At 46.3% G+C, this 71175-nt stretch overlaps 2 protein-coding genes, 1 long non-coding RNA gene and 2 other non-coding genes across 7 annotated transcripts in view; 1 reads left to right on the forward strand and 4 right to left on the reverse strand.

The window, feature by feature from the left end:
* Whamm (WASP homolog associated with actin, golgi membranes and microtubules) overlaps positions 1-9250 on the reverse strand; it is a 25315-nt gene extending 16065 nt beyond the window's left edge. Inside the window, 3 exon segments of the mRNA XM_032893318.1 lie at positions 1256-1406; positions 4089-4262; positions 8654-9250. Coding sequence (XP_032749209.1) covers positions 1256-1406; positions 4089-4262; positions 8654-9241 — 913 coding nt within the window. The 5' untranslated portion in view covers positions 9242-9250.
* Positions 9251-13207: 3957 nt separating this feature from the next.
* Positions 13208-45736, forward strand: Fsd2 (fibronectin type III and SPRY domain containing 2). 3 transcript variants are annotated; one of them, XM_032895972.1, is made up of 13 exons: positions 13208-13313; positions 18547-19217; positions 19585-19680; positions 24467-24697; positions 25798-25820; positions 27756-27877; positions 29682-29837; positions 31710-31844; positions 32542-32692; positions 35990-36123; positions 37988-38123; positions 42461-42637; positions 44805-45736. In XM_032895972.1, the coding sequence occupies exons 2-13, from the start codon at positions 18591-18593 to the stop codon at positions 45055-45057; spliced, it is 2241 nt and encodes a 746-aa protein (XP_032751863.1). In that variant the 5' UTR covers positions 13208-13313; positions 18547-18590; the 3' UTR covers positions 45058-45736. The 3 variants fall into 3 exon arrangements, with proteins under 3 accessions (XP_032751863.1, XP_032751864.1, XP_032751866.1); XM_032895973.1 differs by lacking the exon at positions 13208-13313 and having other exon boundaries at positions 18591-18742; positions 18827-19217; positions 44805-45059; XM_032895975.1 differs by lacking the exons at positions 13208-13313; positions 31710-31844 and having other exon boundaries at positions 18591-19217; positions 44805-45059.
* LOC116895077 lies at positions 35518-35650 on the reverse strand. The gene has a single exon (XR_004387246.1). It is a non-coding gene; the product is annotated as a small nucleolar RNA SNORA76 (small nucleolar RNA).
* A 2658-nt stretch (positions 45737-48394) lies between the features above and the next one.
* LOC116891902 lies at positions 48395-51579 on the reverse strand. The gene is made up of 2 exons (XR_004386868.1): positions 51135-51579; positions 48395-48682 (listed from the first exon to the last, which is right to left on the reverse strand). It is a non-coding gene; the product is annotated as an uncharacterized LOC116891902 (long non-coding RNA).
* Positions 50038-50164, reverse strand: LOC116894996. Its single transcript, XR_004387186.1, has one exon.
* Positions 51580-71175: the final 19596 nt, after the last annotated feature.

Here is a 71175-nt window from a genome sequence, read left to right on the forward strand (position 1 = left end):
ACAGAGATCCACAGTCAGACGATAGGTAGAGAGTAAGAGACCTGGAATGCTCAGCCCTAAATGGGTGTCTCCATCCAATCCTTTCTCTCAGGGCTCAGGGAACCCTGTGGAGGAGGAGACAGAGGGTAAGAACCAGAGGGGCAGGAGAACAAGGCCCTCTAAATCAGCACAGTCAATGCACATCTGAACTCAGAGACTGAGGCAGCATGCACAGGCCTGCACAGGTCTGACCAGGTCCTTGGCGTACAGCCTGTGGCTTCCAGGCTAGTGCTTCTGCGTGGTTCCTGAGTGTGGGACAGGTAGGGCTCTGTCTCTCGTGTCTTCTCTCAGCTCCTTTCCTTCTGTTTGGTGTTCTGTCCAACTCTAATGTGTTAGTTTTTGTTTTATCTATGTTTTATTTTTTATTACTATCCCTAAAAGCCTGCTTATTTTCTAATGAGAGACAGAAAAAGAAGGAGGTCCAGAAAAGAGAGAAGGCAGGGAGGAACTGGGAGGAGTATAGGGAGGGGAAACTATAATCAGGATATATTACATGAGAGCAAAATCTATTTTCAATAAAAGAAAGAAAAGAAAAGAAGGAAGGAAGCAAGCAAGCAAATGAGAAGCAAGCCAGTCAGCAGTATTCCTCCAGGGCTCAGCTTCAGTTCCTCTCTTGGCTTCCTGCCCTCAGAGAAAAACTCTTACCTGGGAGTTTTAGATGAAATAAACTCTTTCCTCTCCACGTTGCTTTTAGTTATGGAGTTTATCACAGCAAAAGAGGGCAACCTAGGTAGGGCAGCTGGGACTCCTACCATTTGTTTTAAAAGATATCAAGGGTGGCACTTTATGCGTATGTGTGTTTATATTATTGTATATCATATAAACACACAGATTGGCAGACATGAGAGTTCCTATTTGGGGCATTATGCACAGTGCAAGACCTTCACCTAGTGTGACCCCCACCCAGCTGGCTTCCTCCTCATAAAAAGGCCTCCATGCTCTCCAGCACCCAGCCCACGAGCTTGCTTTAGGTTCTATTTGCCAAGCCCTCTTAAGCCAGAGCTCTGGACATGCCTGCACCCCACGTACTGTTCAGGTACAGGGCAAGTGCACCCCTCATGACTTCCTCTGTCCACCAGGCTGGCACTCATCACACTTATCCTTCCACTGAATCCCCAGCACCCCAAATATGCATCCTGATACTGAAGATGCGTGCAAATGTGTTTGCATAGAATAAAAATTACGTTTATCTTAGTACAGTGGGTCTTAGTTTCACCTGTTAATGCTGTTACTGTTTCCTTAAAATAATTCACAGTGATGTCCTGGATAGAGACCACTGCTTCTTCAGCCCGTCTGGTCCACTCACTGGCTTCCTTCTGTAGGGCAGCCACCCTTTTAGGACCCAGCTCATCCTCTTCCAGGGACTTCTACAAAAGAATGATGTAATGAATGCCATTAGGAAATTCTGAAGTGGCTACGTGGACTGTCATGACCACTCTTTTTGCTACTGCTTTGTCAGCTCCTGACTGGACATCAATGGGCTCGGTGCTGGGCATCACTGAAGACAAGGGTGTACTCTGGGTACAAAGGGAAAGCACTGTCGACAGACTCTGCGCTACAACCGTTCCAGGGCTGACAGGGAATCCTACACAGCGGTACAGATGAAGATGTCTGTTCTTCAGCACTCAGGCGTTGGTTTTGCCGTAGTTTCTTTAGGAACCTTAAATACTTAATACTTAAATACTTTTAAATGCATGTGATATGGCCACTGAAAAGACATTCACATTTAAGTATTCCAGGCGGTGCCACTCATATCTGTGGAATGAATGTTTGTGGGCCCTGAAATTCATATATGGAAGCCTAAATCGTCCGGTATTAAGCCACAAGGATACAGCCCTATGGTAAGGATTGATGCCCTTATAAAAAAAGAGGCATGGGGTTGGGGATTTAGCTCAGTGGTAGAGCGCTTGCCTAGGAAGCGCAAGGCCCTGGGTTGGGTTCCCAGCTCCAAGGAAAAAAAAAAAAAAAAAAAAAAAAAGAGGCATAAGGTCTCTCTGCTCTTTACCATGTAAGCACACGACACATCAGGACAGCCTGCTAAACACTACCAAACAAATCCCCATCAGAAACCAGGTCTGCCAGCACCCTGATCTTCAACTTCAGAGCCACCAGGACTACAAGGGGAAAGTCTTGTTTCCAAATTGCCCAGGCTGCAATGCACCATTCTAACAGTCCGAACTCAGACCTCCTGTGCATTCAGCATCCAGCTCCCTTCCACAAAGGCAGGAAGGTGGCACAGCTGGGTCCATGTTACCCAAGTGCAAGTCAAAACTACAAGATACCACTTCCCACCCTAGAATAAAAAGACAGATATAACAAGTGTTGAAGGTAGGCATGGTGACACATGGTGACCCAGCAGGTCCACTTCCTAGGTTACACACAGAGAAATGAAAGTAAGTCCTGTGGCTGTAATCACATTCCCAGGAACTTAAGGCGGGAAGGTTGCTGAGTTCAAGGTCATCCTGTGCTACATACATAGAGAGCAAGCTGAGATCCTGACTCCAAAAAGAAAAAGAAAGGTAGCCACAGGTATGGTAAAAGAAAGGTATACACACACATTGAGGCAGCAATGTTCATAATACGTAAACCAGCCAAGAGTCCACCAAGGGGGAACGGGTAAGCAAAAGCAGTCTGTCCTCCCGATGAGGGTAGTCTGTCGGCTAAGTGAGGAAGCAGTCACAACTACACACCATATTGTTCCCCTTCTGTGAGGTTTCTATGGGCTGGGGAGATGGCTCAGAGAGGAAAGTCGTTGCCTTGCGTGAGTTCAGATTCTAGAACCCACTTAGAGTCCAGAATCCATCTAAAACCAGATACAGTAACACACGTATATCATAATCCAAGCCAAACTGCAAAGTCAATTATGCCAAAATGGGCAATGGAGACAGGAGGATTCCCAGCAGCTCACGGGTCAGAGAGCCCACAGTCACACACAAACATCACATACACATACCATATACAAAGATAAAAAGCTAAGCATAGTAAAGAGCAAGTACAGAGGCAAAGTAGATTATGCATTACATAAGGTTGGAGAAGATGGGAAATGACTGGGAGCGGGTATGAGGTTTCTTTGGAGGGTAACAAGTATTCTAATATTGTAGGCTGGTGAGACGGTTCAGTGGGTGGAAACACTGATAGCCACACCTGATGACCTGAGTTCAATCCCCAGAACCCACACGGTGGAAGGAGAAAATCTATTTTCCACAAGTGGTCCTCTAACCTCTACCATGTGTGCTATGCATGCATGTGTACACACACACACACACACACACACACACACACACACACACACTGCACACATAAGGACTCTAAACAACAGTGATGAGAACAGTCCCGTAGGGGGCTACAGAAGCAGTATGGCACAGTCCTGCTGTGGCCATGGAAGTGCCTGTGGAGAGACAGCCAGTGCCGGAGGAGCAAAGCATCTCCCTGCTGTCTCCTGACTCTAGCTGTTTGCACACGAGGCAAGATTGATATGCCTTTTCTAAATAGGGTCACCCTAATGCAGTGGTTCTCAACTTGTAAGTTGTGACCCCTTTGGGGGTAAAACGACCCTTTCACAGGGGTTACCTAAGACCATCAGAAACCACAGATATTTATATTATGATTCATAACAGCAACAAAAATAATTTTATGATTGGCAGTCACCACAGCATGAGGAACTGTATTAAAGGTCATCAGAACAGCACTCACTAAAGTTTAAATTTCTAAGCAATCTACCTGTGTGCTTACAGGTGGGAAATAAGCTAAAGGAAACACACATCACAGTCTGTCATGGGGAACAACGCTAATGCTTCCAAACCTGCAGTGTTCTAGGGCGCCAAGAAAATGGGCGAAGGGTATCTTCACTCTCAGTCCACGTTCTCTCCTTCGAGAAGGCTTGCACATGCTCAGCAAACCGTATATAAAATATATATATATATATATATATATATATAATCTTACATCTAAATTTAAAGATGAACTCAAAGTGAAAATGAACTAAACCTTATATGAGACTAAAATAATAATACAGAGAAGGTAGTAAGATAAAATACCAGGAAACATACCAAAATACCAAGCTTACATGAGGTTGCAACTTCTCGCATGTCTCTAAATGGCTGCAGTAAATACTGGAAGAATGTGGTTGCCATGGTAACTAGTTCTTGATAGACTTCATCTTCCTCTTGATAAACTTTCATTAATGTTACCATGGTGTTGGCTTTTCTGTGATCTTGAAGAAGCTAGAGGGTAAAATGTAAATAGAGTTTGAATCTGGATGTTTACAACATCATACCAAAAATAAATAAATAAAAGACACCCAATATTCTCAATTTTAAAACAGCAATTTTAAACTGCATGAACATGAAGACGTTCTCCAACCAAAGGCCCAATAACACAAAAGTAGTTAAATAAAATGGCAGGTCTGAGGACTACTATTCTCACAGTCATTCAACACTGTTTTTATGACTATTTAATAGAGGATAATAATTATAATAATATCATAATTATCATGATGGCTCAAGCTATAATCCCAACACTTGGGAGGCTAATGCAAGAGTTTTACTGTGAGTCTTAGGCTAGCCTGGGCTAAATAGTTCCAGGTCAGCCTGAGCTACAAAGCCAAGGTCCTCCTCAAAGAAAACAAACATAAAGACTACATACACTTGCGGGGATACAGTACCCTTAGTTTTCTACTCCTCTGTTTGTAAGTCCCAGATGGACAGATGGATTCCGCACATGAACAGCTTAATAGTATGAGCTAGACTAGAATGTAACAGCAGGAAATGAACTTGAACTTGAGGAGAATGTAACTTTCCGTACCTAGATGTTAAGAATTGGAGGGAGGGGGGCTGGGGATTTAGCTCAGCGGTAGAGCGCTTTAGGAAGCGCAAGGCCCTGGGGTCGGTCCCCAGCTCCGAAAAAAAGAACCCAAAAAAAAAAAAAAAAAAGAATTGGAAGGAGGGGTGAAGAATATATACGAAATGAAGTGTCAGGGGGAACCAACTGTGAGCTGGGTCTGGTGGAAGGGACCTGTAATTCAGTTACTCTGGGAAGATAAGGCAGGAAGTGGCTCAGGCCTTCACTACAACTACTCCAGGAAGCTGAAACTGGGTCAATCCCAGGACAGAAGGCTTCTGGAAAAAAAGCATAGTGGGCACATCAGGAGAACAGAACAAGACCTGTGAGGCAGGAGCAAAGGAGTGAAGGGGTGAGACTATGCCCGCCTGGGCTACAGAGGTCAAGGGCAGCCTGGGCAACTTGGTCAGACGCTGCCTGAAAACAAAGGGAGGGAGATGACTCATTGCTACAGTGCTTGCCTCACAGGCACGAGAGACTCAAGGTCCAACCTCTAGTACTACTTAAACAGCCAAGTCTGATATAAATGATCAGGTTAAGGACCAGATGTTGGCTGGCCTGAATGAAAACTCTCCCTAGTTTCCTCATTGCTGTAAAGTGAAATCGACACGCATGAGAAGTGGGTGTGTGAGTTATATACAGCAAAGTGATCCCAACGGACAAGGTCTGCTGACAACAGCCTATAATGCCAGGCAGTTCTTCAGAGGCGGAAGCAGGAGCGTCACAAGGGCATCCTGAGCTACATGGTAAATTCCAGGACAGCCTGGGCTCTGAGACCGGGTCTCAAAACAAACAAAGATCCCACAAACAGAATCCTTCTATAAAGCCATTTTAGTTTTAAAAGACTCACTCTAGATTTAGCTTAAGATAGTATACAACAATCAAGATTTTGCTTTATGGCTGAATTCTTCTTATACCTCCCCTTCCTCAAAGAAACACAGCAAAGCCACTGCTTTCTAAAGGTTCACAGTTAACTTAATGTCTACATAACACCCGAGAAGGGGAAGCACAAGAGCAACTGCCTCCATTAGATCAGCCTTTTCTTGGGTGCTAAAATGATAGAAGAGGGTCTTGCAAATGGATAGTTGGGTACCAGGGAACAGGTGGTCCCATGCTAAGAAAGGTAGCTACTATGCTCTAAGATCAAGAATTGACAAAAGGGATATCATAAAACTGCAAAGCTTCTGTAAGGCAAAGGACACTGTGGTTAGGACAAAACGGCAACCAACAGATTGGGAAAAGATCTTTACCAATCCTACAACAGATAGAGGCCTTATATCCAAAATATACAAAGAACTCAAGAAGTTAGACCACAGGGAGACAAATAACCCTATTAAAAAATGGAGTTCAGAGCTAAACAAAGAATTCACAGCTGAGGAATGCCGAATGGCTGAGAAACACCTAAAGAAATGTTCAACATCTTTAGTCATCAGAGAAATGCAAATCAAAAACAACCCTGAGATTTCACCTCACACCAGTGAGAATGGCTAAGATCAAAAACTCAGGTGACAGCAGATGCTGTCGAGGATGCGGAGAAAGAGGTACACTCCTCCATTGTTGGTGGGATTGCAGACTGGTACAACCATTCTGGAAATCAGTCTGGAGGTTCCTCAGAAAATTGGACATTGAACTGCCTGAGGATCCAGCTATACCTCTCTTGGGCATATACCCAAAAGATGCCCCAACATATAAAAAAGACACGTGTTCCACTATGTTCATCGCAGCCTTATTTATAATAGCCAGAAGCTGGAAAGAACCCAGATGCCCTTCAACAGAGGAATGGATACAGAAAATGTGGTACATCTACACAATGGAATATTACTCAGCTATCAAAAACAATGACTTTATGAAAAATTGAGGCAAATGGTTGGAACTGGAAAATATCATCCTGAGTGAGCTAACCCAATCACAGAAAGACATACATGGTATGCACTCATTGATAAAGTGGCTATTAGCCCAAATGCTTGAATTGCCCTAGATGCCTAGAACAAATGAAACTCAAGACGGATGATCAAAATGTGAATGCTTCACTCCTTCTTTAAAAGGGGAACAAGAATACCCTAGGCAGGGAAGAGAGAGGCAAAGATTAAAACAGAGACTGAAGGAACACCCATTCAGAGCCTGCCCCACATGTGGCCCATACATATACAGCCACCCAATTAGACAAGATGGATGATGCAAAGAAGTGCAGACCGACAGGAGCCGGATGTAGATCGCTCCTGAGAGACACAGCCAGAATACAGCAAATACAGAGGCGAATGCCAGCAGCAAACCACTGAACTGAGAATAGGACCCTCATTGAAGGAATCAGAGAAAGAACTGGAAGAGCTTGAAGGGGCTGGAGACCCCATATGTACAACAATGCCAAGCAACCAGAGCTCCCAGGGACTAAGCCACTACCTAAAAGACTATACATGGACTGACCCTGGACTCTGACCTCATAGGTAGCAATGAATATCTAGTAAGAGCACCAGTGGAAGGGGAAGCCCTGGGTCCTGCTAAGACTGAACCCCAGTGAACTAGACTGTTGGGGGAGGGCGGCAATGGGGGAGGGGTGGGAGGGAACACCCATAAGGAAGGGGGGGGGAGGGGATGTTTGCCGGAAACCAGGAAAGGGAATAACACTCGAAATGTAAATAAGAACTACTCAAGTTAATAAAAAAAAAAAAAAAAAAGAAAGGTAGCTATACAAGCCAGTAACCAGCCTCCATCCATTATCTGTGGAGCACAGATAATGTAGACCTGTAAGCCAAATAAGCCTTTTCTGCCCAGAGTGGCTGTGGGTCAGGGTGTTTATCACAGCTACAGTAAACAAACTAGAGTGGTGGCTCAGCATCCAGGGAGTGTCAGAACCGGGAATGAAGCTCTGAGACTTGGGCCTCTTCAGGAAATTGTTGCTGGGTAAAAGATACATTCTCCCTAAATCTTTCAGTGAAATTGAAAAGCCCCTCTCTTTAGGGTTTGTTAAGTTTACCATACAAGTAATAAATGTGTGTGTCTCAAACTATCTCCTTCTGGTCCAAAAGAGCCTTCCTGTTTTTGCCATTAAAAGCTGATGAATAAAGCCTCACCTCCCGAGGGCTTTCCATTTGCTTGAAGAAAATAATAAAGCTATACTTTTAAATGTCATCCATCCTCTGTGACATGTTTAGCCATTCCTCCTCTTCTCCAGTTATTTCCGGTTAGCTTGTGGTTTTTTGTTTTGTTTTGTTTTTTTTTTTTCCTACAGGGATGCCTTGTTTTCAGTTTTACTTTCAATACTTCTGGCCTTTCCCATTACAACATCCTGCTCTGCTCAGAACCAGGGAAAAGGTGAAGGGCGGAGCCTGGCTCAGAACTGCAAGTAAACTTTTACCTAATCCCGGGACTGGAGAGGCTAAGGCAGAGGACTGTCCTGAGTTCAAAGCCAGCCTGAACCACAGATTGAGACACTGTTTCCAAAAAACAAGAGCCAGGCCGCGCAGAAACTCACGCTGATTATCCTAGCAACACACACACACACACACACACACACACACACACACACACACACACACACACACACACACACACACACACACACACTACTGTGTTTCAACTTTAAGGCGGCGCGAAGACTCATTCTGATCACTCTGATTATCCTAGCAACACACACACGCACGCACACACACACACACACACACACACACACACACACACACACACACACACACACACACACACACACACACACACACACGTGCGCCACGAGTGTTCCGCAGGCCCGCCCTCGGCTCCCCGGCCCGGCGCCACTTACCTGGCGCAGCCGCGCGACCGTCTGATCCAGGCGCGCGCGCAGCGTCCTCTCGCGGAACTCGCTCAGGCCCTCGCAGTCTGCCGAGTCACCCGGGGCCGGGAAGAGCACGTCGCGCACGGTGGCGCCGCCGCAGCCGTCGGCCGCCAGGCCCAGGTAGTGCTCCAGCTGTCGGCACAGGTCCTGCAGCGCCGCGTCGCCAGGGTTCGCAGGCGCCGGCCACACGAGCGCCCACACGAGCGCCCACAGCCCGCGTCCCAGGCCCCAGCCCGCGCCGCTCGCCGCGTCCAGCTCCGGTGGCAGCGGCGGAAAGCAGCGCTCCAGTGCCGGCCACAGCGCCGCCAGTTGCCGGTGCGCGCCGCGGAACCCGGCAGCCGACAGCGCCCCGGCCCAGCTGCAGCCCCCGTCGCCGGCCTCCTGTCGCCCGCGCCGGCGCCGCTGCGCCGTGCGGTCGTGACAGGTGACAGCGAACTGACCCTCGGCGGCGTTCCAGGCCACCAGGAAACGCAACTGATGGCGCTCGGGCTCCGGGAAGAGGTCCTCGCGCAGCGGCACCCAGCCCTCCAGGCTGTCCGGCTGCTCGCTGTCCATGGCCGCCGCACACCCTTAGACTGCTCCAGGCCACGACATTTTCCGGGAACAGCTACTGTCAGTCAGAGGTGCAGAAGCTCCCGCCCCCTCATTCTGATTGGCTTTATGCAAAAAACTGTCCGGGGTTGGCTAAGCTAGAGCCAATGAAAAGTCTTTTCGGGGAGGCCTGGCAAGGTTTCCCTTTTACAACACTGGCTAACCTTGAACTCACTAAGTGTACCAGGCTACCTTTGAATTCGCAGAGATCAGTATGGTTTGTCTTCTGAGTGCTGGAATTAAAGGCATACAACCACCATGCTCAGCAAAGATTTTTATTTTTAAGCCCATGTATATATATGGGCAGGACGACATTGAATCTTAGTACAGGTGCCAGAAGAGGGCGTCATATCCCCAAGAACTGGGTATGTTATGGGGCTGTTAACATAGCCTAATGTACTCTCTAAAAGTAGTAATTCTTAGCTGCTGAGCCGTCTCTCCAGTCCCTATCTTAGTTCTCAACATTAAAATAAGAACTTCCCTCAGAAGGATCCTATTAAGTATGCGGCTCCTGAAACAAACATACTATTAGGATCAAACTTTTATTTGAACTCAATTTTTACTTATTAAGGGTTTCGGGGTGTCAAGAACTGAGTCGCAGACACATTTATTTTTGCCAATATAGTAAGCTTAATGAGTGCTGTGTTGTTGGTATATTGAAGAGATGGGTGGGGGAGAAATGGCTAAATATTTCTGCTTTCCAATCATCCTGGCTGGTAGCTCAACATACCTAATACAATCTACCCCAGTTTCATCTTGACAGCAAGAATTTGAGACCTAGAGGGGGAACTCATCTGCAATACATTTACACTAAAGCTAAGCAAGATCTCCTCACTACTGAAAACCTGGGGCTGGGGTATTATAACAAACCTATGGAAAGTGTTTGTGAGGGCTGGAGAGATGGCTCAGCAGTTAAGCACTGACTGCCCTTCCAAAGGTCTGGAGTTCAAATCCCAGCATCCACATGGTGGCTCACAACCATCTGTAATGGGATTCAATGCCCTCTTCTGGTGAGTCTGAAGGTAGCAGCAGTGTGCTCACATGAAATAAATAAACCTTTTTTTAAAAAGTGTTTTTGCTAACAAGCATTTCCTCACGTGAACTTACAAGATCCCTAAAGACGTCTGTCCTAAACCTACAGTCATCTTAGATTCTGACCACAGACAGATCCATAAAACCCGTTATGCTAAAAGCCACAGTGAACCTTGAAGAATAGGTCACACGTGCCCCCAGAAGAGGCGATTATCTATGATAAAGAAGCTGTACCCTTGAGAGCAAGTAATTATTCCTGGTGATAACAAACCTACAGGGAAGGACCTTGAGATAAGGGTAAACCGAGCCACGCCTTGGTCAGGAGGGCCTGAATATGCAAATCTCCTTTTAAAATGCAATTTAATCCTGGGGAGGTCTTCCTCCTGTCTGGCTCTCTTTGAGCCTTTGTGCTGGGATGCCAAGTTTTCTCCTTCCTTTAGATTAAAACTGAAATCCATGTCCTCCTCGTACTTGATCTGTTGTCCTTCACTACACGGTCAGCCACCCTGGGCCTTCGGTTTGCTAACCACAGACGCCCCCCTTAACCTTATGAGCCAAATCTTCAAAGTAAATCTCTCCATTATGGAAGCACCCTGTAAGACCATCTAAAGAACCTTGATGTTGACACAGTGTGTGTGGGTGTGGGTGTGGGTGTGTGCACACACGTGTGCATCTGCGTGTAAGATGGAATGATATTTTATATTTTTCCACTTATAAATATGTCATGGGCATATCCACGTTAAAGAAATGTAGTCCTGAGGCCGACTTGGTGATAAAGACATGCTTTAGCATGGACCCCGGTTTCACAAACCATAGGCCTCTACATAATTTTTTTTAATATTTGCAAATATTGAGTCGACTACATCACAATTACCTAATGAAATGCAAATTGATAAAAACATTAATTTTCCGTTTCTGCCCATCTAAACAATACTATGTGGGACTGAAGGTAACTCAGTGGTATAAGGAATACTTCAGGCCTTGGGTCAACCCTTACCCAACCCTCCCCGTCCTCCACCCCCCTTCTCTGCCCCACACTAAAAACCACAAAGTCACACAACACTCCAAAGTGGTGACCACCTTGTACAGCCTTCTTTATGTGTTTTTTTAACTTTGTTTTTTGTTTTATTTGATACAGACTCTTTTTATATAGCCCTGGCTGGCCTTGAACTCTAGCACTCCTGCCTTTGTCTCCCAAGTGCACAGATCACCAGGGACATGAACCAGCAAGCCCGGATAATTTCTTTTCACTTTCTTTCTAATATTTTTTGGATATTTACTGAAATGATGGATTTTAAAACAGGCCAAACAATAAAAACAAAATCCCCAGCTCAAATAACCGCACACAGACTTTCAAAGAAAATCATTTCTTCCCGAGTCCTAAACTGTACACAGCTCAGTAAACTTCTATGGCTGCTTTGAACACTAAGAGCTTCACTTAGCATTTTGCCCTCTGGCTACCAATGAATACTTATGCATAGGACAGATTTGGACCTAGATAGGGCTGTACACCATCTTTCATGTCACAAGAATCCTTTTGCCTTCATCCTGTTCTTTCTCATCGCCTAATATCACTCAAAGGGAACTGTTTAGAACCTGATTCACACTTCTTGGGCCTCTCAAATAAAAAGGTTCCTACCTGGGATAGAGGCTAGTAGGATGGTTGCTCTGGAGGAAGTTGTCAGGTTGGAGAGAGTAGGCCATGCCTCCTCCACCCTCTGCCCCTTCTACCTCTTGGCCCCTTCACCCAATGCTCCCTTTCAGCCCATGGCTCCTCTATCCCATGCCCCCACTACCCTATGCCCAGTGATGGGTCTTCAAAAGGACCCTTAAGATGCGAGCTATGTCTGCTGCTGTTGGGGGTGATAGCTCAAGATGGGAGGACAGGCTGTTTTTGTACAGGTAGGAAGACTCCTTGGGGTCGCTTGTATCTTAGAGTTTGCCAGGAGCAAAGATGAGACCTACAGAAGAGAAAGATATCAAGGAGAGTCCTAGTTCCCCTTCCAAAAAAGCTCCCTATACAAAGGAAAAGAATTCATTTACAAGGTCACAATGGGACAGCAGACAAGTTTGGGGAGGAATAAGACAGACTTTGGGGGGGAAAGGTCTGTCTGCCTGGTTGGGGGAACTTCAGGAGAGGGTCTTCAAAATGGGTTTCTCTAGACATGAGAGACTCAGATCTGAGAATGACACAGGCCGCACAGCCCAGTGTCACCACCTGTTGTGACAGCCACTCCAGCAGCCAGCTAGTCACCACCACTCTTACAGCCAGCCCACTGCTCTTGGAGGAGTGTGTAGAGGGAAGCCCTACCCTGCTCCTTCTCCGAAGACAAGCATCCTGCTAAAGAGGACCACACCACAGAAGAGGAACAGTGAGTAAATCTACAGAACTGGATGTCCAATTGCCGACTTCGAGAGTCCTAAAACTGTGTCGCCTGAAAAGGAACAGAAATCACAGGTTCTGCTGGATCTTCATTCAGTGAGAGGGAATAGTTCCCATACTGCAAAGGATGATGGGAGAGCAAACATGTTGCCTCTGCATTGCCTCCTGAGCTGTTTGCTCAAAACACTCTGAGGTGGAAGTCACATGGCCCAGGACTGTCAGCATCCCCATTCAGCCCTGGCCATGACTGCTCTGGCCCTTTACGTGCGTCCAGCCATCTGAGTCTTAAGTCTCAGCCCCCACAGTAAATGGACTTCAGAGCACAGCATGTGACCTCCCCTGGTGACGCTTGAGTGGTAAGAAATGGCAAGGCCGCTGTGATGGGTCTATATTTGGACTGTCACTCAGGGGCAGGCCTGTTGCTATTTGTGGTGGTTGCTAGCTCATATTACCATCCAGCTTTGGCACCCCACTTCCCAGGCTGGACTAGCCAGAGCTTAGCTTGCAGAGCACGCAGAGGTCACCGGGAAGGGGAGCTGACCAGACAGAAATCCAATTTTTCCAGCAGAAACCTAGGACCGTGGAGTTAAAGGACACATTTATGGACCTTTAAATGAGCAGGCAAGTTTGGGGATAATTATAGTATGACAATGCAAACTGTGTTATCTCCCTGATATCATTGAACACTATGAATGTAAATTACACTCGATTGGGTCGATGTTTTCCATGCCTGCTTGAACTTGCAAGAATTCATCTCTCCTGAAGATGGTACCAGGCATGAAAAGTCCCCTAAAACTGGCAGAGGTTGACAGTTCTTGACCTGTGTCTTTGGGTGTTTTTAGCACACGGCCCATTTGCTAGAACGGTTTGAAGCTCTAGCCACAGCTATTATCTGGTTATGGTATTGTGTTACAAATACTTTTAAATTCTAATCTGCCAACGCTTTCTAAAAACTCTTGATTTCTATGCTTCAATTCAAACACTGAAAATCGATGTTTCTTGCTGATTTCCATGTGTGCTACAGGCAGCCTGCTCTTAAAGAAAACCTTGGGGTGTGTGCCGTGCCTGGGAAACCGGTCAGAACCATAGAGCAAGAGTCCCTAGAAGGAAAAAGAAAAAAGACTTTTCCAATTAAATCATAAAGACACATCTTACACATAGGACTTAGGCAAATACCTTCTTTTTATTTATTTTCCATTCTGTGTATACGGTTGGTTGTACGTGCGTGAAGATATATATACATGAGTACAGGTCTGCATGGAGTCCAAAGGTGTCCGAGCCTGCTCAAGCTGGAATTACAGGCAGTTGTGCGTATGCTAGGAAACAAACCGGATCCTCACAGCAAGAGCAGTAAGCAGGGGTAACGGCTGAGCCAGCGCTCCAGCCCCCGTGCTGCGCTGTCAGGGCAGAGAGAGGAGGTGTCTCCGAACATTTGCAGTGTGGACTGTGGCTCATTACTCCCCCAAACCTTTGCTTCAGACTTTATAAAATGGCAGTTTGTCATCAGTGTGTCGTCCCTCCCCCATCCTGACCCCATTAAGAAGCTGAAGGAAAGGTAAAGTGTGTGGGAGCTGAGGGGGACTGTGTGCTGGGGCCTGTGCTTTGCTGCTCAGCATGCAAACCAGTTGGCCATCACATAGGAGAGCAGATGCTGGCGGGGAAGGCTGTGCTCTAATTAGCATTCGTTAAAGGATTGTCAGTCTTCTTGCTGGTATCTTCCCCAGGGCTCAGGTGGGTACTTTGAGCTGCAGCTTCTCTCAGTCTGTCTCTGTCTCTGTCTCTGTCTCTGTCTCTCTCCCTCTCTCTCTCTCTCTCTCCCTCTCTCTCTCCCTCTCTCTCCCTCTCTCTCTCTGTCTCTCTCTGTCTCTCTCTCTCTCTGTCTCTCTCTCTCTCTCACACACACACACACACACACAGAGAGAGAGAGAGAGAGAGAGAGAGAGAGAGAGAGAGAGAGAGAGAGAGCAAGTTTTATTTTTAGAGCGCCTATCCTCCATGCATAGGAAGCCTAAGGTTAGATCTCAGCTCTCACTGGACTGGTGACTAACTGCCACACAGACAAATCCTTGACAAATTGTTCATAAAGAAGCTTCTTGTTGCCCCACCAAAACAAAGAAAAAAACCCCTCAGTTTTGACATATTAAAATCTAGAAATTGACTTCAGGGGCCCTTCGACCCTAGAACACCACATCTCTGTGTAGGCCGCTGAGTTGGTCTTGTGTAGGGATGTGATCTCCTTAGGCCGCGATTGCCACTCTCAACACTGGGTGATACCAATAAGTTCATCTGTGGTTTGGGGGCAGGAGAGGACAAATGTCACTTTATTAATGAAGGGGTAGAATAGCTGGTCTTCATGAAGGATGCGGCAGGTACTGGCTGGGTAGGAGATGGAGGTGGCTGAGAGCAGCAGAGAAGAAAGGTGGCAAGCTGGTACCAGGAAGAACCTGGGGAGATTTAACTAGAGACACTGAGTGGATCGGTCAAAAGAGCGCAGAAGTCCACTAGCAATGGGAGGTGTGTGTCATCACTTTGAGAGTGAAAAGCCAGGGATCCAAAAGAGCTGACCCTGACCAGTGAGAGCCTTCAGAATCCAAGATGGCTGACTAGGCTTCTGAGTGTCTGTGTCAGGCAGAGCCATGGGGCCCACAGCCAGAAGACTGAAGAAAGGACAGCTTCAAGGAACGTTTTTGCCTGCAGATCAGATGCGATATTGGAACCTCAGGGAGGAACTGATTTTAGTCTATGGGACCAGAGGCTGGGCTGGGTGTAAGGAAAGGAAGAGGAAAGAGAGAAGGTAGCATGGCTGAGAAGTCATGTTCCAGTCCCAGACGGGGTGATAGTCCTTATTTGATTGTCTGGGAATATCCACAAGGTCAGGACCCATGTCTCACTCCCTGTGGCTAGCACCTGGTGGTGTCCTGTTCTCTGGAGTCTGCACTTTGCCACCCCCAGGAACAGTCAATGCACAGACAAATGAGTGGAAGGCTATAGCCCGACACACAGAGAGATCATCAGCAGGGCTGGCGAGGAACCCCAGGTTTCCCCCAGACGGTAACTGAGAATGCAGACTTCCTGATCATTCCATGTTGCCCAAAGCCGGGAGTGCCAGAACTTCCAAACCTCTGGATGACCTTGGGGCTTGCCTCATGCTGGAAGCTGAGGCAGCAGCCGGGGCCCAGGTAGGGATGAAGGTGGGATAAGGCTGAAGCCAGACTTGTTTGCTGAGATACAGCCCCGGGGAAGCTGTGTGCTCATCCTCTTGGGTTTCACTTCCAGACTAGCGGACCCTCTTCTTCATTCTCCTCCTCACCCCGCATGGTGCTGTCAGAGCTTACAGCAGGTAAAGCAGTAAGACTTTATTTTCATGTAGTGGGAATATCCGAATAGCTGGACATTCAGACATTCAGGATTGAGAAAACAGAACTCGGGGTTGGGGATTTAGCTCAGTGGTAGAGTGCTTGCCTAGCAAGCCCAAGGCCCTGGGTTCGGTCCTCAGCTCTGAAAAAAAAAAGAAAAAGAAAAAGAAAAAAAAAAGAAAAGAAAAATGAGAAAACAGAACTCTAGGCTCTTAGGAAAGACTGAAATGTTCTATTGAGAATCACCCAGCACAATAAGGAGTGAACTAATCCAGGTTGGATCGTGAATTTCCACAGCTAAAGAGGCAACTTGGGCCTTGGAAACCACTGAAGGGAAAAACAGACTTACACATGGACACATGGAGAGCCTCCAAAAATGTGTTATGTAAAAGCATATTCTATAAGCAATGTCATTTGTTGATGAGTTATGTATTTCTCTATAAAAAGTGTGCATGCAGGACTTGGAAGTGGGGAAGGGACAGAGACAGGCAGCTACTTTTAAATTTTCTTATAATCATAAGTCATTAAACAGTAAGTTCCCTTTTCTGCTGAATCAAGATACCAACATAATTTTTAGTTGAATGTAAACAGAATAGCATGTATGCATTATAATTTTTGGTAAATAACTTAAAAAGTAAAACAAAAATGCAGGTGTAGTGTGTGTACTTATGTTTGTGTGTGTGTGCATGTGTGTGTGTGTCTTTATATGAGTAAGTGTATGTGTGTGTATCTGTGGGTATATGTGTGTGTATGTGTGTATATGTGTATAATGTATGTATGTATGTGTATATGTGTATATGTGTGTATATGTGTTTATATGAGTAAGTGTATGTGTGTATGTGTTTGTATGTGTATATGTATATATGTGTGTATGTGTGTATATGTGTATAATGTATGTATGTATGTGTATATGTGTATATGTGTGTATATGTGTTTATATGAGTAAGTGTATGTGTGTATGTGTTTGTATGTGTATATGTATATATGTGTGTATGTGTGTATATGTGTGTATGTGTGTTTATATGAGTAAGTTATGTGTGCACATGCACATGTGAGGTCAGATATTGATGTCAGGCTCCTTCATGAATCATCCTCTTCTCCCTGTATTTTTTTGAGATAGAGACTGTCACTGAGCCCGGAGCTCATTGATTGGGTTAGGCTAGCCGATCAATAAACTCCAGGGGTCTGCCTGTCTCTGTCACTTCCTCACCTCCGTGTTGGGTTCAGACACATGCAGCTGCACCTGGCTTATGATCTGAACTCCAGTCCCTGGTCTTGTGAGACAGCTACTTTACTGACTGGCCCATCTCTCCAGCCCCAAAATGCATCATTTGATGAAGTGGACAGGACTTTTGTTTATTTAAAAAAAGAAAAAGGCTCAACTCAACCCAGGTGTGGAAATTACAGGATCTAGAATGCAACAGGAATGAGTGAGTTTGTATTTTGTTTTTCAGTTTGTCCAGGCAAACCAAGTGACCGTGCTCGCCTGTGTAGGTAGATGGGAATGGAGGCGGTTTATAACATTCCATTCTTTCAGCTCCTTCTGAAATGTACGCCAAAATTATATAATGACCTATCATGAACATTTATTTCAAATAATATATCAGCTGACAACTTGATTAGATCCTCTTGCAATTTTGTTAGAAGCAAAGAGCTGGAAAGCACTTACCTTGAAAAAAAGATCCTTTCTTTCTCATTCATTAATGTCACTCACTCTTGGCATTGATGCCAATACTCCAGGCTATCCTTTCATCCAGCCCCCTGGAGGCTTTATTAAATTCCCAAGCAATGAAATCTTACTGTGCAATGTAATATCCAGAATGAACAGGAAATATATTTTTGCTTTTCTGATAAGAGAAGGGCTGTTGAGAAGAAAGGACCTCAGAGGCTGCCTTGTTCCCAGGCGAAGCAGCTCTGAGAAAGGCCAAATGCAAACCTGAGACTGTGTCTGAACGCTGATAACTCTTCATACCCAGTGCCTGGATTCCCGGCGGAAAGCCCCGTGCACACGTGTTGCGGTGTGGAAATCAGCATTATCAATGCCGTCCTTTGAAGGAGCCTGACTATGAACAAGGAGGGGGAGATGGGAGCTGGGGGGAGGAGGCTTAGTTTTACGCTGGCCTCATTCAAACTGTTATTTTATTCCACAGCTCGATAACCTAAAATAACCAATATTTATGATCTTGTGTGGTTCATGAGGGCTGTGAATGGCAAAGAGGTCATGGGGTGACCCTAGGTAGGGGTGATGCTCCTAATATACCTTTCTGTAGCAGTGTCTCCAGCTCGCCAGCCAGTCTTAGGTCTCCAGGGAGGGTCTCTGTGTGTTTCTGTTGAGCAATTGTGAGTCAGCTACGGCTGGGACAATTCAGTGAATTTGCTTGCCATGATGTAGACTGTGACCGTTGACTTCTTGGATAAGATCTGGAGCTATGGAATCTCGTGTGCAGACCCTGCAATTCTCTTCTTGGGAACTGACGTTCACTTCTTCTGTGTCCTAGGTCTCAGAATACCCACTGACTGACTGGGAAGGGCTGTTCTGTCAATGGAGGAGGAAGCAGGGGAGGAGCCGGGGCTGGGGAGGTCGACAGCCCCCAGAGACTTCCACTTTTATCACATGGACCTGTATGACTCTGAAGATAGACTGCAGCTCTTCCCAGGAGAAAGCAGCAGAACCCGGAGGGAAGTAACCCAGGCTGACCTGACCAATGAGCCAAGAGGGGCAGGGGACAGTAAGAATCTCCAGAAGGAAGTGGACACGCTTGTCCATTTATACGGGCTTGAAGATGAACATGAGTTAGGGGGCGAATTTGTGGATGAACACAGAGTGGGGACTCTGGGGTATCCTTACGGGATGAGGAGGAGGGATCCAGGAAGGGAGCAGAGAGACTGGGGGCTTAGTGGTGAGGCAGCTGAGGCCGAGGACCTGTGCTACGGAGTTCAAGGCCCTCCTGACCAATGCCAAGACCTTCGGGAAGCCTATAGGTACACACATGGCCGCGCCAGCGAGGAATATGAATGCTACGTCATCCCAGAGGAGGAAGATGAGGAAGAGCCTGCTGATGTCTTCTGTGTCACTTGCAAAACTCCAGTGAGAACTGTTGAGAAGGATTTTGATATACACAAGGAACACGAAGTAACCCCAATCAACAAGGCTCTGGAACACGCCAAGGTAACAGATCTTACATCTTCGGCTGGAGAGTGCATGTGTGTCTCGGGGAGGTGGGCAGAGGATCAGTCCTTCATGCCTCCAAGGATGCAATGGGAGCCTGGAGAGATGGTTCAGCATTAAGAGCACTGGCTGCTTTGCAGAAGTCTTGGGTTCAGTTCCCAGCATCCGCATGGTGACTCACAGCCATCTGTAACAGCAGTCCCGGGGGCCCTGATGTCCTCCCCTAGGCTCTGTGGTCACTAGGAACACAACGTGGCGTACAGATACACACACACAGGCAAACATCGGTGCACACGTTTTTTTTTAATTTAAAAAAGATAGAATAAGCTTATCGTTGATACTTTATTCGTTCTGCTCACCTCCACAGGATGAAATTCACAAAAATATGTGCAAATTGGAACAGCAGATTATCGAGATGGAAAATTTCGCTAGCCACCTGGAAGAAGTGTTCATCACTGTGGAGGTAAGGCCGAGTGTGGTGATCTCTCCACAAGTAGCTTCCTTCAAGCAGCTGCTCCCAGTGAGCTACGGAAGCCATGTCTTGGAATGTGAGAGCCCGCCCCTCCCCTCAGCTATCCACTGAACTTCACTGCCCCTGGGCAACTACAGAGGTGACTGTCACTTGCCTTCATCCCCTACTCTGTCCTGTATGTGGGAGGCTGGGGTGTGTGTGTGTGTGTGTGTGTGTGTGTGTGTGTGTGTGTGTGTGTGTGTGTGTGTGTGTTTGCTGTTGTTTGGTTGGTTACTTTGTTGGTTGGTTTGATTTCTTGGAACAAGGTTTCTCTGTGTATCCCTGGCTGTTCTAGAACTCTCTCTGTAATCCAGACTGACCTCAAATTTGGAGATCCACCTGCCTCTGTCTTCTACCTGCTGGGGTTAAAGGCGTGTGCCCATACTACCCAGATTTATAAATGTTTATTACATGAATAAGTAAAACAGAAACTTTCCAATCAAAGTACCAATTGCATGGGGTTTAATTTTCGCTGTTGTTGTTTTGTTTTGTTCTAACAGTGATGACACCATGGTGGCACCATCCAGATGGTGAAGTGAACAGTTTCCTTCTGTCCTGGGAGTTGGGGTGGGATGGGGAGGGTATGTGTGTTTCTGTGCATCCGTGTTTGCAAGTACACATGTGCATGTACTTGCACGTGAAGGCCAGAGGCCAAGTTTGGGTTTCTTCCTCAGGACTCTGTACCCCATTTTTTGAGACTGGATCTATCACTGAAATTGGAGTTCTGTAGTTTTGCTAGTCTAACTGGCCTGAAAGACCCGGAGATCCCCCTGTCTCAGCCCTCAGTGTTAGAGCTACACAAGCTCACCGCTGCACTGTCGGAACTACATACACTCACTGCTGCACCTACATATGAACTACATACGCTCACAGCTGCACTTACATACAAACTACCTATGCTCACTGCTGCACTGCTGACCTACATGCGCTCACTGCTGACCGACCTTTTACACAGGCGCTGGATACCCTAATTCAGGTTTCCATGCTTGCTTTGGGGCTCACTCTGAGACTCCCCTGGGTGCTGTCTGATGACCTGCTGTATAACCAGGCATAGTGTTTCCTTGCTGTCTGGAGTTTTTAATTGTCTGTGGGGGGGGGGTTTACCCATCTTATCACAGTTTTCCCCCTTTGAAAATGTTTATAGTTTATATCCATTGTACATGGTATTATACAAAGCAAGGACATTTTCACACGTGTATATAATGTGTGTTGAGCATATTCCTCCAAATCCACTTCCCTCTTTTATCTCCCCTGTTCTTCTCCTCTTAGTACTCTCTGTTCCCTAGACAGTTTCATGACCTATGTACATACATAATTTTATGAATCTATGTGAGATTCAGGAGCAACGACTGAGAGAAAATATATTTTTGTCTTCTGAGGCTACCTTAATTATATCTTCTCTAGCAGCATTCATTTTCCCTCAAACAATTCCATTGAGTATGTAGACATTTCTTTACCCATCCCTCTGTTGATGGACACCTCGGTTAGTTCCATAACTTAGCTAATGTGGATAGCTGTGCTGAACACAAATGTTTGATGTCTGTGGCAGGCTGACTTGGGCCAGATGGGAAGTGTATTTTCAGCTTTTAAGGAAACTGTGTACTGAGTTTCCATGGTGTGGGGACCAATTTACATCCGAAATAGTGATGTGTGCAGAGTCCCTCTTGTCCACACGCCCGACAGCAGTTACTTGTCAAACAGTTCTTCATTTTTCACACTCCCCACTCCGTCTGGTTCCTCCAACACAGACACACTTCTAGCTGTGCGCGGGTCATACAAATAAGTATCTGTGTGGTCTCTTTTAACCTAGCCACTTTGCAAGCTTTCCGACAAGACCATCGAGACCGTAGAATTCCAAAATTGGTGGCTGCATCCTGGGCCAAGTGTGTCCAGATTCTCGGTCTCTTATTCAAAAGTGAGATGAAAACCCACACAAATTGCCAAACAGCTGAGCGATAGAACAGATCCGAAATGCTCTGCTGAGATCTCCAACAGGGCTGGACGTGGTGGTGCACACCTTTAATCTCACCACCTGTGAGGCAGAGGCAGCAGGAGCTCTGTGAGTTCTAGGTCAGTCTGGTTTATATAGTGAGTTCCAGGACAGCCAGGGCTACATAGAGAGACCCTGTCCAAAAAGCCCAAATGCCAAAATGTTGATAACAGGACATGTGAATGAGAATACTCAAGGGACCTGATCATCGATTGGGGTTCTCTTTGTTGTTTGGGGTTCCCTTTGTTGTATGGGGATTCCTTTATGAGGGTGAAAAAGAGGGTTACGATTTGGGAAATTTGCACTTTGACTGATGGGCTTTGGTTACATGAACCCTCATTCACTGCCTATGTCCCTTCCCAGGGATTATCTGATTTTAATCATTACGTATACCCAATTATGTGTGAGCATAATACAGTAAATAAAATGTTCTGTCTTCTCTCTAAAAGTTCACTTTGAGGACACAGTTTGACATATTATGCTTGTACCCAAATCCAGTCTAGGCCACATCTGCCCCTATCCCATGGTCCTGCATTGTGATCTGGGATGTGTTTGAAGGGAAACAGGGTGTTATCGGGGGTGGCTAAGAAAAGTATTTCCACTGTTCAAAGCATGCATGCATGCAATTCTGTGCAAATAGGGAGAGGTCCTAGGTCGCTTACAGGTTGTTAGGTGCACTGTTCAGAGTAGGGGATGTGCAGACCCCAGAAGAAGGGGAGTCCAAGGTTGCTACACTATTCCCTGTGTCTGCATTGCCTCAAAAGGGACCTCTCGTCCTTTAATGCCCCCTCCCTTCCTGACCTGACACGGGACAAATGTAATGTGGGTTCTTCATCCATAGACCAAGATCACTGAACTAAAAGCTGTTCTTAGTTGCCCAGTGGTCATACTGACCCCTAGAGCTCCACAGAGCAAGAGCAAATCCTCTGTCCTGGCCAGCTTTAGTTAAACACTGAAACACACACACATCCTCTGCCTCAGAGAGAGGGAGAGAGAGAGAGAGAGAGAGAGCTGCCCCAATAATCCAGTGGAAGCCCTTCTATTCCCAAGCACAAGATGGAAGGAGAGGGGATAAGAGTGAGACAGCAGGGCAAACTCCCATGCTCAAACTGGAGAGATTTCTCAGCGTTAAGAGCACTGCTCTTCTTTCACAGGACCTGGGTTTGATTCCTAAGTGATTCACAATGGCCTGTAATTCTAGTTCTGGGCATCCAGTGCCCCCTTCTGGCCTCTATGGGCACTGCACCCATGTGGTGGACAGACATACCTGAAAGCAAAACTCAAAAATCTTAAGTTCCTTATATTCTATTCTGTCATCCTATTCTCGGACCTAAGTCACTTCATCTCCAGCGAGGACACTGGGAACATCCAGTTACCCTCACCAGGGACTTGTCTATTGCTTTACCCTCTCTATTCTGAGAGGATTTTCTGCTTAGTAACAACTCTCAGCGTGACTCCTAGAAGCCTCATAGGATGAAAGTGGCAACAGTCAAAACCCACTAAGCCCCTACGGGCTTCCAGTATGAGAAATGAGGGCTGGAGATCCCCCTGCTCTTTCCCAACCTCTGTGCTCCCTGTTTAAATAGGACAGGTATCGACCAGATGGTGCATGCCTGTAAATCCCAGCACTTGAAAAGCTAAGGCAAGGGGTTGGGGATTTAGCTCAGTGGTAGAACGCTTGCCTAGCAAGCACAAGGCCCTGGGTTCGGTCCCCAGCTCTGAAAAAAAAAAAAAAAGAAAGAAAGAAAAGCTAAGGCAAGAGGATTGCTGTGAATTCCAGGCCAGCCTGGCCTGCATAGCAGGTACCAGGCCTTATAGGGTCACCTAAGAAGATGCTATGTCAAGAAAACAACAAATAAATACATGAATACCACACATTCAAGATCGAGTACCTGCATCCTTCTTCCTGCCTCGCCTCCTCTATCAGGCAGTGCCATTTGCCACAACCCCTCCTTCTCTCTTGGCTCTCATAGCTCTCCTCACTGGCATGAGCCAAGTGGATATACTCTTGGTGTTTATATAATCCATGTAAGAGTTGGTGAGGACAGATATTGTGAGGTGTGAGAGCTCAGGATGGAAGGGCAGGTGGACATCTCCCAGGGCCAACATTTCTGCCTTGAAGTCAAAGCATCCAGCAACAAGCTGATTAACCATTGATGAGCTCCCAGGGTGGTTGCCATGGTGATGGGAGGTAGCTCAAACAAGGAGAGGATTGCAACAACTGTCAGGAAAGACAGGAGCACTTTCTGGTAAGAATATTCAGGGTGGGGCGGGGACCGAGCATACATCTCAGTCGGGGAAGTCTGGGGGCTTGAGTTTGACCCCTAAGAACCCACATAGAAAAGCTGGGTGTGGAGACACATGCTTGTAATCCTAGCCCTGTAAGGCAGAGACAGGAAGATCTCCGGGGCTTGCTGGCCAGTCAGCCTACCTTAATTGTCATGTTCCGTGCCATGAGAGACGCTGTGGTTGGCTGGTACCTGAGGTTGTCCTCTGGCATGTATGGGTACATACATGGTCCTAGGCATGAATTAATTAGTTAATTAATTAGTGACCGTTACTTAATGATCACTCCTGGGGCTCTAAGAAGGAGTCTCCTCTGTTTTCACTCCTCAGCATTCATGACAGCACTCTGCTGAGAGACAGAGCAATGTGAAGGGATGAACAGGTCAGGGTTTCACGTCCCCAGTGACTCTGGCCAACCTATTCCACCCACTATAATGATGGTTGAGATCCACTGTCTTGCAGGAGAATTTTGGAAGACAAGAACAAAACTTCGAGTGCCATTACAACGAGATCTTGGAAACCCTCGCTCAGAAGTACGAAGAAAAAATTCAAGCTCTGGGGGAGAAAAAGAAAGAGAAGCTGGAAGCCCTATATGGACAGCTGGTCAGCTGTGGAGAGAACCTCGACGCCTGCAGAGAGCTGATGGAAACCATAGAGGAGATGTGTCACGAGGAAAAGGTTGACTTCTTAAAGGTCCGTGATGAAACAGGAGAGAAAGCAATGACACCATGATATTATAAGATGCCAGGTCTAGCCACGGGTGGGCTAGCCTGCCCTCTCTCCTGGAGCTCTGAGTTGACCGTGGTGGTCAGCATCTATCTGTGGGTCATGGTAGGAGGCTATGCCTCCAACTCTCCACATCACACTGTTGGTGGCCAGGCAGGCAGGGACACCACTGGTTCTTTTCTATCCCTTGATCATGGAGTTGAGCTGCCTCTTGGACCTCTGGGGGAAAGCTGGCACAGATTGATAAGCTACTTTAAGTTGCCCTATGCTGAGGGTGGCAGTTATAGATCTTGCTTTATAACTTTATAGATGTACCCAAATCCATTTCTTAATTATATTTAAGTCATATCAAATCTGGCCCAAACCCTGTATAGCAGAGTTATGGGAATTTCCACCTCAGTTAGTGGTCCCATAATCCCATGGGGCAGATGTGGTTGGTTTCACAAAGGGTTGAGGAGGATTCTTCAGAATCGTCCTAGATGCCGTTTGTTCCCCTCATGGTCCAAGCCCATAGCTGTTCCTGGAAGCCCAGTCACACTCCCTTCCCACTGTGATCATGGTAAGAGATCCATGAATAAAGGCCACGAGAAACACCAGTGCTCAACCTCTTAAGTCAGTGGTCCCAGGGTGCCACTGTATCTCACATCCAGAACGTAGGAAACAGCGCATTACTTATGGTGATGAAAACTTGCAGTCAGCCACAGTGTCCTACAGCAGAGGAACTGTTAAGTAAGCACCAGTGTTTCTATGCAGACCGTGTAGTCAGTGGATGCCTGTGTGGACGAGGGAGGTGCAGGAGAATGGAAGGAAATGCACAAGTGTGGTAGTTTTGTTTTTTTTTTTTTTTTTTTTTGTTTTTTTTTTTCGGGGCTGGGGGCCGAACCCCGGGCCTTGCGCTTCCTTGGCAAGCGCTCTACCCCTGAGCTAAATCCCCAACCCCTATGTGTGGTAGTTTTGTTAGGGTGATTTCCCCCTTTCCCTGATTTCCAATGAAAAATGTTTCCATTGTTACGTTGTTGGGAAAAATGATTTCCTAAATCAGTCTACTATTTTCTCTCCCTTTGCAGGATGCAGTGGCTATGACTGACAGGTAATATTTCTGTCCTGACCTAGTTTCTTTTCTCCATTCTTTTCGCCTCTAGACTCCGTCTCACAGGGTTATTGCTTCCCTTTTCGGCTTCAGTGACACTATAAATAAAACTGTGCTGGCTTTGAATGGCAGCATGGGGTCAGTAGGCCCTTTTAGTATGGACGCTTAGAATCTCTGGGCTGGAAGGGAACACGTGTGGTGAGGCCCATCAAGTAAGCCTGTGCTCAGGTCTGCCTCACGCACACAAGAACTTAGGTTTATCGGGAGAGATCGAGGACTGGAACATGTCCCCAGCTCTCCTCAGCCCTTGGTCATGATGCAGCAGAGCATAAATCCTGCTATCACAGTGATCCCAAGTCCAAGGCCCCACCTTCCTTATTTACAGACAGGTGGTTCTGTGGGAACTTAAGACGGGGTCTGTAAAGCTTTAGGGGAACTTATACTGTAAGGACCTAGGTGCATATGGTTTGGCAGAAAAATTGCACTGGATCTCAAATCTGCCTTTGCCAGGTAGAAGTCCTGTGACTGCCGGGAAGCAAATAGGTCTAAAGCGGTGGTTCTCAACCTGTGGGTTGCAACCATCAGAAAACACGTATTTCTTTTCTTTTTCTTTTTTTTTTTAATTTATTTATTATATATACGAGTACACTGTAGCTGTCTTCAGACACACCAGAAGAGGGCATCAGATCCCATTACAGATGGTTGTGAGCCACCATGTGGTTGCTGGGATTTGAACTCAGGACCTCGGGAAGAGCAGTCAGTGCTCTTAACCACTGAGCCATCTCTCCAGCCCCAGAAAACACGTATTTCTGATGGTCTTAGGAACCAAGACACTGCTCAGTAGCAAAATCATAGTTATGAAATAGCAATGAAAATAATTTTGTAGGTGTGGGTCACCACTGCATGTAGAAGTGGGTGGCAAGCATGTGGGCGACTGAGAACTGCTGATCTAGAGCCTTCGAAGCAGTACCGTGAGGGACGGCACTTGACAACGTGGAGCGCACGTGGTGGAGCTGTGGGATGATGTGGGAGTGGAGAAAGCATGGGCTGCCACCTGCTGATGGATGAACTCCTCCTCCGTCCTTGGGCTCCACTCTTCCTCTTCCCCCTGGAAAGGCTTGGGCAATGACAGATGCTTTGCATAGGAAGTGTTCCCAAAAGGCCCATGGGTTGAAGGCTCAAAGGCTTGTGTTCTCAAAGCAGCTCTGTTCAGAAGTGGGGATCGTGAGAAATGATTGGATGGGTAGAGCTCTGATCTTACAAATGAGAATCCTTTAGAGGGTTTGTCTTGTCCCTGAACACCTCTCTCTCTCTCTCTCTCTCTCTCTCTCTCTCTCTCTCTCTCTCTCTCTCTCTCTCTCCTCTCTCCTAGCTGCTCCCAAATAAGAAACTTTCCTCCATTTTGTGCCCCCCCCCACCATGCTTCCATCACAGGCCCAAGAACAATAGAGCCAGCTGATCATGGACTGAAACCATGAGTGTCTACTAAAGTAGACGTTCCCTCCCTTTCAGCTGCTTGTCTAAGGGATTTGTCAAGGCAACAAAATTTTAATACAGTAACCTCCAGGCCCACCATCAAATCGGAAACCAGAATCCAGAAGCATGTGAAGAAATGCAAGTTTAGCAAAGAGGCCTCTCCATTCCCCCCTAGTGGCCCAGCACTTCAGGTGTACCCCAAGAAGAAAGATCCTCCATCTTTGCGTGGATGTGTGCTTTTAAAAAACATGTATGAGTATTTTGCCCGCATGTGTGTCTGTGCACCATGTGTGTGCCTGCTGTCCACAGAGGCCAGAAGAGGCCTGGAATTGGAGTTACAGAGGGTTATGAGCTGCCATGTGGGTGCTGGGAATTGAACCTAAGACCTCTGGAAGAGCACCCAGTGCTCCTAACTGCTGATCCAACTCCCCATCTGCGGGTGTCTTTCTATACCAACAGACTGGGGAAATTCCTGAAGACCAAGACAGACGTGGAACTCTCTGCAAAGCCTGAGTTTGAAGACCAGACCCTGGACTTCTCGGACGTGGAACAGCTGATGGACTCCATCAATACCGTTCCAGGTTTGACTCTGACCTGTGCATCCTCCTCACAGCAGCTCAGGAGAGAGAGAAGTAGGGAGGGTGGGAGGGAGGGGGAGAGAGAGAGAGAGAGAGAGAGAGAGAGAGAGAGAGAGAGAGAGAGAGAGAGGTTTGTGACAATATGAATGGACCTGAATGGACAGTACAGTGAGTGAAATAAGCCATTCAGAGAAAGATAAACACTGCATGAGTCTCCTTCAGTGAGGGGCCTGAAGCAATCAAATACGCAGAATTGGAAAACAGAATGGCAGCAGGCCAGGACTGGGGAGGGGAAATGAGGACTGCCCATTGAGTAGGACCTAGTTCTGCAAGGTGAATAAGTCTCAGAGATGCGCTGGACAAGCACAGCACCTGGAGTTAACAACGTGGTATCCATGGTATCCGTCACTGCCATGGTAACTTTTTCCCCCTCCCAGCCCTCTCTCTGTGTTGGGGCTCACATGCATTCACATGTATTTACATGCACACGGAAGGCCAGAGTGGCATCTTCCTCAATTGCTCTGCACTCGTGGTTTGAAAAAGGGTCTCTCACTGAGCCCGGTGCTCCTGGGTTGTCAAGACTGTTGGGACAGTAAGCTTTGAATAGGGTTCCTCCTATTTCAAAGGCATACACTACTGCCTGGCTTTGTATGTGGGCCCTGGGGATCCGAACTCAGGTCCTCGGGCTGATTTGGCAAGCGCTTTACTAACTGAGCAGTCTCTCAGCTCAGGTGTCTTTCTCTTCCAAGGATCAGTAGCATTCCATTGAGTTGCATTTCATACATAAAAAAGTTCTCTGATCTTGGCCAGTGTGAATAAGGCTACCGGAAATAACTGCAAAATATCTACAATTCCGATTTAATTCTTTTAGATATGTACCTAAATGTAGGGTTACTGACCCATTTGCCAGTGTCTTCTCTCCCTCACTCCTTTTACAGTGCTGGGGACTGAACCGAGTAGCTCACATATGCTCACACATACTGTATCTCTGGGCTACATTCCCAGCCCCTCTGTGATTTAAGCTGAGGGCTCTCACTGTACTGCCCAGATGCTCTTACACCCTGGCCTCCTGGGTGTGCCACCACCAGGCCCCCGCAGTTCCTTATGAATTTTTTGGTGATTCACCTTGCTGTTTTCTACAATGGATGCACAGTACACGTGGCCTCCCGTTCTCCAGCTCCTTCCCAACACCTGTCATCCTTTGCTTTCTGAGCATAGCTGTTCTAGTAGGTAGGAGAAGTAGCTCACTATGGCCTTTTGAGTTTGTTCACGTGTTGTTTTTAGTTTTGTTGAGATAGGGTCTAACTCTGTACCCAGCCTACTTCAGAACTCGCACTGTGGCCCCCCGCTCACCCACGCTTGTGATCCTTCTGCCTCAGCCTCCCAGGCCCTGGGATGACAGGCACGCACCGGCACACGCGCTCGGGTTATGGCTTTGGCCTGCATTTCCCTCATGATGAGTGATGTGAGCACCTGCTCATCCTCTTGGTGGCCGATTTGTGCGTCTTCTTTAGACTGAGCCCTGTTCCAGTCCTTGCTCGCTGTAAAGTGACATTATTTAGGGGCTTGTCGGCTTTGTTCGCCACTGAGTTTTGGAGGTCTTCAGTGTTTTGAATATCAGTTATAAACACTTCCTATCCATCCTCTCTGGGCATCAGGCGTGCACACAGGTAACACAGACGCACGTGCAGACGCAACACCCATACACACAGAATAATTCAATGAAACAAGAAGTGGCCACTCCCATCCCACTCCTGCACATACAGCTCCTCAGAGCTGTTCTCTCTCTCTCTTTTTCTCTTTTCAGCTCCCTCTGCTCCAGTGATAAATCCCCAGGCACCCAACTCAGCCACTAGCTCCTCGGTGCGTGTGTGCTGGAGTTTATACTCTGATGACACCGTGGAGAGCTATCAGCTGTCCTACAGGCCGGTGCAGGACAGCTCACCTGGCAAGGACCAAGCAGGTAAGGTCTAGGGCCCGACAGAGCTGCTGCTGACCATAACGCTGCCGGAAACGGCCCCTGGCTCTCTGGTAGCACACTCCACCCCACCCCGGGGAACGGCTTGTGTTAGCCACGGCTGGGGCCAGCCATCCTTCCACCACCAGCCCTTCTCCTGTGAGCAGTGTGTTTATTAGCCACTTGTTAGCTAATTTTTCTTGTTACTGTGAACAAATGTCGGCTGAGAAGCAACTTTAGGGAGGGAGGGTCTATTTTGGCTCACGGTTTGATGGTACAGTCCACCACTGCAGGGAGGGCATGGTAGCCGGGGCAGGAGGCAGCTGGTCGCACTGTATCCACAGTCAGGAAGCAGAGACGAAGGTTGGTGTCTACTCGGTTTCTCCTTTATATTCAGTCTGGGGCCTCAGCCCATCGGATGGTGGCACCCACATTCAGGGTGGGTCATCCCTCCTCAGCTAAGCCTCTTTGGAAATGCCTTCTAGGACATGCCCAGAGGCCTGTCTCTTCAGTGATTCTAAATCTTATCAAGTTGAAATATTAGGATTAATCGTCATAGCCAGCTTTCTGTTATGATAACAAAAATCAGAGAGAAATAAAACTTTTTCTTGTTGTTTTTGATTTTTGGAGGATGGGGTTTCTTTGTGTAGCCCTGACTGTCCTGGAACTAGCCGTGTAGACCAGATTGGCCTCAAACTCATAGAGATCCACTTGTATCTGCCTCCCTGGTGCTGGGATTAAAGGTGTGCACCACTACCACAATTCGACTATTAAGGAGGAAACGTGGTTTTAGCCTACAGTTTCTGTCTTTAATGGCACAGTATTATCGGCATAGTTTGGCATTCAAGAGAAACATGGAGGGGCTGGGGTACAGTACCAATATCCCTTTCAAGGTCACGTTCTCAATGATTTAACTTCCTCCCACGAGGCCCTACCTCCTAAAGGTTTCACCTTCTAGGACAAGGGCCAGCCTCCAACACATAGGTAGCTATTTGGGGCACATGCTTAAACCATAACAAGAAGGCAAGATCAGACTGCAGAGAGGACTCCCCAAGCCCCACAAACCTGAAGTAATCAGGGCTTTCCAGAGTGAGTCGGGTCAGAGTGGGATTTCTGGGCTTGGCAATCTGCATTTGACTGATGAGGATGGCGGAGGCTCATCGAGGAGCGAGCCATCTAACTATGGGTCACAGTGAGTGTGGCAGAGCCAGGCTATCAGGTCGCTACTCACTGTTGGAAGCTCTGCAGTTGGCAGGTATAAGCTCTGAGTGAAGGGAGGTTACAGCATTTCTGCCCCGGGGACCAGGAAGGAGGAGGTCTTAACAGTTTTTTATTTTTATCTTTAACAGTTTTTATTATTTGAAACTTCCATACGTTTATACAATGGATATTGATCATATCTGCCCCCTCTTCCTTCAGACGCCATCAACTACCTCCACTAGGGGTGGGGCCTCCAGAGCCCATCCCCCATCCACACTGGAAATTTGATTGGCTAGATCTGTGCGGGTGATCACAGCCGCTGTCAGTTGACGTGTGCAATAGTCATACCATGCTAGAAGTGTTTGGGGGAGGGGTTGGGGAGGGAGGTGGAGAGCAAGTCCCTCACTATGTCCCAAGCCTCTTTTTGTGTCATATTTGTCGCAGGACCACTGCTAAGCTAGTCACCATGGTAAACCCCACTTCAAGGTCTAGGCAGCCAGGCCTCTCAGAACACACAGTGGGGCTGCAGGGTTGCGCCTGCAGCGGAGGGAGGAATCTGCAGCCTAGGCTCCTCTTTTACAACAGGGCACAGAAAAGTCCAGTGGCCGTTTAAGGCTTGAATTCTTACGTTTTTTTGTTTTTTTTGTTTTTTTTGTTTTTTTTTTCTTTTTCTTCCAGAGTTCACCATGACGGTCAAAGAAACATACTGCTCAGTGAAAAATCTTGAGCCAAATACCCAGTATGAGTTTTGGGTCATAGCTCAAAACAGGACCGGCCCCAGCCCCTCTAGTGAGCACGCAGTGTATATGACAGGTACTGACTGGGTTGTTCATTTTCATTCATGCAGGTTTCTAGATGTGAGTGGGTTTTCTGTGTCCTCTGAAGGATAGAAAGAACTGTGTGTGGTTCCCCCTTGCCGTACTCCACTTAACACACTAGATCGACCTGCCTGACATGGCAGGGACATTATTTTCATGGTTGGTCTGTTTCCTGCAGTTATACTGACACTTCAGACTTGTGTATTAAGTTACTTTTCTATTGCTGTATTAAAACACCATGTCCAAGGCAACTTAAAGAGGGAAGGGTTTATTTGGGATTACGGCTCTGGGGAGATGAGAGTCCTGGCACAGACATGGCAGCAGGTATATTGGTAGGAGCAGGAAACCCAAGGCTCACATTTTAAACTGCAAGTGGGGAGCAGAGGGAGTGAACCTGAAATGGTGTGACTCTTTACATTCTCAAGCCCACCTAGAGGGACATACCTCCCCCAGCAAGGCTACACTTCCTAAAACTGTCCAAACAGATCTACCAACTGGGAACGGAGCATTTGGATGCAATGATGGATATTTATTATTCAAACCATCACAGGTTTAGCGAGCATCCCCAACCCCAGGAACGTCTGAAAGGGGTTCCCAGGCACTGTATTGCTGTGGCGTTTGTCCACAGCTCGGAACAAAATGGCTGGAACCTAACCTAACGGTTGCTGGTGTCTGCTTTCTCCTGTGTTCAGCCCCCTCTCCTCCCTCTATAAAAACGGAGGCAATCAGGAGCTGTGAAGAGGCTGTGCTGATTCGCTGGGAGTCTGGAAACCTGAATCCTGTGGACTCCTACACAGTGGAGCTAATCCAGGCAGAGACGCCAGAAGCCTCGGGGGTAACTGAGTGAGTCTTGAGAGTCTCCACTGCACACGCAGTGTGGGGACAAGGTCACAATTTGTGACACATGGCAATCTTAACTAGGTTGCTTAGGGAGCCCATGAAGCAGCTGGGATGTTATTATTGATCGTGAATGTTGAATACTAGTGGTGAAACCCAAGTTACTCTTTTTAAAATCCAGTTAAGGGCTGGAAGGTGGCAGAGCGTGTAAGAGTGCTTACTGTGCAAGTGTGAGCGTGAAATGTAAGCATGAGTGTGAGTGCGAGTGTGTATGAGTGTGAGCATGAGAATGTGAGCATGAGTGTGAGTGTGAGCATGAGTGTGAGAGTGAGTGTGAATGTGTAAGCATGAGTGTGAGTGCGAGTGTGTATGAGTGTGAGCATGAGAATGTGAGCATGAGTGTGAGTGTGAGCATGAGTGTGAGAGTAAGTGTGAATGTGTAAGTGTGAGTGTGAGCATGAAAGTGTGAGCATGAGTGTGAGCGTGAGCACGGGTGTGAGTTAGGGTCACCCATGTAAAAAGCTGGGTGTGACTCCTCACCTGTAACCCCAGTGCTATACAGTGCTATAGCAGGTAGAAACAGAGGATCCTTTGGTCTCACTGGATGTTAGCCTAATTCTAGACTCAGTGAGAGACCCCGACTCAAAGGAATAAAAACAACAATAAAACCAAAACAATCCAAGCATGATGGTGCACATCTATAATTCTAGCACTTGGGAGGCGGAGGCAGGAGGATTGGGAGTTCAAGATCATCCTCATCTTTAAGGCAAATGCAAGCCCAACATGGGTCTGAGACCCTGCCTTTAAAAAAAAAAATGATTTCCTTCTCTTCGTGTACCAAGAATCAATCACTAAGAGCCTCAGGATACTAGAGAACTAGAAAGACACATTTCTTGCCTTAAGGAGCTCATGGTGCAGGGAGGAAAATAACTATGGGCAAACTGCACGTAAAATACTGCACATAATGTACAACTCAGGGAGAGAAAGACATTAATGGAGAGAAAGGTAGTGGAGGCAGGGCGGTTTTTGATAGCTGTTTAAACTGAGTCCAGGGTGGGAGGGCGGAGCCTAAGCAAGGCCGGATGTTCTGGGGAGAGGGAAAGTCTTCATGGGCTTGACCCTGGGGACAGGAGTGAGCTGAATACCCTGCAGGAACTGGAGCTAACATGATTGAAATTATTGCATGGGGGAGAAGGGCACAGGAATGGCAAAGGAGACTCAATGTACAGTGTACAAAGGATACACCTGTCCGAGAGGGAGAGAATTCACAAGTCCGTGAGGAATTGGAGGTAGCAACCACCTATGGGTCCCAGGAGTCTACCTCATGGCCCCCCAGAGGAAGCGTGGCTGCTCCTCGGCTTATAGCCAGGCGGTCAGGCCTAAAGCTTACAGGTCAAGGGCTCATCCAACTGGATAACCCAGCACTTGCCCTGGAGTCCTAGTGGCTCTGCTGAGGACTTCGGGGGCACACTGAGCTGGGTCATGAGAATGGAAAAGGCCTTTGAGGTTAGCCGCTAGGAGCCTGTGTAAGAAAACTGTGAACTTACTGTGGACTCTGGATGGGGCAGAGTGCAGAATGCTCTTCCCACAGGGGACCTTCTAGAAAGAATTGCATAAACTATGGTGAACAAATGCACTTGAAAGCAGGGACGTGGAGGGACACCCTGGCATGTCCCCATTATCTCTGTGGGGATGGCAAAGGCCTGGGAGAAATATTCTTGGCTCTTTTCATATGTCCACAGATGATAAGACATATAGCATCAGGTACACTCGCTTGCTGTACTTGCGTTTGCTTAAGCTAACTGTAAACATCACCTCATGTTTTGTTTGCTTAGTAAAAATGAGACCTGCTCTGTTTGCACTACTTGAGCTCAGATGTTTGGAGTCCCCTGGTTATCCCCATAGAACTTTGGCATTTTCCTACAATCCACACAGACATATCCTCACTGGCTAGGGCTGGTTGAGAGCCTCGGAGCCTAACATGTATCCTATGTATCTGTTCTTGCCGAGATCTCTGTGCCTATAGCCACAGCAAAGCTAGTCAGAAGTCAGGGGAGGGGTACAGTGATTCGGACCAGCATGGCAATCCAGGTTTCCTTCACTATCTATAGTAACCTGGGATTGGGCCATCCACAGTGCTGGAGCCCTCAGAGGACAGGTCAGCAACTTGGGTGACCCGAAGTGATGCTTAACTCTTGCAGAACAAACCGAATTGCATGTCCAGTCACTGAAGAAAAGGCTCTAGCTTCTTCACAGGATATGCCTCTTTTCCTCTCACTCATCCCATACCAACAACCCCTCCCTCTCCAGCTCCTACTTTCTCCTTCTTGCCACAGGGCCTTTGCACATGTGTCTACTGTGCAGGAGACTTACTCTATCCCCCTTTGACCCAGTTACCTTCAGAGCTCTTCAGAACTCAGCTTGAAAGCCACCACCCTTCCACACTGTAGCACACACAGGCTTCTCATGAATACATGGGCTCTCTGGAGCAATGCCTCTCTGACTGCAGGTTCTCTGGGAATAGGGGTTATGTCCAGTTTCCCAGGGTATACAGCATTTGAGATGGGAGGAGCTTGGTTAATCTACTGAACGAACAAGCAGAAGTGTCCCTCTGGCCTAGAGCTGCAGCGTCCAAGAGGACATCCTGTTCTCATAGTGTACATGGGCACCTTCCTGAAGACCATTTCAGTTGAACAGAATTTCCATTCAGTCCAACTGAAATGAATTGGATTATTCTCTGCAGCAGTTGTTTTAAACAAAGTTGTCTGTTCAGATGCTCATACACCTAAAGGTTTTTTTTTTTTTTTTTTTTTTTTTTTTTTTTGGTTTTAGCCTGTAGCTAGCGGTTAAAAGGGCGGCCCACGATAGGCAGGCAGCCCCAGTTATGCGCCAGCAAAATGCTATAGCACTGCAGCTTAACCCCCAGCACCACAAGAAGGAGCGCCGGGGGCTCAAAGACAGCGTGTCACCGAAAGGTTTCTATGGATAGGACTGTCCTTGTGTACTTGGTCCTGCCCTCAGAGAGGTCATGGCTCTCACATGGCCTGAGACAGAGACCGGTGCATACTCCCCAAATGCTCCAGTGGACATGTTGAGCACAGTGTTAGGTACTTGGGAAACCCGGCGGGGGAGCTTGGAAGGGAGACAGCCAGACACAGCCTGGCAAGCAAGCTGTGAACTGTGGGCGGCCTGCCCAGGAAGCTGAGCCTCTTGGCTGTTCTGCTCTGGGTCAGAGGACAATGGGTGTGAAAAGGGCGGCTGGTGCCTGGGCTCCTGCTGACAGGGCTCTGCCTCTGTGCACAGATCTGTTGTAGGCATCCCAACCTGTGAATCCCTGATACAGCTACAGCCTAGACACAGCTACACCATCTACGTTCGAGCCCTGAACGTCGGGGGCACCAGCGCCAGAAGCGAGCCTGCTACAGTACACACCACAGGTCTGTAAGCCAGCGGTGCTCTTGGAACTCAAAATTAGCCACTTTGTGACAGATCCGGTGCTGCTAAGTGTGCATGAGAAAACGTAACTGTCACATTATGGACAGATCAGAAACCAAAGGGACATCTGAGTCATCAAAGCCCCATAGAACTTGGGTTGGCTGAGCTAATGCTAGAACTCAAGGCTTTTCCCCCGTGACCCTCAAGTACCTGACTATCTCAGTGGATCTGGGTGGCCTATGTTTCTTAACTCATGGCTGGTTTGGTTTGGTTTTTTTGAGATGGGGTCTTGCTCTGTGGCTCAGGCTGGTCTCAAACTCAATATGTAATCAAGCTGACCTGGAACTCAAGGTGGTCCTCCTGCCTCAGCCTCTCCAGTGCTGGGCATTACAGGTGTGAGGCAGCACACCTGCCTTGGAAGAGAGCTGCAGGTGATCAAGGCCACCTCCCTCCCCTGCTGTCAGGATAAGCACCTCCCCTGTTAGAAGCCCACTAAGTCTCCGCCATTCAGCCCCCGCCCCACCTCCACGCTCTGTCTGACCATCCTGGGTGCTGACAGCCCTTCCCATGTGCTTCCACCATGTTGGAGAACTGGCAGGTCCCATGTCCAAGTCCTAAGTGAGCAGAGACCTCATTAGAAACATCCACTGCAATACGCCCCTCAGCATCCCCAAAGCCCCATAGCCTGCAATGCTACAGCTCTGCACCCCAAACTTCACTGCAGCCTTCAAAAGCCTCCCAGAGGATGGTGTCCATGCACAGATATGAGGACAGGATGTCTTCTTGGAGGCTGCAGCTCTGGGCCAGCAGAACACTTCTGCTTGTCCATTCAGTGTCAACCAAGCTCAGTTCAAGCCAACTGAGTGGGTGGCCTCCAGGTGAGCAGCACAAGCAGAGAGCCTAGCCAGCGTCTGGGAACGAATTTCCCTTGGCTGAACTCTTCCCCTGAAACGCACTGTGCCTCTCTGTCCCCGTTTCCATTGGCAGGAGGAGAGGCCTGTGAGTAACACATTCTTATTCCAGCCACAGAGATGGGAACACAAGCTGGTGTTTTGAAATTACAGATGCTTGCTCTAAAAAAACAAACAAACCACACTGAGAGCCGAGACGGAAGACATAGGCAGCTCGGTTTTCTTTCAGAAGCTGAGGCAGGAGAATTGCTACAAGTTCAAGGGCAGTTTATAGGACAAAGTGGTTGCAGATGAGCCTGTGCTACAGCAGGAGGCCCTGTTTAGAAACCACTAACAAGGGGGCTGGAGAGATGGCTCAGCGGTTAAGAGCACTGACTGTTCTTCCAGAGGTCCTGAGTTCAAATCCCAGCAACCACATGGTGGCTCACAACCATCTATAATGAGATCTGATGCCCTCTTCTGGTGTGTCTGCAGACAGCAACAGTGTATTCATATAAATAATAAATAAATCCTGAAATAACAAAAAGCAGAGTCCCTCAATTTGGTTTTCCTTGGCATGGTTAAAAATTCTTACTCAGGTCTGTGAATTAAAAACCCAGTGTCTGGGCTCAGAGAGGTGAGTAGTTCAGCCTGACTCCTATGACCTACCAGCCTGTTTCTTAACCACCTGAGCCTCAGTTTTCTCATCTACAAAATGGGGACAGTAACACCCCTATCTAGGTCTAGATATAAGGGCTAAGGGAGAGAAGACGTACAGATGGCATGACACTAATTGTACAAGCCCTGCCCCATGAGAGTGGCCACCCTATTCACAGGTTGATCATGACTCCCCCAGGGGCGGGGGTTCTGTGCATCCATCCGGAGGAAGCCATGCTCTTGGGTAATGCTCCTAGGTCCTGCTGGAAAACTCCTGCAATAACAGGTCGGGGCTTCTTGATGTTCCCTCCCTCCACAGGAAGCTACTTCCAACTGAACAAGGACACCTGCCACCCCTGGCTGACCATTTCTGAAGACGGGTTTACCGTGGTTCGAAGTGAGAAGAAGAGAAGTTTCAGAAGGGAGCTGCCACCCAGCAAGGTGCAGTTTAGCAGGTATCCAACTGCATCCTCTGACCCCATGACAGAAGAATATAGCTGCTGCCGAGGGATCCAGAGGAGGAGAAGACTGTGGTGGCCTCTGCCCTGGGAAGTCCTAGGTTGTGGGCACTAGGGGATATGGCGGGGCTATCAGGTCACATAGCACAGGGACAGACACCAGGCACTGAGAGCACTTTCTCCTGTTGCCGTGAAGGTTGCCCCTTAATCCAGTGGTAAATGATCCTTTCACAGGAGTCACCTAAGACCATCACAAAACACAGATAATTGGGGTTGGGGATTTAGCTCAGTGGTAGAGCGCTTGCTCAGCAAGCACAAGGCCCTGGGTTTGATCCTCAGCCTGGGAAAAAAAAAAAAAAAAAAAACCAGATATTTACATTATGATTCACAACAATAGCAAAATTACAGTAATGAAGTCGTAACAAAAAAAAAATTTATGGTTGGGGGCCACCCCAACACGAGGAACTATATTAAAGGGTCACAGTGTTAAGAGGGCTGAGAACCACTGCCTTAGGTCTTGTCTTCTCCGAGAGACACAGTCCTAGCAGGAGTTCATTTGGGAAAACAACAACGCAAGCCTGCAGAGCTGGAGGGAATGGCTCCAGCAGGGGATTCTTTTGTAGCTTCTTAATGAGTTTTATGAATATTTATGAGGCGGGTTGCCTGTTCCTAAGGGAAAGGTGACCCTTTCCCTCCCACATCCCCGTGGACCAGATAGCTGTTTTAGAGTCTGTCTTCTGAGCCTCTAGAAAAGCCGAGAGGAGTCAGAGCCGTGATGCAAGTGACACATGAAGCCAGGGGCTGAGCTGTTTACTTAGATTCTTCTTCTTTCTCCGAGGAGTTATAAGAGGCTTCTCTATAATAGGGAGAAAAATAAAAAACAACAGAAGAAAAGGGACAGATTAACTTCCAAAGGCTGATCAGTCCCCAAGCTTAAAACAGTAAACACAGCCTCTCCACTCCCCAGTAGCCAGGGCAAAACAGTTCAGAGGATCTGCTGAGGAAGAAAGTGGCTCTGCTGTCCTCAGCAGCAGCTGGGGACACAGCTCTGCACTGCCAGCTAGACTAGCTCATGAAGGCCGTCACTCAGGTGACGTCCCGTAATCAATCACAGACAATTTCAGGCTAAGTCAGTATTAGGTTAATGCTGGAGTTTACTAAGAGAAGCTTTTCCTGTAGCTTGAGCATGGGTGGGGAGGCAGGTGGAGAAGGTTTAAGAATAGAACAGTTGCGTGCACTCAAGGAGGGGCAGGTGCTCTCAAGCGAGCCTCGCTTAAGTGGGTTTTCAATTTATTTTAAGAATCTCAGGCAGCTGTGGATGAGCTTGAACGTCTCGTCTTCATGCCTCTGCTTCCCAAACACTGGGAGGGCAGGTGGTTCGCCACCATACCTGACTCCGGAAGATGCTCTTTGACCGTCTTTTTTTTTTTTTTTGCATTCTGCTTGAGTGGTCAAGCATCTCATCTTGAGACATGGAAGAATTTAAGAACCACTGTCTTGGCTCTGTGAGGGGGTCCAGCTGAGTTAGAGAAGCCCCATTTTAATCTCCAGGTCTAGTGGATCTGGAACGGCTATGCTGTGTGCAAGGGTGGAGAGGGAGGTGTTGTCCCTCTACCCCCAACCCGGACTCTTCAAACAAGTACAAGTCAGACATGCCTATGAAAGAGGACGCAGGCACACAAGGCATCTTGGAGCCTGGTCTAGCGCGCTTTCCATCGCTGTCGCACAACCAGGAACAACTTGGAGAGGAAAGGGCTCCTTTCATCTTCCATCTTCCAGGCTCCCATGGAGGGATGTCAGGGCAGGAACCTGGAGGCAGGAACTGAAGCAGAGACCATGGAGGAACAGTGCTTACTGGCTTGCTCCCTGTGGCTCACTCACTAGCTTTCTTGCACAACCCAGAACTACCTTCCCAAGGGTGACACTGCCCACAATGGGCTGCACTCTCTCACATCAAACATCAACGAGAAACTCTCAAAGTTTCTCATAGGCTAACCTGAGGGTGGCATTTCCTCAACTGAGGTTCACTCTTCTCAGACGACTCTCGTTTGTGTCAAGTTGACAAAAAATAAATAAATAAATAAAGCCAACTAGCACAGAGCCCCTAAGGAGAATTTCTCGGGAGGGCTGTGTTTGGGGGGCTGACAGAGTAGATATGTGCTTTGCACACACACCCACGAATGCACACACGCACACACGCACACACACACACACACGCTAGGAAGACCCTGTTTATAGAACTACATGCAAGCCGGTTGGCAGGCCGGCAGTACAGACCTGGAAGAGGTAGAGGAAAGGCAGGAAAAGTGATAAATTAGTGCCCTTGGAGTTCTATTCTTTAGATGGTAAGAATTGTCAGAGGACTCAAAGCAGAACAGCATCCATAATGGATTTGCTTTTCAGAAAGAGCACAGTCCGTGGCAAGGTTAGAGATAGGAGGGGCAGAGACTGGTAGCTGGGAACCAAGGAGTCCTGAATAAGCAGCAGAGGGTGGATGAGAGATGCCCACACATTCAGCATATGTTTGGGGAGGAAAACCAGTCTGAGGGCAGAGAAGGGGGAGGGGTGAGGGACTGTATGGCCACTGCCATGAAGTGCTAGATGTGTTCAGTCATCAAGACAACTTTTCTAGTTGTCAAACCAGGCTGGCCTTGAACTGAGAGATCCCCCTGCCTCTGCTTGGGATTAAAGTGCTGGGATTAAAGAAGTGCACCACTACCTAGCTACTTTATATATTTTTTAACAGTTTTTTATTAAATGTTAGCTTGCATGTGTACATCTGTGCACTGCATGTGTCTGGTGCCCACAGGGTTCAAAGCAGTGTCAGATGCCCTGGACCTGGAGTTACAGACTCCTGAGCTGCTGTGGGGGTACTAAGAAGCATGCACCGTGGTTAAGTAACTACCGAGCCGTCTCTCTGCCTCCTTCTTTATTTTTCACATAAGTTCTGAGCCTTGAACTCAGGTCCTTCTGCTCACAAGGAGAGGACTTTACTCACTGAGCTATATCCCCAGCCCCTCAGAAGTGAGTCTGCTAACCAAAAAGGAAGATCTGAGAGGCACGTACCCTCTCTGCAAAACTTTAAACCATGGCTCTGGCATCGAGAGGGGTGGGAACACATTTGAGACAGTGACCTTGCAGCAGATAGAGATGTGGGCTGCCTTCCCAAAGCTTTGCTTGGGCTTAGAGGGGAAGAAAATATCTGTTGCTTGGACAAAAGGTGTTGCCTGAGTCCTTCATACTGCCCGGTGTCCCCCTTGGGGGCAGTGGGTGAAGAGGCACAGAATCAACAGCTCAGACTCCCAGAGCAGGTAAGAATGCAGCAGCAAGCGCCTTTATTAATTCTTGGGAACACCCTTTATACCCTCCACCCTCATCCTACTGGCCCGGAGCAAGCATGTCCTCCAAGTGGCAGTTCCTGATTGGCTGTCATTGCATCACCAATCTCTAGGCTCTCAGGCAGACTTCAGTTTGGCCTGGAAGTCGCCTCTGACACTATAAGGCCCCACTTGCTATTGACCTATATTTATGTGGAAGCGGCCACCAACCCCAGCAGCGGGGCCTTTCTGTTCCTCCTACAAAAAGGTTTGGCTAGCACAGGAATCTTGAACTGGATGCTCACTTTGGAGGTTCTGGTGCCACCCAACTGCAAGGAAAACCTTTCTCCGCGGAGCGCTTTGTTGTACACCAAAATGTCTGAGCTGTCAGTGGTTCCCAGGGGAAGGCTGGGGACTTGTTTTGATGACAGGGAAGGGAATATGCCACCTTGCTTTTGGGTCGCCCTCTGAATTTTTTTCAAAATCATTCTCATTATTATTTTGTGTGTTGTGCATGTGTGCACAGATAAGCATGTGCCGTGGCATGTTGGGGTTGGGGTGGAGGACAACACTGCAGAGCTGACTCTGACACCTTCTTTCTGTGGGATCTGGGGGTGGGACTCAGGTTACCAGGCTTACCCAGCAAACACCTTTACACTGGCCCAACCTCTGGAGTCACCCCTAGCATAATGGGTACCTCAGAGATCCTGGCCAGTCACAAACCTCAAGCGTACGGTGCCTTGCCTGCTGTGCTGCAGGCTCTCCCTCCCTCTCATCTGCCTTAGCCATTTTAAAGACACAACAGAACCTGTTCCGTAGGTTTTACTGTTACTTCATCCATGTTACACACCAGGTGGTGCAATATTCCAATCTTCAGCATTAGCCTTGCTTGTGACGCCACAGTGAAATATGCCCCCACCTTTTGATAGAACCCAGAGTCTTACGCATGCTACACGAGAACGCTAACAGCCCAGCCTAGCCCAGCCCAGCCTGTGCTTCTACCCTTTCTAAAACCAGGTGCGTTGCTGTCATGGGAAATCTAATTCCGGTCCGAGGACGCCATTACTGGGAGGTGGAGGTGGATGAGCATTTGGACTACACTGTTGGTGTGGCCTGTGAAGATGTCCCTAAACAGGAAGACCTGGGAGCAAACCGCTTGTCCTGGTGCATGAGGCATACATTTGCCTCCACAAGGTAAAGTCAATCTGGACACCTATGACGAGGATTTGAAAGACAAAAGAGAGGTTTTTACTAATAGTAACCCAGGCACACACGTTTGCTTAGAAAAGCCTCAGGTATGGTGAGAGATGCTGCCACCCACTTCACCTGAAAGAGAAAGCTTCTAGAGCTCACCATGTGCTCTTCAGGCACCAACAGAAAGTGTCCTATACATTTCCCCTTGAGTCAGCGTCCTAACTGTGTAGACCAGGCTGTCCTAAAAGGCACTATGTAGACCAGGCTGGACTCAAGACTCACAGAGATCATCTGCTTCTGTCTTTCATGTACTGGGATTAAAGGCATGTTCTGCCAGGCTTGGCCCACACACTGTCCAGGACTTTTATAGGACAAAGGCCGCCCTCACAGCAGCTGGATCATCCACCCACTGTGGACCGTCAGAACTTGGCTTCCAACCCAGGGAGTTTGGCTCCAGCAGCGCAGGTCTTAAGGCTCAGAGCTGCTGTGGAAGCCATTCCATCTTAAGTCAGTGTGCCTAAGGGTTCTCATATCACAGCTTCTGCCGCTGAGCCCTACATAGACTAGTCCTGCATGGAATGGTCCCACATACAAGGGGGGAAATCCCAGAGTCCTGCCCAATGCACAAAGGCCATGGCAACCACCTTCCTTTACTTGAAAACTTGGAGACCAAAACATACAGGCAGGCCCCCAAGGCCCCTATCAGTACCTCTTAAAAGATGAAGCCTCTGACCGGTGGAGGTGGTGGTGGTGTGCGACTTTAAACTTGAGGGAGAGGCAGAGAGAGGCAGAGAGGCAGAGGCATCTCTGAGTTTGAGGCCAGCCTGGTCTACAGAGTAAGTTAGTTCTAGGACAGCCAGGGCTATACAGAGAAATCCTATCTTGAAAAACAAAACAAAACAAAACAAACAACAACAACAAAAAGAAATGTCCAAGCATTGAGAGAACAGTAGTTTCCCCAGAGAGTAGATTAGACTGGACTCTGCTAACCGTGAGAACCATTTTGGGAATGCAAGAGCCGCTCTGAGTGAAGCCAGGTACTTAATCTGAACTTAGAGGCCAAAGGCCTCTTTTGTTTAGAAAGAGCAAGGATCAAGCCAGAAAGCTAAAGGAAGCATGGGAGTCAGTGTAGGATGAGGTAAATTTTGGCTGCTAGAACAGTGAAGAAAAGCAAGGGTGAGGCTGATGGAAGTTTCTAGCAATCATGTCAGGAGGGAAGGAGAAAGAAGGAAGCCACGTGAGGATGAGAGCAGGCCTCTCGTAGACCCACAGTTTTGGTTCATGGTCTTGAGTCTGTTGGTAGAGAGAAGAAGGGACTCGTTTGCTTTCTGGTAGCTGCTGTTTAAAGGAGCGAGCTGAGCTGAGATAGAGAGCAGCTGCCTGACCCTGAAGTGCTGATCTAGGGAGTCCAAGTCAATACACCAGACAAGGTGGGCCTTCCGATGCCTATGTCCTGTGGCTGCTTTTGATTTTGGCCACTTTTCAAAGCACACGGGACACATAGCAAAAAGGGTGCAGGTCATGCTCAACACTCACTTGTGACAGCCAGGTGACCACAACCCCCGCTCGGTGGCACGTTTAAGAGCTAGAGCCATGGAGTCCTGGTTCAGTTTGTAGAGGCCTGTTTTTTCATGAAGGCCCACAAGGCTTCCTCATTTCAAATGTCTTCACTCCAGATGAGTCACACACCGGCTCCAAATACTTCCCTTCAGTGCAAACTCTGACAGTGGAAGTTTATGGTTCTGTATAAGAAAACTTTTTTTTTTTTTTTTTTTTAAGATTTATTATATATAAGTACACTGTAGCTGATACACCAGAAGAGGGCATCCGATCTCTTTACAGATGGTTGTGAGCCACCATGTGGTTGCTGGGAATTGAACTCAGGACCTCTGGAAGAGCAGTCACTGGTGCTCTTAACCACTGAGCCATCTCTCCAGCCCCCATAAGAAAACTTTGTAGGTGCAGAATTCACTCAAGAAGAAAGTCTGAAACTGTGTTTTAGGACAAATGTTAGAAAGAAGCAGTTTGAAAATGGCATGTTACTTGGTAGTCACTGACTTCAAGAAAGGGACAAGACCGTAGGAGCATGAGTCAAGTCAGTGTAAAACACTGCGAACAGTTTGCCTGCCGTTTCCAAGCCTTTGTTGTATCAACATTGAATTTTCAGGCACAGGTATGAGTTTCTGCACAACGGGACAACTCCAGACATAAGGATCACAGTTGCTCCAAAGAAGATCGGCGTCCTGCTAGACTATGAGGACTCCAAGCTGTCCTTTTTCAACGTGGACATTGCTCAGCACCTGTACACGTTTAGCTGCCCGCTCCACCAATTTGTGCATCCCTGCTTTTCCTTGGAAAAGTCTGGAGGCCTAAAGATCTGCAATGGCATATCAGCGCCAAAGCACGTCACTTTCTTTTAGGCCCTTCTGGTATTTCTGCTTTTCCCTCTGTCCTGGCCCACAGCCGCCCTCACCTCGCCAGCTGAACCTGGTATTTGAGGTGCCTGTAGCCAGCAGCAGCTCACGTTAGTGTCAGATGTTGTGCCAGAGCCCATTTCACCCGATGTGGACTCATCCTGCGTGCTGGGCCCTGCTGATGCCAGGGGAGCCTTTATCAGAACAGCCTGTTAAATGGGGCTCCTGTGGGGTCAATCCTTGTAGTGTCAAACTGCAGTTTGTGCTCTGTAAAGTATTTCGAGTCTCCTAAACTTACAGACCCAGGGAGAGTGTCAGGGAAGTTGTGATGGTGTCAGCAGCCCCTGAACATGTGTGACATTTTACTGTTTACCAAGAACAGACTAGGGAAGGCAAGAAACTCTCGACAGAAAAAGAAGTCAGATGCTCATCTCGAGGCTGCCGTGGTAGACTGAATAAGAATGGTTCCCAATAGGCTGACACATGGGTGGGGGAGGGGCTGAGAGTGGCACTACTTGAAAAGGATTAGACCTATTAGGAGGTGTGGCTTTGTGGATCAGAATATACATATGTCTCCTTTCCACTACTGCTCCTGTGATGAGTGCTGCCGTGCGTCCTGCCATGATAATGAGTAAACTCTGAAACTGTAAGCCAGCCTCCAATTACATGTTTCCTTTTTTAAGCATTACCTTGGTCATGGTGTCTCTTCACAGCAACAGAACAATGACTAATACAGAAGTTGGTATCAAGGATTGGGATATGCTGTCTGTTGGAAGAAGAGACTTTGGGATTTTGGATTAGAAGTGACTAATGTGAGCATAGAAGACACTGCTAAGGTGATTTGAACTGTGGGGCTCAGGGGATCAAGAAGTTTAAGAGGGGATAAATATTAGTTAAGTGGCCAATAGACCATTCTTGTGATATTTTATCAAAGAATATGGCTGCTTTCTTGCCCTTGCCCTAAAAATCTGCCTGAGGCCAAATTGAAGAGTTTTGGATTGACGGCTTTAACAAAGGCGATTTCAAGACAGCCTGGTACTGAGCCTGCTATGAGGCTGAGTGGCTGCGCGTACGCATGTCTACAGTGAAAAGGAGTAAGGAGCAAGAACAATACAAAACGTACAGTTTGAGGAGAAAAGGAAAACCAGGAGATGACTTCTTAGAGCCAAGTTCTGTGCTGAGGGAAACAGGTTTAAGGAAAAGCCGATGCCAAATGGAATAAAGGCAGCAGTGAGCTCAGGGCAACACCCCACCTGCTAAGCTGGCAACCTGTGAAAGGAACCAAGGGAAAGCTTAAGCAGTAAAGGAAACCATTGACAGAAAGCTGGTGCAGACCGTACCCGAAGGAGCGGCCACGTTCCAGCCCCAGCAAGCAGAACTTGGCAGCGTCAGCCATGTGGTTCTTCCTGGCTTTAGGGTTAAGAGTACAAGAGAGAGGTTGTGGACTCTTCCTCCACAGTTATGGAAAGTCACTGAGGCCAGGCGTGTCAGGAGTGTCTCTGTGTGGAGGCCCAGAAGGATATGAAGTTGTGAAGGTGACGCCTGATTGCCTTGGAAACCTCATGATGTTGGAGTTGCCAGAGACATGGGATGTGCACCAAGGAGAGCTGCTAAGAGGGTATGGAACCCACCCGAGAGAGGGGTGTGCTGCAGTCACAAAGCTGAAAGGAGTTGGGGATCTGAAGAGCCCTTTGACATCAGACATGGAGATGCAGAATTGGAGTTAGCCTTGTCAGGCGTAGGTCTGCTTTGGTCCAGAGCTTCCTCACTCTGCGCCCTTTCCTCCCTTTTGGAATGGTAATGCCTAGTCTGTGCCACTGCTTGTAGGAAGTATGGGATCTGCTTTTTTATTTTGATCTTATGGGTGATACAGTTAAGAGATTACCACGCATCTCAAAGAAACTTTAAACTTTGGACTTGACAACAGTGTCAGCATGGTGACAGCAATAGATAGTGACCAAGGTAACCATCCACCCCAATGTTTCCTAACAAAAGCTGGCAGGAGCACCGCAAAATGTACACTTCTGAAACATGCTGTCTACTGCTTCTCGGTGATTCTAACTCCACTCTAATTCTGACATCACCTCTAAGATGCCTAAAGGCAGAGACAGCATGTGCCTTGTTTCTAACTTGACTTTGGGGACTAACACGCCAACAGGTGTGCACCAGTGCATGCTGGGTAAACACGTGCCTGCTCCTGGTGGGAAAGATGGTAGAGCTCTTTCTAAACTACAGCTAATATGGCAGGGAGGACGAGAACCTTAAGGGAGGCAGTGTGAAGAACAGAAGGCACCTGTGGCACACCGGAGTGTTACCGCCACACCCACACTTGTGAATGGGGTGGGGTTCTGAGGAAGGGCCAGGGATAGAGATATGAGAAAGAGCATTAGCTGGGATCCATTCGAGGCACTGCCATGAAGTGAAAAGCAGCCGGATTTGAAACCAAGAACTGGGTCTGACTGCTATTTCGTACCTACTTGCCTGAAACCTGCTGACCCGTTTCCCTTCAAAGGAAGAACAGTATCTGTCTCACAAGGATGTGATGCTTCGTGACAAATCTAAGTGCCAAGTAATGAGTGACACGTGGTGTACTTATGCTGTTTCAGAGCAATCATCAGCTTACCAGTCAAAGCTGGGCCCAGGGAGAGGAACACACTCGCCAGCAGCTCTCAGACGCTCTGCCTCACCTGTCTTCATGAGTTAGTGACCATGGTGCAGCTCCATCAGCTGCACGGCTGGCTCCCTGTTCAATCCCCCACCCACGTCACTGTCAGAGCTTGGCACTCCAGCTGAAGAGTAAGAACTTCACTTGCAAAACCCAGGAAATTGTTGGGTACCATGTCCCCCGATGCTGCCAATACAGGCACGTCCTACTCGCTGCCAGGGAAACACTCTTCTCCTTTGAACTTTGTTTTCTAGCCCAAATTCCGACATGGTAACGACTCTCACCTCCTTCTGGACTCTGCTAGTGCAGGCAGAAGCTCAGACTCCTGACTTATCACTTGCCGGAAGAGGTTAACAGTTTGTTTGTCTGTCTGTCCGTCCATCCATCCATCCCTGTCTGTCTGTCTGTCTGTCTCTCTCTCTCACACACATGCACACACACAGTGGGCCTCTTACCCTGACATAAGGCATTGCAGATGTAAACACGGCTGGCTGAGGCTGTTAATGAGCTATGCATGTGTATACAGTGAAAGACATTCTCGGCTACTGAACTAGAAACCACCAAATGTGAAACGTGGGTCACAGACATGGCCAGTTTGAGTTCCGAGTTCTGTGGGATTCCTGGATGCTTCATACATAACACAATCATGGGGACATGACTAAAACATGACACCCAAAAGATTTTGATTCTTTTCTTTATTTAACAAGATATCTATATCTTTGACATTTAAGATTTACTAGAATAAGGGATAACCAACTTCAAGCATCACAGTTACTAACCATAAAGAACTTTAAGCATGGAATCTTCAGGAAGAAAAAATAAATCTTAAAAGGGGGAGGGGGGACCTGCTGGGTTTTGTGATATATCCCAAGTCCTTAAAATCCCAAGTAGAAGCTGATGAAACTAAATGTCAACCAGGGGCAGGGTTTACCTCATGGCCGTGTTCAGCTGCAACCTCTGATAAATCTGTTAGAAAACAAAACAGAAAAACATTTAAAAACTTATTTTTTAAATGTGTGAGTATTTGTACGTTTGTTTGAGATAGGGTCTCACTGTGTAGCCCTTGGGGATTGGGGGTTGCTACAACTTGGTATTTAGCTTGCCTTGGACTCCATGCTCTAAACACTGAGACCACTGTGGCACAACCCCTGATGCTGAGCAGATAAACCAAACTCATAAACATCCGCTCTTCTCCAGCTTTACCTGCTGTGTAACCGTGTCACTCCTGCCTGAGTGAGCACACAGGGGTTGGCTCCCCACCCTAGCAAAGGGGACAGAGTCTGTGAAGCCATCACAGGATGGTGAGTGGAACTAGCAAGCAGTTAGTAGTCAAATTATCCAGAACATAACACACAGCACACACATACATGAACGAGCAGTTAGGAACACGGGCTATGAAACAGCATGGACTGCTGGTGAAACCAAATAGCTTCTGTTTACAGAATTACCTTCCTTGTTTTGGTTTCTGTTGGTGGTGGTGGCTATTAGGTTTTGGTTTTTTGAGACAGTGTCTCACCAGGTAGCCCAAGATGACCTCACACTTGTGGCAGGCCTCCTGCTTCAGCTTCCCAACTGCTGGGATTATATGCATGAGCCACCATGAATGGCAAAAAAGTGTTATGTTTAATGACTGGCTCCTGGGCTGGTGAGATGGCTCAGCAGGTAAGGGTACTTGTTACCAAACCTGAGGACCTGAGTTCAATTCCCAAAGCGAACATGATGGAAGGAGAGACTGTGAACTTCATATGTGTTCCATGGCACATAAACGCCCCCCCCCCCCTCTCACACACACACACACACACACACACACACACAAAATCAGCTCCCTGCTGATTCAAATGATGGTAATCACTTGTGCACATGGAATAAAATATTTTCTTTTTTCTTTTTTTTTTTTTTCGGAGCTGGGGACTGAACCCAGGGCCTTGTGCTCGCTAGGCAAGCGCTCTACCACTGAGCTAAATCCCCAACCCCGGAATAAAATATTTCTGAAGCTTATACTTGGCCTTCAGTGCAAACAGACCGAGTTTACAGGAAGCTGGGCAGTCTCAGCGCCTCACCCTCACATCTGGTCTAACTGTCACCCTGCATGGACCTCACAATTCACTGTGGTGTGGAATTGTGTAAATGACAGTACACTTTTAGATTCTCAAAACCTGCAGTACAGGAAACATGTTCTCAACTTTCTAACCCACCCGTCTGATCTCCACACACCTTCCTATCACTAGTAAAGACTGTGTCCACTCTGGCCTTCCCCACCTTTCTCATCCAGGAGTTCACTCCACCCACTTCCTGCAGGAAGGCTGTGGGAAGTAGGTAATGGCTGTTGGTAGATAAGTAGGTCTTGAATTTATTTTGCAAACAAGACCTGTTCTATCTACCTTTTCATGTAGGAGGCTAAAGGCAGAGTCAGCTTGACTTCAAGGACTCTATTGTCTTAGTCTCCAGAAGAATATGACTAAGCCCACCACTTAACACTATTATATTTTAACTGGGCATGCCTGTAATCCCAGAATTTAGAAGGCAAAGGCAGGAAGATCAAGGGTTCAGGGTCATCCTATGCTACATAGCAAGTCTGAAGCCAGCCTGGGCTACATGAGACCCTATCTGAAGAAACTAAACGAGAAGTTAAGCATGCTGGCCCAACCTTGTAATCTTGGCACTTAGGAGGCTGAAGCAGGAGGACTGCCACAAGTCTAAGGCTGTCAGGACAACAAAATGAGACCGTGGTCTTAAACCACTGTTCTTAAAATGCCTGGATGTTACAGACAAGATCTCTAAGAGATATGAACGCTGAAGATATGCTTCCCTCACTGCCGATGGTTAACAGAGCTAAGGCGACAGTTTGCCTGTCAGTATCTGCCGTTAGCAAGGATTGCACCCATGACTTGGCACCACTGCCACTCAAAAGAGCCAGTGCTGCCTGGTTCTCGTCACTGTGTGCCACCATGTCACTGTTTTCCGCTGACACCAATCCTGGAATAAATGAGGCTCCACTCTCTGTTGGACTGACGTTCCTTCCTTTTCTCAGACGCTAACAGAATGTGGTTTCTTGTGCTTTCACTTACTCAAATTTGGCAGAACTAACCCATCATTTGTTTGCAAATTACTTTTCCATAAGCCGGCCCTGCATTTTGCCACCTACCGTTTCCTTCCACATGGCAAACATTAAACTGAAGGGGAGAGAAGCAGCAAGAGTGAAATGAGCAGTAAAAACAAGGACTGCGAGTGGGGAAGGGTCAGATGCTCAGCACCGTCTTTACCACATACACTGTATAAGCCATCAACGAGGTGGTTCCTAACACCCGGAGCGGAACCTCCTCCCCTCTGTCCTAATGGCTGCATGGCTCACAATCACCTCTGAGGAGCATGGCTAACTCACACCGCTCTCAAGCAGTGCTGCACACTGCAAACTCACCGTTTACAGAACACTCAAGTGTTGGTATCGCCACCATGGGCTTGTGTGTTTTCTCCACTTGAATTACACACATCTAAGGCATAGTTGTGGCTGCATAATCTCTGACTGATCCAAGCATGGAAACAGCTGCTCTGTGTGTTCAGGTAATACATACACCTGAAGAGAGAAACAAGACATCAACTCATCCTACAAATCAAAGGAAAGCCTTTTCATTAGAAATCAAAGCAGCAGTCCAGTGTATGCTCAAGGGCTGTGGGATGAGGCAAAGTTCTCTTCTGTCCTAATACACCTAGGGGTCTGACAGAGTCCACCTGTAATTGTGGTGACTTCTAATCTGAGTAGAGAATGAGTGTGGAAGATCCAAGGGTGGCGTTGGATGTGGTGTTGTATGCTCCCCCATTAGTACAAGAGAGCTTTGACACTCAAATTTAACACTTGGTGTAGCATTGACTATTCCTAAGATAGCCCAAAGATCTATGATACACTATTTTAAAAGCTCTGAATCATAAATTTGGTTCATAATCCCTGGTCCAGACTAGTATGTGTAAATACCCCACTAGCCCACTGTTGAACCACCTACCTGACATTTTAAGCATGTCTTAGTTAGGGTTTTACTGCTGTGAAAAGACACTATGACCAAGGCAACTCTTATAAAGGACAACATTTACTTGAGGTTGGCTTACAGTTTCAGAGGTTTAGTCCATTATCATCAAGGCCGGAAGCATGGCAGTGTGCAGGCAGACCTGGTGCTGGAAGAGCCAAGTGTTCTACACCTTGATCCACAGGCAGCAGCAGGAGACTATATGTCATACTTTGTGCAACTTGAGCATAGGAGACATCATATCCTGCCCCCACAGTGATACACTTCATGCAACAAGGCCATACCAACTCTAACAAGGCCATCCCTCCAAAAAGTGTCACTCTAAGCAAACACCTATACCTATTCAAACTACCTCAAGGCACAACCTAACTATATTGGCTATCTTTAGTTTACTGTAGAGGGCACAATGTCCTGGTGCTCGCATATAGGCACCAGGGAAACCAAGAATTCTAAACATGCTGGGTTGTCTCTTCAAAGGAAGAGGTGTACAATCTATTCTCTGCCCAGAAGGCTGAGAATGGATGCTGTTAAAAGCTTGGTGACCTCTGTGCTGTCTGTAGAGCCAGGCCCTCCATCCCTTAGAAACAGAACTAGAGATGGTTAATAGCGCAGTGACCTTTGCACTATCTGACTGAGACCACATACAGATCTTCTTGAAGTTCTTCCCTAAGACCCTTAAGATAACATATGTAGCCTACACAGAATCCATCTTATGGTGGATTCTATATCCACCATATAGAAAGTAGATATACAAGATATACAAGGAGACATTTTCCAAACTGTACTGTATAAAATATACCTAAAGTAAACAACCAGGTCAGACTAGAATTTTGAACAATGTTGACAACTACGTTATGTCAAACTGGCGTTCCTTCTTGCATCATGGGGATCAATGTGACACTGCTGGCCATGGTATTTGCAGAGACACTCACCTCCCCCCAGTGTATAAACTAAGACTTTTATTTTTTGTAGAGGAAATTACACCATGTAAAGGTAATAACAAACTTGTAAAACCATAGTTATTTCCTGGATTACTTCTTAAATGCCTTTAAAAATCATTTGATAGACTCCCTCACAAAGTGACATAAAACAACAGTTAAAATAACTCAGCACTTATTAACAGTCCTTCTCAATAAATGACCAGATTTAAACATTCCGAGGGTGGAAACCAAGTGGAAGCACTCGCCATTACTGAAATCTCATCCTTTCCAACAAGGCAGTGAATGGTCAAAACTTTCATAGTGGGATTCCTTAAGTGACAAAGATTTCTACATAAGAGTCCACAGGTTCTCCCCATGGGGTCTCCCCTCCTCCCCAACTCTGATGCTGGGAACCAAGCTCAGGGCTGTGTCCACACAAGGTACCCGCCATACCAGAGTTACATCCCCAGCCCAATATGAGAAAATCTAAACATTGTGTAACTACTCACATAACAACGCCAGTCAGTAACGGGCATGTACTTCTGTATACTTACCCATCAACTCAAAGCTCACGGGCATTCTCAAGAGAGGGAATGTGGATGTGGGACAGCAGCGGCCTGCAGGTTCCTGGCAGGAGGTGAGACACTGACCAAGAGAATGAGGAGCTATGGACAGTACCTAGTGTTGCTCCGTGTCCCAATGAACTGGTAAGTCTGGAGAAGGTCTGAGCCGGTTACCTAAGACAACAAAAGCCCTGAGGGCTGGGCTACAGCTCACTGGTGGTACATTTGTCTAGCCTGTTTGAGGCCCTGGTAGCGAATCCTAGCAGGAGTGGCAGGCAACAGGATTCCTAAAGGAAATACAAAGTGCAAGCCCATTTGCACCTTGTGTCTACAGTTATACAGTTATACAGTTATACAGCTTCTAGAGGTGTGGCGCTGTGCACTGTGCAGTACTGCATTTTCAGGTGACACTTCTGCTCATGTCACAGCCACAACAGTGACCATCTGCCTATAAAACAGAAAGTTATTTTTGTAACATTTGGATAAAGTCACTTAAACCCAGAGCCTGGTGCATGTTAACTGATTCTGCAGTGACCTTTATTCCTAGCTGTTTATTTATTCCACAGTTATCCGGACAGTTCTTGAACTGCCATCCTCCTGATATAACGTCCCAGGAACATTGGATTTCAGGCCTGTATTATCAGGCTTGGATAGAAAGCACTTATGCTTAAAATATGCTTCCCATGGGAGCCTCTGAAAGCCTTCCAAAGTTAAGTAAGGTTAAAACACTTTTCATCTAAACAAGGCATTATTTGTCCTCCCCCACTTCAATAACAAACAGTAGAATTGAACTAGAATCCACATAATATGTGGAGACATTGACCACTGTCAAAACTACTAGAGTGTGTGCTTCTTTATTCTTGTCCTTAAAACATTTATCAGATCAGGTTTCATTTTCTTCTCTTCTTGTTTTTGTTGTTATTGTTGTTTTTAAGACAGGGTTTCTCTGTGTAGCCCTGGCCGTCCTGGAACTCTCTGTAGACCAGGGTAGCCTTGAACTCACAGTGATCCACCTCTGCCTCCAGATGCTGGGATTAAAGGCAGGCACCACCACCACTTGGCCAGCTTTCGCTTTCTAATAGCACAAATATTATTAGCCTACAAATGATCTTTTGAGCTCTCAATAATTTTAAGGGTATCTTGAGACCAAAAATTTGAAACGTGTTTACAGGTAGTACTTAGGGATCCCCCACAGTGAGCACCTAATGGAATAAGTTCCTTATTACTAAGGTCTCTTATACATGTCGATGATGTTTCTGTATTGCCTAACATACAGTTACTTTTTTGGACCTCTTAGGCTCCCTTCCTTGACAGGTTTCCACTGTTCTACATGTTTCCATTGTAGTATAAAAGCTAATAGCAATAATAAAGGGTAGACTTAAGATGCTCGCACTAGTGCAGGGCACACAAAGCTGCACAAACACCAGACGTAACGTTACTTACAAAGAGAGAGAGGTCTGATTACAGTGCACGCTACATCTCTCCTCAACCTGTGGGCAACTTACAAATCCTTTATAGCGGATTTCTATAAAGAGTCTAGGGTGAAGTTCTACAGGTTACAACAAAGCCATAGTGAAAGCTCAAATAAGTTTTCAGCTACAAGCTTTCTAACGGGAAACTTGGATCTTGCTTAAGATTCCCCAGGGAGGGTTTTCTATGCAATAACAGGCAATAGCTGATGAGAATTCCCACCTTTGCATTGTTACTACACAGTATACTGGAAACGGCAGACATGACAAACTCATCCCCATCTAGAGCAGTACTTCTCAGCCTCCCCAGTGCTGTGACCTTTAATACCCTCACATTGTGCTGACCCATACATAGTTATTTTCGTTGCTACTTCATAACTGTAAATTTATTACTGTTATAAATCTTAGTGTAAATATCTGTGTTTTCCAATGGTCTTAGGTAGCCCCTGTGAAAGGGTCATTTGACCCCCAAAGGGATCGTGACCCACAGGTTGAGAACCACTGATCTACAGTCAACCGTGTAGATGACTGATGAATGACTTTCCTTTGGTGGCTCACACCCTATCTAAACACACACACACACAATGTTTGAATTTGTATTTGTATGTGTGTGTCTGTGTGAGTGAATGGCATATGTTATGTGTGTGGTGCCCAAGGAGACCAGAATAGTGTGTTGGACTCCTTGGGTCCTGAGATACAGGTGATTTGTGAGCAATATGATGTAGGTGCTGGGGATCAAATCTGGGTCCTCTGGAAGTGCCACAAATTCTCTTAACTACTAAGCCATCAAACTAGTATCTAAATGACCTCACCACTGTCTTGACTCCTTCAAATATCCAACCTCCTACCCATCCACCCATCGGAAAGCAATTTAAAAACAATTTGCATAGGGGTTGGGGATTTAGCTCAGTGGTAGGCGCTTGCCTAGGAAGCGCAAGGCCCTGGGTTGGTCCCCAGCTCGAAAAAAAAAAAAAAAAAAAAAAAAAAAAAAAAAAAAAAAAAACAATTTGCATAGGCTCCTTTGTACAAGAATTCTACGAGATTTTAGTCATGACTTTCCTAAACAAAACATGCCACTTTCCACCGCCTCCTTGCTGTCCTTCAGTTGAAGTGGAAATGAGATGTATCATCAAGACGGCTTTGTTCCATTTCTAACATTAAATGACTTTGCTTACATATTCAAGAAACTTAAAAAAAAATCACCCACTGAATGTGTATGTGCGCACGCGCGCTATAATTACTGCAACAAGTGATTCCTCGAGCAAGACTCATCGATTAGGAATGCCTGGATTTATAGAGCCAATATTCAACAGCTCTGTGCATGTGAATATGTATGTTTGTATGTATGCATGTCTGTATGTACGTATGCATGCATGTGTGTGCTTAATTTAACTTCAGTTTGTTTTCGACCCCTCCATTCTCTGGGCTAAGCAACCTCTTTTAAAAAGATGGAGAAACCAAGCACAGAGAAGGACGATCGACACCCGAGCAGCTTACCCATCTCCTCTCCCATTCCTGGGACGTCTGCCACGCCAGCCACTTACCGGGACACCAGTCACCCGCCGCAAAAGGTGGTCACATACTGGCCCAACTTCGCGAAACAAAAGCCGCCAGCATCAGGTGTCAGGCTTTCGGTCGCAATTTCAGTCTCCTTCCGGTGGAAAATGAGTCCACTTCCGGTAGGAAGTTCCACCTCTGGCACTGAGCGGCGCAAGAGGACGTGTCGGTTCTCTATGCGCATGCTCAGAGCGAGTTCTCTGCTGCTGGCGCCTTGCTGCTTGGCGATTGGGTGCTTGGAGACTCCGGACCGGCTTGTGGATCCTGGGTGGGCGTGGAGAGCTGCTCCAATGGTTTGAGTAAGCTATTCTCTGCTCACCTGGCAGGTGTCATCCTCGGCACTGAAGTTCGCCGCTCTTCTGCCCCGCCCCTGCGACACTCCTCTGCGACCTTGTACCACACAGCCCTGGCAACCGTTACTCAATAGCTGTCTTTACTCGCCCTGGTTGCAAGCCCATGCATCTTCATTAAGGAATGGATGAAGAGCTTCCTCACCTTGGTCAGGGACCTGGTACTTTTGGGTCTAGGAATATAAGTATAATCACTTTTGGATTAATTTCCTGGGGGCAGACATCAAATGTTGAGAGTCTGAAACAACAGACGTTTGACATTTGTGTCTTGGTAGAGTCAGGCTTCCTCTGTCATTTTGAATAGATTATCTTTGCCCTTCTTAGTTTCTGGTGATCGCTATAACTCATGTGTGTGCTTTGACTTAGAGCAGCACTCCTCTACTCTGTTGTCAAACGCTGTTCTTCTTATTTCTGCTTATTTCTGTGTTTTATAAGGACACCCATCCTGTTGGATTTAAAAGCTCAGCTTGTTCCTATTTACTCACATGTGGCCTTATTTCCAAGTTCACATTGTGAAGTTGCAAGAAAGACTTAAGATTTCAGGGGCGGCACTGACTGACCAACCAGTTAGCTGTCAGAGTTCTCCAGGAATGTACAACCCATAAGCTGTCTGTAAACAGGTTTAGAACAATGCGTTCAAACAGTTCTTTCAGATCCTAGGAGATTGGAACCAGAATTTGAAGCAAAAAAGAACAAAATAAGAAAACAAGAATTGGTCTGTAAACATAGATGTAAAGCAGATCTTACATTCAATCCAAACATACAAGGTTTTTTGGATTCAATATACAAAATGTTAATTTGTTATCAGTTTGAGCCAAATCCATTTCATTTCCCTTACTCATTTAAGAAGATGTAACTTTTCTGGGCATGGTAGCTCACTACTTTAATCCCAGCTCTCAGGAGGCAAAGGCAGATCTCTGTGAGTTCAGAGCCAGAATGGTCAGCATGAAGAGTTCTAGGCCAGCCAGAGCTACATAGTGAGAAGAAGAAAGGAGGAGGAGGAGGTGGAGAAGTAAGAACAGAGAGTCAGGGCCTCACAGTGAGACGATTACACTCACTTTCTAGAGTGCTTTTCTCACCCTGGCATAGGCACACCCTGGCTCTTCTGCCTGGAACAGGGCATCAAGTTATACATACTTTACTTGCCTGATTTGCTATCATGGACACTGTATTTTCATTATTTATTTATTTATGTATATAAATACATGGTAGCTGTCTTAGACACAGCAGAAGAGGGCATCAGATCCCATTACAGATATTTGTAAGCCACTGCGTGGTTGCCGGGAGTTGAACTCAGGACCTCTGGAAGAGCAGTCCGTGCTCTTAACTGCTGAGCCATCTCTCCACCCCCACAGACACTGTATTTTAACATAAGAAAGTGCTCAGATCATTTACTAGCAGTAGTGTCTTAATAACTAAACCCAGCAAAGATAGCTCCAGAGAAAACTTGGAGTTAAACCCAGCAACAGATAAAGCTCTTGACAGATCACTAAAGCTACCTAGCAGTCTACCTAGATAGACGTAAAAAAAAGTTTCCCCAGAAGTGCTTAACATTTAAGTCTATCACTGCAATCCATCCTGTTCATAATTTAGAAGTTTAACACTATACAATTATCTGAGTGGTTAACATTTAACAATCCAGTGTCTACTTAGCAAAAGGAGAGCAGATAGCAGTTTGATGAAAAGCTTTTAGCAGAAGCCTATTGTAAATGTGAAGCTTAATAGTCCTTGTCACAAGAAACAGTAAAATGTGACTACCCATTTTTACTTCTAATATTCAACATGATGGTAGATTCTCTACCCAGGGCAATAAAATAAAAGGCAGAATCATCAGGAAAGAAACGAACATATTTTTTCAAAGGACATGATTCTCTTTCTAAAACGATTATAGTGATAAACTACTAGAAGGTCTAGCAAAGTTTAATTGTTCATAGGTTCATGGGTTCAAAGGTTAATTGTTTAAATTTGTTACATATCAGTAGCAAAGTGTGAGAAAATAAAACCCACTCAGGTCAGCGAGAGGATTCACAGCACTTGCAGCCAATCTTGATGATCTGAGTTTGATTTCTGGAACTCATGTGGTAGACGGAGGGACCGGATGCCTGCCAAATTGTCCTCTGACAGGCCTGGTACACACACACACACACACAGACACACACAGACACACACACACACACACACACACACACACCATACACACCATACACACACATACACATACATATATACCATACACACACACAGACACACATACACACACACACATACACACACACAACACACACACCCACACACACACAACACACACACACACACCATACACACACACCACACACACACACTACACACACCTACACACCATACACACACACACACACCACACACACAAACATACACACCATACACACACAAATGTAATTTTTTAATTAAAAATCCATCTAAAGGGGTTGGAGATTTAGCTCAGTGGTAGAGCGCTTGCCTAGGAAGCGCAAGGCCCTGGGTTCGGTCCCCAGCTCTGAAAAAAAGAACCAAAAAAAAAATCCATCTAAAGGTGCCAATATAAAATACCTATGAATATACTGAACAAAAGGTGTATGAGATTTAAAATATTGTTGAAAGACAGTAAATAACCAAGTAGGAAGAGATTTTATCTTTTCTTCTGGAAATGTCAGTGTATTAATGGTAACATTTATTGCAAATTAATAAAGCACTTTGATTAGAATCCTAAAAGTCTTTGCAAATAACTTTCAGGTCACATAGATTATTCTTTGGGGACACTGTTAGATTCCATTTGTTGATATTTAGAATTCGCTATGAGTGAGGTTGATAGCCATGCCCGTGACTCTATTATTTAGGTACTGGTATTTATTCCTTTTTAGTTATTTACTTTTATTTTATGTGCATTGGTGTTTTGCCTGTGTGTGTTTATGTGAATGTGTCAGATCCCTGGAACTTGAGTTACGTACAAGTGTGAGCCACCATGTGGTTGCTGGGAATTGAACTCAGGACTTCTGGAAGAGCAGTCAGTGCTTTTGACCACCTTTAACCACTGAGCCAGCCCTCCAGCTGAGTGCTGGTACTTAAAGAGACATTAGAGTGTTGGAGAGATGGCTCAGTGGCTAAGAGCACTGACTGCTCTTCCTGAGGTCCTGAGTTCAATTCCCAGCAACATATGGTGGCTCATGAACATTCTGTAATGGGATCTGATGCCCTTTTCTGGTGTGTCTGAAGACAGCTACAGTGTATTCAAATAAGTAAAATAAATAAATCTTTAAAAAGTTAAAAAAAAAAAAAAGAACTGGAGAGAAACACTAGAGTCTTTAAATTACGGGTCTCAGAATACAGACCAAGAATGGAGTCACTGTGAGAAATCTGAATGCTTGCTTGGAAACCTCCAAGACAACAAAAGTCTTGTGAGGTTTCTTCAAAAACACAGCTTTGTCCTCGGATTGTGTTTCATGTTCCTCCCAGGTGTCATGGATAAAAGCAAGTTTACCTCAGCTGTTGTTCTTCATGGGCCTCTACAGAAAAACATGTTTTTGCCCTTGTGATTGTGTGAGCACCTTACACGTGTGACTCACCTCAACCCTCAGTGTATGAACTGTCTAAAGTTGACTATTGCATGAAACTTTTATTCCACCTCACTTTTAGGCTCTACTCTCAGGTCCCACTGCCTTTAGAGCAGGAAACAGGGAACATTTAATATTGTTCTGTGATCTAAAAAAAACAAAAGTAAGAAACTTTAGAGTTACCTCTTAAGTTTGAACAGAAAACTCGGTGTGAAACTGTCTTAATAAATGACCCATTACAATATAGATTTAAAACCACCTAGGATAGCGAGGTTTCTCTACGTTTCTGGGATTCTGGCAAGTTATATTTTGCTTGGAAATCACCCATTTATAATAAGTTTCTGAATTGCCAGTCAGCTACTCCAGAGGGAAAAGCAGGGCTCCTGTAGTCTGTGAGTTCAAACTAGCCCATGAAACAGCGAAGGCCAAGCAAAATTCTGCACATGACCGTGTACTCTCTCATACCTGATCTTACACGCTTTTGCTTCCTGTTGTTCTAAATATGGCTCTTTCTCCATCCTCCAGATCCTAGGAACTCAGGTCATCAGGCTTGGCAGAGTCGAGCGCCCCTCTCCCCAGCACGGCTGTAGCCATTTTGTTCTATGCCTGCCAGCTCTTTCATATCGTTGCTGTGAAACTCCCCAGTACCTGGTTATGAGCTCATTGTGATTGTTTTCTATATAAACTGTCTCTGGACAGTGTTTGTGGGCATAGCCTTCAGCTCCTGAGTCTATGTGTTCTATAAACCCGCCCTGTTTAACTGAGACCAGAGTCTGAGTGGTTTGTGTGGCGTCTCCTGAACCCCAACAGGTGGCAAGAATCTTAACTTATTAAATCATCTCTCTGGCCCCAGTTGATATTTATGCTGTTGATGCCCCAAAAGAGGTGGCTTGGGAATTAAAACTTTCTGCTATCATTTGTGACAAGTTATTCTCCACTGATGAAATGGGGCAGTTCAAGCCGAATTAAAGTATGAAAGCAGGTTTATTAGGATCAGCTCTTGGGGGAGTTCACTGACCACAAGAGTCAGTGAAGTCACTATGGAGAGGGAAGAGAGAAAGAGCAAGCAGAGAGAGAGAGAGAGAGAGAGAGAGAGAGAGAGAGAGAGAGAGAGAGAGAGAGAGAGAGAGAGAGAGAGAGAGACCAAAATGTCTGGCTATATAGACAAGAGCTTCTGGGGGAGGGGAAGTCCAGCTCCTGGGCTAGAAAGAAAGTTTGGGAAGAGGGCAGAGTATGCCAGCCCTACCCTGAGGGATGCTGGAAGAACCTGGAGGCCAGGTCCACTTATGTATCTCAGCCACTTTGTCCCAGGTCTGAATTCCAAGAATTTGATCATTTGAGTTTCCCTCCTGTCTCTCTATATAGCCCTGGTTGTCTTGGAATTCCCTGTGTAAATCAGGCTGGAACTCAGAGATCTTCGTGCATCTGTCTCCTGAGTGCTGGGGTCGAAGGTGTGTGCCACCATACCCAGTTCACATTACAAGTTTAGCTTTTGTAATGGATGTGCTTCCTCTTTTGCTGTTTCTCTAGTGTCCTTTTTCTTTGCTTGTATTTAATTCTTTTTCTTCAGAGCTGAGGACCAAACCCAGGGCCTTGTGCTTGCTAGGCAAGCACTCTACCACTGAGCTAAATCCCCAACCCTTGAAAAATGTATTACATTTATTTATGTATTTCTTGGGTTGGGGGCTCAAGTGTATGGAAGTCAGAGGACAGCTTACAAGAGTCAGTTCTCTTGTTCCACCAGGACAGTCCTGGGGATAAATTCCCGTTGTCAGGTTTGGCTGCACGAGTCTTTAACCACTAAGTCATCTCACGAGGACCATGCTTGCTTGGTTGGTTGGTGGTTGGTTGGCTGGCTGACTGTTTGAGACAGGGTTTCACTGTGTATCTGTCTGGCCTTAAACTTCTGGTTCTTCTCAGCTAGGATTACCGATGTGTGCCTCCACACTCAGCTAACACTTCCTAGTAAGAGTTTAAGATGATTCCTTTTCTTCTGAGATCTGCTACCGTAGCCTGCTGTTTTCAGTTGCGGACTCGCCTGCACTTTGTTGTTGTCTATTTCGTTGCACTTTAGGTTATAAATAGATTTTTGTTTGTTTTAGGGACAGGGTTTCTCTGTGTAGCCCTGGCTGTCCTGGAACTAGCTCTGAGGACCAGGCTGGCCTTGAACTCAGAGATCTGACTGCTTCTGTCACCCAAGTGCTGGGACTAAAAGCCCGTATCACCATTGCCCAATTCATAATTAGATTTTTTTTAAAATTAAGAGCGCATGAACTTCACAGAGGGAGGGGATAGGGGAGGGAAGGGACAGGGAGTGAGGGAGGGGGAGAGGGAGAGGGAGGAGGTACAGAGACGCTACTCCATGCACATCACTTTCATTCTGGCATACCACTGCCACTCTTTCTGTTGTACACTTTGTGGGTTTTAATAAATATATAATGACACATATCAACTATTCTAGGACCTTACAGAGAATGTTCCCTGCTCAAGGTAGCCTTGTTTCCCTGTTGTTTTCCCAAACCATGACATCTTCACCCTTTGTATAGCTTTGTGTTTTCCAGAATGTTATTCAGTTAGAGTCATACAGCATTGTAGCCTTTCATAGAGTCTTCTTTTACTTTGTAGTAAGTGTTTGTTTCCTGGTTTTAAGGAAATCTTGGTTGCTTCTAAGCCTTCACACTTATGAATAAAGCTAAACTGTGGTGGTTTGAATGAGAATGACCCTCATAGGCTCATGTATTTGAATGCTTGGTCCCAGTTAGTAGAACTGTTTGGGAAGGATTAGGAGGTGTGGCCTTGTTGGAGGACGTGTACCACTGGGGGTGGGCGTTGAGGTTTTAAAAGCCCACAGCATTCCCAGTTAGCTCTCTGCCTCTTGCTTGTGAATCAGATGTAAGCTGTCAGCACCATGCCTGCTTGTCTACTGCCATGCTCTCTGCCATGATGGCCATGAGCTGTCCTACCCTCTGGAACTGCGAGTCTCAAATTAAATGCCTCGGTCCTCATGACTCATCACAGCAGTAATAAAAGTAACTAAGATTACATTTATTTTCACGATTTTGTGCAGATAGTCTGGGTCGATACTAAGGAAAACAATTGCTGGGTCACGTGATAATTTCTGAATTGGATACTATTGCATTCCTACCAGCAGTGAATGAGACTTCCTGTTGACTCAAATGCTCACCAACATTTGGAGTTGTGCTCCAGGTTTGGGCATTCCAGTGAGTGGGCAGCCATTTCTCATTGTTGCTCAGTTTGCATTTCTCTGATGGATGATGTGGTGGTCTCTCCATGTGTTTATTTACTATGTAAGCAAGTCTTCCCAGGCGATGTCTCTGCTAAGGTCTTTGACCCAATTTTTTTTTCCATTTTTTTTTTTTTTTTTTTTTTGAGCTGGGGAACCCAGGGCCTTGCGCTTGCTAGGCAAGTGCTCTACCACTGAGCTAAATCCCCAACTCTCCATTTCTTTATTAATTTATGTGCATTGGTGTTTTGCCTGCATGTATGTGTGTGTGAAGGTGTCGGATCTCCTGGAACCAGAATTATAGACAGATGTGAGCTGTCATGTGGGTGCCCTGGGGATTGAACCAGGGTCCTTTGGAAGAGCAGCCAGTGTTCTCAACTATTGAGCCATCTCTGCGCCCCCCCCCCATTTTATTTTTTAGTTGAATTCTTGTCACTAGGTTTTAGTATCTCTTTGCCTATTTTGGGTAACACTCATTCATCAGATATAACTTTTCAAATATTTTCCACAGCTTGTAATTTGCCTTTTCTTTTTTCTTTTTTTTTTTTGTTCTTTTTTTCGGAGCTGGGGACCGAACCCAGGGCCTTGCGCTTCCTAGGTAAGTGCTCTACCGCTGAGCTAAATCCCCAGCCCGTAATTTGCCTTTTCAATCTGTTGAAAATCTTTCTCTGATCAAAAAGTTTTATCTTTTTGTCATGCTGGAGGTGGAATCCAGGGTCTTGTACATGCCAGATGTTGTGATTATGTTATGTTGTGTTATGTTAAAAATATAAAGTCATAATATACTGAATAACACTTAACCAAACTGATCAGTTTCATTGGCTATAATTGATAGCATCATCATCAATTAAAAATATGTTTAGGGGTTGGGAATTTAGCTCAGTAGTAGGCCCTGGGTTCGGTCCCCAGCTCCGAAAAAGAAAATATGTTTAAATTACATTTATTTATTTGTGTGTGTTTGTGTGCACCCATGTGAACCATGCCATGGTTCATGTTTGGAGGTTAAGGACAACTTTTGGGAGTCAGTTCTTTCCTTCCACCATGTGGGTTCCTGAGATTAGACTCAGGTCATCAGGCCTAGTAGCAAGAAACTTTACCCAGGCAGAGAGCTATTACAAATGCAAAGAGATGGTTAGATATTAATTAACCTGGCTGAGAGCTGCTGAAAGCCACAGCACTGGGCTTCCTAGGTCCTGAGGTTTGTTTAGCACCACTGAGGGAGATGAGGAACCATTGAGGAAGCACAGGACCACACTGAGGCAGACTGATGGAAATCTAAGTGGGCTGCTTTGATCGAAAATCATGCTGAGCTAAAGCCATTGGAGCTGTCAGAAATTCTCTTCCTGTGGATCTCTTAACGCACACCCTGATGATCAGATCACGTCTGTGGGCCACCACCACAGTGTTACCACAGTGTTAGGTATCCCTTCCTTTTTTGTGATTCAGGTGAGAGTGTTAAAACTGTTGTTGGGCGGGTTGGGGATTTAGCTCAGTGGTAGAGCGCTTGCCTAGCAAGTGCAAGGCCCTGGGTTCAATCCCCAGCTCCGAAAAAAAAAAAAAAAGAAAAAAAAAAAAAAAAAACTGTTGTTGGGGGGTTGGGGATTTAGCTCAGTAGTAGAGCGCTTGCCTAGGCGCAAGGCCCTGGGTTCGGGTCCCCAGCTCCGAAAAAAAAGAAAAAAAAAAAAAAAAAAAAAACAAACCTGTTGTTGGTCTGGTATGTTTGAAAAGATCTCAGGTCTCTAGCATGGTTTTAGTACAGATATATACCATGGATAGCCAGTCTATTTGGGTAAGCTCACAGGAGGTACATTTTTACTCACATGAATAAGTTATTTATCAGCCTGTACCTCATGGTTCGTGCATGGTATTTACATATACACATGAGATGCAGAGTCGGGGGCTGAGGGATAGTTGTCAGTAAAGAGCTTGGTTTCCTTTGTTTCTCCAAAATGTATTCTTTATGTATTTAGTTACTGTATCTGTGGTTCATATGCAGCTATGATTTATCTGTCTTTTTGTATGCTTTATTATGAGTGCCTTTTTATCCTGTGTGATGCATTCGGATTGTATCACCCGCTCCATGACTTCAGCATGGCCGTGTTCCCTCAGGTTCCCTCTGCCCATCATAGCCCATAACTGGATTTTCAGTCCTTTCCATCACTGTTTCATTTGCAGGAGTGGATCAGTAACTAACTGTCTAACAGCCAACCCGCTGCTGTCTCCTCAGCCACCACTGCTCATTCCTCCCTCCCTCTCTCTCCAAGGCCTGCCCAACAATGCCCAGCTTTCTGCAGAGCTGCCCTGCTCTCATCCCCCCTACATGGCTCTGTAGAATCTCAGGGTGAAACTAACACTGTTCAAACCCAAATACAAGCCTCTCCCTTAGCTGCCCTGCTGTAGAAATTAACAGAACACACCCACTAGTGGCTACTGTCTAAGAAGACACAGGAAAGACACTGCACCGGGCCCTGCCATCTCTCTCCACGCCTTGTTAAACATTTTTATCCTCCCTAACATAACTGGTGATTTTAGTTGTTGTCGCTTTCTTTCTTTTACTTTGTTTTGAGACAAGGTGTCATGGAGCCAGGCTGGACTTACCTCCTAATTGTCTGGCCTCCATCTCCCAGGTAGCGGCATGGCAGGCCTGTATGTGCCCGCAGCCCTGCTTCAAAAACCGTTGTGACAATGGCTTTCACACCTTCCGACCTGTTCCACGGGATAAGTCATGTCCCAGCAAGACAACAGAACAGTGTGACTTTGTCACGCTACCCAGGGTGACGTGCAACCTAAAACTTACGGATTACTCATTCCTGAAAATATCCACATAGTGCATGTAGACGGATCTACCTGGGAACACTATAGATGAAAACGGGCTACTGTTCATCCCTAAGCCCCAAAGGAAAAGATTTAAAATGGGCTTTTATATTTTGCGATATTTTTATTTTGTTTTGAATTATTTGTTTATTTGTTTGTTTGTTTTTGAGACAGACTCAAGCTGATGAGCCTATAACCCAACCTTACGAAACTCACAGTGATCCTCCTGCCTCAGCCTCCCAAGCACTAGGCAAAGACCTCCTAAACTAAGGAATCACCCTGCCCCCTGATAAAGAAATCTATCTCAAGTTAAATGTTCCATTCGGGAATAGCCCCAGGTGTCTCTCCAAACAGCAGTTCTCACAAAAACCACCAGAATTCTTGGCCCCATCCCCCTCTCACTGTCCATAAAGGCCCAGCTTTCCCAGCCCCCACAGCACACAGTCTCCGCCCACTCAGAGAGCCTTCCGCCCTTCAGTGTTCTCGTAAAGGACAGCCTACTGCCGTGAGGTCAGTGTCCTCTGTCTTTTATTTTCCAGCTACCTTGATCAATCACACCGTAACAGTAGGCATACCTTATATTTTAATATGATAATGCAAGACATTGAAAAGACAAGAACCCTGGGCTGGAGAGATGGCTCAATGGTTAAGAGCACCAACTGCTCTTCCAGAGGTCCTGAGTTCAATTCCCAGCAACCACATGGTGGCTCACAACCATCTGTAATGGGATCTGATGCCCTCTTCTGGTGTGTCTGAAGACAGCGACAGTGTACTTATATAATGAATAAATAAATTTAAAAAAAAATGAAAAGACAAGAACCCTAAGTATTACACGGGCACCAAGATTTCTGAGGTAACCAGCATTGGCTAAACATGGGTCACACAACCGGATGCATGGATGGCATGAGACAGCCTGTGGGAGTTGAACGGCAGCTGTGTTCTTGGCTGTGGTTATCAGAGTGGCTGCTGTGACAGGGCATCGGGTAGAATCCAAGCCCTCTGATTGCAGCTACAGCACCAGCAAGGAGCTGGTCTTTTTTTTTTTTTTTTTTTTTTTTTTCGGAGCTGGGGACCGAACCCAGGGCCTTGCGCTTCCCTAGGCAAGCGCTCTACCACTGAGCTAAATCCCCAACCCCAAGGAGCTGGTCTCTTAGAGGTGCATCTTTGAAAAGGGGAGAAGAAAAATCTCAAGCAAAGCATCCTGATGAAGCAGCTTCCTCACCAGCTGGGACTTCCATCACTGGAACAACAGCAGCTGAGTGACCATTGGGACTTGCAAAGCACAGCATGCCTCCTAATGACTGCACTCTTCTCTTTCTGGAGTGGTCATTTCCCTCTGTGAACTCTCGCAGAGCTGACACCCTGTCCCCAGTAATCTCTTCCCAACTGTGCATGAGTGAACACACCTGGACTCGAGTGCTAGGGACCGCTGAAGGCCAAGATCTGGCTTAAAGCAAAACCTCTTTCCCCAGCACTGTTCCTCGAGTGGAGGCTGCTGAGTGTGTGTGTGTGTGTGTGTGTGTGTGTGTGTGTGTGTGTGTGTGTGTGTGTAGGCTGGGATTTGTATCCGTTCGTGAAGTAGAATCCATCTTTTAACCACTCAGGGCATGGCCCTGCCATTCTCCCTCTTTCCTGACAAGCATCCAAACATTGAGCTACACCCCAAGCCCCCAGATCGGCTTTCTTACCTTTCTCTCATACTGGAAGTGCTCTCCAAATGTCTGGGGGACACCATTTATATTCTAAACCGAGGAAATGAAAAGTAGGAATTACCTCGTGTGGGACATGTCTGCTGGTGGGATGGTGGGACAGCAGATGGCTGAGAAATAGTCTATATTTAGAAAAGCTGTGTGCTCTCTGGCTCTCCCCACTCCATCCCTATTGAAGAAAAGAGAAAGAAATTATAGGTGAGGGCTTGGGAGATGGCTGTGTTGGTGAAGTGCTTGCACAGCAAGCATGAAGGCCAGAACCCTACCCTGATCAGCAAAGTCCAGGCCAGTGAGACTGTGACTTTATACTGAGAGACTACTAAGCAGAGTAAACTTAAAACACAGGGGGGGGGGTAGAGAGACAGACAGACAGACAGACACACACACACACACTATACATACATACAAGCACACCATGCATTATACAAATTCTTACAAGATTTTGCAAAGCTAAAAGGAAGAGCCTAAAAGCTTGTATAGAAGGAAAATTGAGTTTCCCCAAAAAGTTGGAAACTGGATTGCCGTCTGTTTCGTTTTCAGGGGAGGAGAAAGAGTGTGAGAAGACACTGATGCACCATCTCCAAAGACAAGTAGAAAAATCTGCATCTTTTCCCTGATGCTGAGGCCTAAACCTAGAATAATTTGACAATTACTATCCGTTCTTTAAGGATACATTGTGGAGAGAACTGAATGTGTAAACTAGTAAAAAAAGGATCTAACCTAGAAAACACAATGCAGCAAGCTTTAAAAGTAATGTTTCCATATTCAGCAGGATTAAATATTCAGAGGGTTAAAGGGGTGGCTGGACAAAAAGGTTTATATGCTGGACGACAGCTACAAGCATATGTATTAGCATAGGCTTTATTGTGTCAAAGAGGTTATTAGAAACCACAAGGAATGGTGTTTCAATAAGAACATGATATTTGGAATATGTAAATTAAAATCAACGTGATTTTTAGAACAGAGCAAAGCCTTGTCTTGACCTTCGCTCTTGAAGCTGTCCTCCTTGAAGCAGTCTTCCTTGAAGTCATCCTCCTGTACTGCTGGTGAGGATTCTGTTTACATTCCTCATTGTAAGGATGTATCATTGACACAATGCTAGATAAAAGGACAGAACAGGAACAAATTCATCACATGGACACTTGATATAACCAAAAAGATGCTGGAGACCAATAAGAAAGTTGTCTAATGAATAGACCTGGATCAACTTGTTGTCAATGAGAGAGGAAAAATTAAACAGAGTCCCCATCTCCTAGCACATATAATTCTATATGAAAATTAAATTAAAACTTTCAGGGCTATGGAAATGTCTCCGGAAGGAAAAAGGCTTGCTGTTCAGCCTGAAAATCTGCATTCAGATCCCCGGAAACCTGTAGTAGCATGGATCTGTAATCTCAGCATTCCAACTCCAGATAGCAGGCATAGATCAGAGAATCTCTGACCTCATATATGCCATGGGGCACGCGCGCGCGCACACACACACACACACACACACACACACACACACACACACACACACACTTTCAGAAAAAATAAAACCATACCCAGGAACATTCTTTTTTTTTTTTTTTTTTTTTTTTTTTGTTTTTTTTCGAGCTGGGGACCAACCAGGGCCTTGCGCTTCCCTAGGTAAGCGCCTACCGCTGAGCTAAACCCCAGCCCACCCAGGAACATTCTTAAATGAAATATAAATTCTGACTAGGACAAAAAAGATGCTAAAGTTTTTTATTAAAATTAACTCAATTCAACAGGCAGCATCATAACGGGATATTTGCAATGCATGTGACTAAAGACTATACAAAATCACCAAGATGATAAGAAAAACCAAGTAGCATAATTCACCCGATCTAAGATGTGACCACATGTGGGGTATACCAGGAAGGAGGCTCTTGGTTAAATGGAAATATTTGTTTCATCACTTCCTTTAAGACAACTCATTGGAATATTCAAGAATTTCTCTTTCTAAATGCTAGGCTATGTATAAACACAGTTCTCCCCCTCCCATAATTTGGTTCACTTCCACTGAAGATGTTTTACTAAAAAGGTACTTTAAAGGTTTTTTTTCTTCTTTTTCTTTTTTTCGGAGCTGGGGACCGAACCCAGGGCCTTGCACTTGCTAGGCAAGCACTCTACCACTGAGCTAAATCCCCAACCCCTACTTTAAAGTTTTTAAATTGCATTGATTGATTGATTGATTGATTGATGTCTTTCTATGTAGTCCTAGCTGTATTAGAACTGACTGTGTAGAACAAGCTGTCCTTGAACTCATAGAGATTCTCCTGATTCTGCCTCTGCTAGCATTAAAGGCATACACCACAACACCATGATACATGTATTTATTTGGAATTTATTTTTATTTTATATACATTGGTGTTTTGCCTGCATGCGTATCAGTGTGACAATGTTGGATGACCTGGAACTAGAGTTATACATGGATACTGGGAATTGAACCTGGGCTCTCTGGAATTGCAGCCAGTGCTCTTAACCACTGAGCCATCTCTCCAGCCCCCATTTATGTATTTATGAGGTATACAAGTAGGTGGAGCACACTCATGTCTTGGCACAAGTGTTACAATCATAGAAAACTTACAGAAGTTGATTTTCTCCTTCTGTTATCAGGCTCTCCTTCTGTCAAACTCAGGCTGTCAGACTTGGTGACAAATGCCTTTACCCACTGAGCCCTTTTGCAAGCCCTATAAATGTATATTTTATTGATGGAAATGGATCCTGTTATTCTAGCCCACTCAGAGCTCATTCATCCAGCAAACATCAAGATGGCCTGTACATCTTGGGATATGCAGATAATGTGCTACCCCAAATCCCCACCCTTCAAAACACACACACACACACACACACACACACACACACACACACACACACACACACACACGCTGGGATGGTTGTCCTAGCTGGTCATGAGCCACTGCAATTGAGGCACACTTGGAGCAGTAGGAGACGGCAAGGCTACTTATACCTACACAGTCCATGTTGAACTTGGGCAGATGAATGGCAATCAAATGAAGCAGAAACAAAGATTTGAAAAGGAACAAAAATTTCAAAAGTCCAGAAAAAAAGTCAACAGAGGGTACTGCCCCTGGTGAACCATGAGCTATGAGGGTCTAGCTACAAGAATGGGTAGGGGTTGGGGATTTAGCTCAGTGGTAGAGCGCTTGCCTAGCAAGCTAAGGCCCTGGGTTCGGTCCCCAGCTCCGAAAAAAAAAAAAAAGAAAAGAAAAGAAAAAAAA

This window comes from Rattus rattus, chromosome 2, assembly GCF_011064425.1.
Source record: "Rattus rattus isolate New Zealand chromosome 2, Rrattus_CSIRO_v1, whole genome shotgun sequence".
Lineage (NCBI taxonomy): Eukaryota > Metazoa > Chordata > Mammalia > Rodentia > Muridae > Rattus > Rattus rattus.

Excerpts from the sequence above, each read along its gene's own strand:
- Fsd2 (XM_032895972.1), top strand. The coding sequence starts at position 18,591 with ATGGAGGAGGAAGCAGGGGAGGAGCCGGGGCTGGGGAGGTCGACAGCC. Across the intron at positions 32,693-35,989 it reads GAAGCCTCGGGGGTAACTGA|ATCTGTTGTAGGCATCCCAA; the intron begins GTGAGTCTTGAG and ends CTCTGTGCACAG. Across the intron at positions 42,638-44,804 it reads CATACATTTGCCTCCACAAG|GCACAGGTATGAGTTTCTGC; the intron begins GTAAAGTCAATC and ends TTGAATTTTCAG.